Genomic DNA, 72089 nt, shown 5'->3' with positions numbered 1-72089 from the left:
AAAGAATCCAGTGAAGCCAATTGCTAGTATAACTCCACTGACTGCAGCAGAATTACATTGGGATGAATTTGGCCAAATCCTAAATTGGAGAGTTCAGATAATGGACTATATTTATTAGTACCAGAGCTGTACATAGGTACTCTGACACTTAATCTTCCAACAGCATAATACACCCAGCATAATTAAAAACAAACAGTAATATAGGAACAAATTAACTCAGCTCTGCCAGCAAAATGAATCAGCTACAAAAAAGCTCCTTTCCCTTCTATTGTCTTGAGAACATACTCTCAACCTTCTCCAGAAGTCCTATGATATAAACAGCTTCTGCAGCATGTCCGAAAGGTCAGCATGGGCTGTTACAGAGCCCAATGCAATAGCGAGATAACAAAAGCATGGATAACAGCGGCAAGGTATGCATCCAAAAGGAAAGGTTGCAACCTCCTGGACAGACAGACAGTAAAAGACTCTGGGTTACTGCTGCAGTATTATCATTCAACGGCACCACTGATAAATAATGGCAGATGTACTCCTTCCATCAAAAGGATCAATATTACCTCCACCATCTCCCCTGGCTGCTTCCTCATCCCAACCCACCATCACCTCAATCTTATCTGGGCTAAACTTCAGATAGCTCTTTCAGCCAGCTCACCCTCATCTGTGCCCTAATCTCAACTAGACACTAGTTTAAGTGCTTGAGTTATAGGAATTAAGCAAAGATTCCTTTTCTGGAAAATAAAAGAAAAAAGCCAGATTCTATGAGGAGCTCAAAATTTGCTTCTCTTCCAGGGCAGAGAGGAGGAACTCAGGAGAAACTGTGTATGTATTTGTGCAGGTAAAGCTAGATAATAAGGAAAAGGATAGAGGGCTAGATGCTCACCTTCACAAGGGTGGAAGGTAGCAAAATTGTTATACAAGTGGGACAGGAAACATGAGCTATGGGGGGAACTCAGCAGCTCTGTGGCAAACTTCCCACTTCTTAGAAGCCTACAGAAACTATAGAACTGGAGGTTCAGTGATATAGGTGGAGGCACACATATGCAAAGGTCTGAAGATCTTGCTCCGTTCAGAGTGGGTGGAGCAATCGCTCACTGTGACTTGGCAGAATATCAGTCACTCCTTTAATGAACTGGCTATGCAGTTTTTGCTTGTACAGTGCCTTAATGTCAGAGGGATGTGAAGTGCCTCAGATTATGAATCCTTATCCTGGAGAGGTCCCATGTTCCCAATAGGGTTAATAGTCATAGCCTCATTTGCAAAGCTGCATGATTTTCCACTTTTTGATTTTTTTTGGTCATCTGTCAAAATAGGCCAAAATTCTGTGCTGACTTACACCTGTTCAGCTCCACTATTAGATGGGAATGTAAATTACTGCATAATTTGCCCCAAGAATCTTTATTGTACAGCACAGGAAGTGTAAATAAGTCAAAGCAAATCATTATCTGTCTTTGCATCAGATTTCTTCCTCTGTGCACACATATAGTTCTCATCTATGTTATTCAGTCAAGAAGGGAAAAGAATCTCTTACTCTGCAAAGTTGGCCTTATAAATAATAATGTGTTTTAAGTAGGGGCATTTATGTTACAAAATTTTCCTTTATGAGTTAGAAAAATGGCCTACATGAATGATATAAAAATATCTGCCTTTTAGGAATTACTGGCCTACTTGTATCCATCTGAGAAAACAGTTGTGGTACAAATATGTCAGGCAGCCTGGTTCTGTCACCTGACTGCACATAATCTGACAGAGCAGCATGTGATGTGGCTGAAATGTTCACTTTCTCAGTGTTGGCAGGTGTGTATGTATATGTGTATATAAAATGCTGGGAAGATGTCCTTCAGATCCTTGAGCAGGATTCTGGAGCCACCTGAAAAACTCCAGCCCAGTGTTTCCTCTGAGTCCCATGTCTGACTGAGATATGACTGCAGGGAGCCGGGTGCAGATCCACAGAGGTATTTAGGCATTGCTTTGCTTAGCATTGCAATGCCTATCCTTTAAGCGCCCTGCCACCCAGTGAATGTTCATCCCCGAGGTAGGAGCCCAGGCTCCCTATACAATGCATAGGGAGAGCTGGCACCTAAGGAAGGGATTGTCAGCCAGCGGATGGGGGAGCCACCTAAGCTAGCCAGGAGTGAAATGCTGAGGAGCAGGGCAGGAAATGGAGAGGGGTTTAAGGACTTAAGCAGTTGACTTGATGCACCTGGATGACTGGCCAGAGACAGACACCTCCCTCCACTTGGGATCCTCAGCTGCAAATCTTCTCCTGGAATCAGACACTTAAGCCAGCCAGCCACCTAGACAGCCCATGCACTAACAGCCAAAACTGTCTCTCTTTCTCCTACTCACACTCTATGCCTCTCTCATGCTTGCCCTACAGTTCCCTATACCCCTGGCTATCTTTTGGGAGGATGTTATACTGCCCTTCTCCCCACACCTATTGGTGGCTTGCTTCAGCCCTCTTGCTGCAGGCTCTGTTAGGTATCAGGCATTATGTGGGCTCAGAGCATGCCTAAAGGATCAACCCCCCTTGTCCCCTGCCTCGTTTGAGGATCTTGTTTTGGGGCCTCAGCTTGAGCTAGGGCTCTGAGTAGCTCATCTGCTGTGGGGCAGCATCAGTGCTTTTGATGCTGACAGTGAAATTTAGGTGCCATGGGAACTTAGGTACCTCCTGGGTTAGGTGGCAGCTTAGCAGTAGCTTTGAAAATGACAGTGGTGCCTAAATGGTGGCTAGATGCCTAAATACCTTTAAGGATTTAGAACTAGGTGTTCAGAGGGTATGGACTGACATAGCTTCATTGACTTCAACAGAGCTACATGGTGGAGCAATGCCCATTTACCAGCTGAGAATCTGGCTCTAGGAGCCCAGTCAGTACTGAGCAGAGTTACCCATACTTGATCCATAAAGCCACTATCTTAATATAATTCTATTAAATATAAAGCCATTATATTATCTTAATATAAAGGCACAGGCTAAAATGTTCAAAAGTGGGTGCCTAAAGTCTAGCTCCTACATGCATATTTAGGCACCTAAATAAAAGAGGCCATATTAGCAAAGGTGCTCAACACAAGCAAAATCCCACTGAAGGCAGGAGCTCAGCACCTCTGACAATGGGGCCACTTTTATATTGGTGCCGAAACATGGATGTTGGAGCCAAACTTTAGGCACCCAGGATGAACATTTTTGTCTTGGTACTGTGACTAAAGGAGCTCCAATAACCTGGGTCACAAAGAGCAGGGTGGGAGCTACAGCTGCTTGCTGTCACTAATTGTTAAATAGAGCATATCAACTGGGTGAGCCACAGAGAATGTGTTAGTTAATGTGGGAATTTAAGACAAATGCTGAATGTCAAATGCTTTTAAGTTACGATTATAAAATGCATCACCTCCCAGTATCTCAAACATCTACAGAAGTTTGTAATTTGACAAAAACATACATATTATACATACCAATTGGTTACTCCTATTTTGTGGAACAACATGCAAATAACCTATTACAAATCAACAAAAGCATTTTGCTGGAAAAAATGTTTTGCCTCACACATGCCATCATCCCATGAGCATTGCTCTGATCAGTTATCCACACGGTTGTAGAATGAATGTTTGCTATTTTCTATTCATGCTCAAATAGCCCCAGCTGATCTTTAAACATGGAAACTAAGTTGATAAACATTTTAATGGAACTCCTCTCTGGTCGTTTAAATTAACCAAAATGTAAACTTGCACAATGCATTGGGATGTGGTTGCTCTAGGGCCCTAATCCTGCACCATTAAAGTAAATGGGAGATTTGCCGTTAATGTCAAAGAGCGTAGGATCAAGTCCTATGCACACTCTGTTACCCGGGATTATCTGAACCCAACACTCTAGGAACTAATCTCTGTCTTCCAGGTGATGTCAGGTATTAAATCAGCAGGGGACACCGCTCCTCTGATAAATGATTGGTACAAACAAGAGTGCTTTTACTCAAAGCTCCTTCTTTATTAAGTCTCAAGCATACACGCATGTGCAATAGCAATAATCTAGAGCACCCCAGATATAGTTACCCAAAGTCTGAGGTAGTGTCGAGTGTTCAACAGCAGGTTTCCAGTGATCAGCCGTCCTTCCAGCTGCTCGGGAGGAAAATGTCAGTCTGGTAGCTCTTAGAAATCCTCCTTGAACGGCTCCAAATTGCACACTCTCAACTAATCTTTTATAAGTTACTCAAAACAAAGCGCGTAGTCATAACTTCTAGTAACCTCTAATGGGCAAGCAATTTCCCTAGCAACAGCAAAAAAAAAAAACCCCTTATAATGCTACTTAGCAGCAAAGCAACTTCTAGTCATAACAATAAGACACACAGATCCAATGTCAGTTATCTACACTCTTTTATTCTAATAAATCTGTGCAAAGCTGCAGCTGTGCAGCTATTTGTCTGCTTTACTCAGACAAAGGCCAACTTCTTTCTAACTACGTGGTGTTCTCGTTTTCAACTAATGATGGTTGGTACACAAAATGGCTACGATTGTATCAAGTTCAGGTTATGTTAAATCCAGTTCTCTTGTAACAGTACAACCTTAGGAAGCCTCTGATTTCCAGAGCCCCCTCAGAGAAAGGAAGGCTTAATATAGAAGAGGCTTTCATTATAATGTGGAGGGTGAAAGAGTCACTGTTCTGATGCTTGAAGGGGCTCCATAAGAATTTGGGCGAGTCCTAATTTATCAAACTGAATATTGGGTCATGCTTAAGGGTACTACAGCAAGAAGACATGAGATCCATACAGGTTTCAGGATTCTAGACGTTGGTACATTTCAAGGTGAAGAACTACCCTGGAGACTCAGTGACTGTGGCCTTTTGATGCAGAGTTTGGAGAAAAGAATAAATCATTAAATACATCACACTACATCAAAGTCTCTCAAAGGCTTTCTTGCTAGAACAGGGGAAGCAGCCATAGCAGGGTGCGGGGGGGGGGGGGGAGGGAAAGAGAGATAGCAACTACCAGCCTAGTAATGCAAAATGTCAGTATTAAAAACTCCAAACACAATATTTGGCAATAGTATAGTAAGGGCAAAATCATTTTTCAGAATTGGATGGCATACTTCAATTCTGAAACCTTGCCCCTTTCATGCACAGAATGCTCACTGATGTCAATGGAAAGTTAGTTGAGAGCAGAATATCAAAGTTGAGCTCTGCCATCTCTCTCTCAGTGGGGAATTTTGTCATTTGTGATGCTGAGCAGCCTCTTCTTGTAAAATGGGTAAAGGCAAATGTTTTGTGCAATTCTTCAAATAACCACAGACATGGTTCTTGGCAGCAAAAGAATACTAAAGAAGAAAACATCAAATTAACAGAGGAAAACTAACCGGAATATTGAGAAAATGGGGCATCATCCCAAAGTAACACTTGTTCTCTAAATGCATTGACAACACAGAGCCACACATTAGGAACATAGTGCTGGCCATTTAAATACAGAGCAGTACTGACCACTAAGGAGCATGTGTATTTCTCTCATGCCCAACATCCTACAGACTGAGACCTTGTAACCACCCCTAAGTTCCTCTCTATATCCAGAAGTCTTTTAGAACTTGAATTCTGTATTAAAGGAGAGAGGATGGATTAGTATTGCTGAGAAGGGCCTGGCTACACTACAAAATTATGTCGACCTAACTTACGTCGACATACAGCCGCAGCAGTAATTAAATCACTTGTGTGTCCACACAATACCCCATGTGTTGGTGGTGTGTGGCCTCAGCAGGAGAACTTGTACTGACTGTATCAATAGATGTAAGCAACTCATTGTCTACACTAACACTGCGTTGACCTAACTACATTGACATTGTGGAGGTGGAGTTATTAAGTCAGCATAGCAGGGCAGTTACATCAGCGGGAGCAAAATTTTAATGTAGACGTTTACATAATTAGGTAAACGTAAGCTGCCTTGTGTCAGCCTAACTCGATAGTGTAGACCAGGCCTTACACTCTTAATGCAAAACTTTTGTCTTTGCATGTGATCAAAGACCAATAACCTTCCCAGCCACAGTGTGGCAGCCATGATGGGCTAGTGAGCTCTCTTAACATCAGGAGTGCACAACATGGCTTCCTTTGGAGGACTACCGGGTTTTGAAAAAATACAGGCAAAGATTGATTTATTTGAAATGAAGATCTGATACTGAGCCTGATTCTGGTCTCACACCTGTTTTTAAGCCATAGTAGCACCAATAACTTTAATGGAGTTACTTCTGATTTACACCAGTGTTAGTGTGATCAGAAGCAGACCCATGATCTTTGTTAGAAATGTAGGATAAGGCCTGTGTACCACCTTGTCCTTATAAAAGATGGTGTATGGTGAATTTGCTATTAATACCTGCAATTTTGAGACCTGCCCAGATGAAATAACCACCACCAAGCAGTGGAAGAACAAGTTATCAACTGGTCCCAGGGTCCTTCCATAAACCTAGCCAACCCCCAAATCCAGCCCTACAGCTGAGCTGGCTCACAAATGGGAGGATATAAATTTTAAGAATTTGTTTCAGAAATTGTTTCACCAGACAGGGCTTTGGAGCTGTGCTCCAGCTCTGCTCCAGCTCCAGGCAAAAACCTGCAGCTCCACTGCTGCTGCTCTGCACTCCAGCTCCGGGCTCCGCTCCAAAGCCCTGTCACCAGAGGACAGGGGAGTGGTATTGCTCCCTTTGCAGGAACCTGGTGGGAAGAGATTGCAATCAAACACTCTGACAATTGTTAAGGGCAATTTGAAGTCACAGACAATAGGAACCTCAGAAGTATGGTCAGTAGACAAAATATAGGATCAGGACCCAATTATCAGAACTGCGTCTAGTTGGAGCATAGCACATTCTAGTGAAGAGCCCCAAAGAGCTTCCTTGATCTCATCAGAAAGGACTAAATACCCAAGTTCTAAAAGTGTCAGACTGGGACTCCCAAACAAGTAGAGAAGGGGACTTCCAAGAGTAGTTGAGCCCTTGTCCTTCCACCCTTGTGTCCCTGCTGTACATGGCTTTCTTCTCATATAAAAGAGAGGGCAGGATATCCAAAACAGCACTGGTCCTGTCAATGAAGCTCTGACAGGCAATGGGCACTTACTCCATTCACTCTCTTCACCTAACTTCTCTTTCTAGGCACTGCAGAAGCATTGCTGCCACTGAAAGGTCAAAAATGGCAACTGTGCTAATCCCTGTTAAATAACTTCTCTTTTCCCTGCCTCTTCTCTGTGTGCCTCCTTTATTCTCTGCCTCCTTCCTCCAGATTCTTTTTGGATCTCTCCTTCCTCCCACTGAAACTCTTCTTTTTGTCTCCTGTTTCCTCATCTCTCACTCTTTTCCACCTACCCTGCACATTCTGCAGTCCCACCTCCACAGCATTCCTCTATCTGCTCCTCCCATCACTCTACTCTGCTTCCCTCTTTCTATCTTCCCCACACTGCAGAGCTAGAGGGGAGCAGTAGGGGAGGAGAAGGAGGAAGAAGAGCTGGAGACGGTTGGTGTAGCTGCTATCTGACAGATAAGGCTGTTATAGCAGGTGGCAGCCTCATTTCTCACAAGCTTGATGGAGGGCAAGGCAGTACAGAGAGACCTGGGACACTTTCCTGCAACCCTATGGACCAATCCAACCTTTCCCCAAGTATAAGAGATTATAGCATGACAAGAGCTGAAAGGAAGGAAAGGTCCGCAGGGACTGCTTTGACTTGAAAAGCATCAGTGGAATAAGACTGACAAAGGATTGCAAATTCTTACATTACAGGTACAACCATTACTGTTTTCTCTTCACAAATGTTGAGCAGGGTGAGGGATCTACGATCTGATTCTCCTCTCTTTTGCACCACTGTAACTCAGTGCAGTTTCTTCTGCATTACACTGGTGTAAATGAGATCAAAATCAGGCTCCTTGTGTGGGAAAGGCATTGCCATTACATTAATCTCTTAAAAAGAGACTGACATCTTATAATCCAAAACAATATCTCTGAGCGATTTCAATTCAAACCTTAATTATACATTCAAACAGGGAGTGTCTACTGTATTTTGTCCACAGTGCAACAACATTATGGTAATGGGAATCTGTCATGTCAAGCTCAGTAAGCTGCATATTATTTATTACATTACCATGCAGCACTTCTCTACATAAGGATATGTCAGTGTCTCTATGCCACACCTCATTTTGGGAGGCTGAAACTTGCCATATGTGTTTACAGCCCAAAAGCAATATTTTTCTTGCTGTTTAGAAAGAAAACATGGATATATGAGGAAACTAATCAAAGTACAAGCATGCCCAGTGTGAGCTGGGAGCTGACAATGCAGCAGGGCGAAGGCAGGCTCCCTGCCTGCTGTGGCTCTGTGCAGCTCCTGGACGCAGCAGCAAGTTCCCTTTCCAGCTCCCAGGCATAGGGGCAGCCAAGGGGCCCCACACACTGCCCCTGCCTCAAGTGCCAGCTCCATAGCTCCCATTGGCTGGAAACCATAGCCAATGGGAATTGTGGAGGCAGCACCTGTGGACGGGGCAGGGTGTACAGCCACCTGGCTGCGACTCCGCGGAGGAGCCAGAGAGGGGACATACCACTGCTTCCGGAAGCCGCCTGAGGTAAGTGCCCCCGGAGCCTACACCCCTTATCCCTCCCGTGCTCCAAGTCCCTGCTCCAGCCCTGATCCCCTCTGAACCCCTCAGTCCCAGCCTGGAGCACCTTCCTACACCCCAAGCCCCTCATCTCCAGCCCTACCCCAGAGCCTGCACCCCCAGCCAGAGCCCTTGCACCCCCCACACCCTATCCCCTGCCCCAGCCCCAGCCCGGAGCCCCCTCCTGCACTCCAAATCTCTCATCCCTGGACCCATTCAGGAGGCTGCACCCCCAGATGGAGCCCTGACACACACACTCCAGCATCCCAACCCTCTTCCCCAACCCAGAGCCCCCTCCTGCATCCTGAACCCCTCATTTCTGGCCCCACCCCATAACCCTCACCCTCCGCTCAGATCCAGTCCCCCATCCCACACCCCAACCCACTGCCTCAGCCTAGAGCCCCCTGCACCCTGAACTATTTATTTCTGGCCCCACCCTGGAGCCCACACCCCCAGCCGGAGCCCTCACCCCCTCCCACATGCCAACCCCCTGAGTCAGCTCCATGAAAATGAGTGAGTGAGTGAGGGTGGGGAGAGCAAGCGACAGAGGGAGGGGGGATGGAGTGAGCGGGGGGGAGAAGGGGCAGGGCAAGGGTGTTCGGTTTTGTGTGAGTAGATAGTTGGCAACCCTAGCTGTGATCCAGCTTTCATTCTGGCTGGGGGGTGGGGCCTCGGGGGAACAGAAGGGGCAGGAGGCCAGGCCCATGGTGAAAAGTGGCCACTGGGCTTCCTCTTCAGCCCCTGGTGGCAGGAGGCCGAGTTGGTCCCACACCTTAGTTTCTGCCCTGGGCCCAGGCCAGTCTAGGTCCTGGTTGTTGCTTAGCCACTGTTTTATTATTACAAAAAAACTTATTGAAGCGCGAGGAGCATGTGCATAAGGTTTAGCTGGCTGAGAGAAAAAAATGGCGACGCTAAGTACACTGAAGAGCAAAGTGGCAAAAACCACTGCTAAGTGGAGAAGCAGTCAATACCCAAAGGGAACATTTCATGAAAGTGGCGGGTTGATGTTTTGTACAGTATGTAATGTTCCTGCAGATTACACATAAAAAGGAAGCTGTGAGAAACATATAGAAAGTGCTTTGCATAAACATGAGGCACAAGAGCTTGAAGCAGGCACAAGCAAGAAAGCTGAACTACAAAGAACAGGGAGTGAGCTATTTCCTGTAAAGACCGAAGAACAGCAGCATCGTAGGATAAAAGTTTACCGACTTACAGAGGTTTTCTGTACTGCTAACATTCCACTACATGTCCTAGACAACGCTGCTATGAAAAGCTATCTGGAAAGATCCCTGAAAAACATTGGTGTTATACCTACTTTGGATCATCTTCGAAGAGCATACTTGCCAAAAAATTCGAAAGACATGTCAGTGACCTGAATGAACTGCTGAATCAATGTTTTGGAATTAGTCTTGTAGCAGATGAAACAACTGAAAGGCACTACATATTGAATATCCTGGCAATGCCCTGTTTGTCTTTTACAGACATTTCAAGCCGACAAGGGGAAGATAGTTTGGAATTGAAGTCTTTGATAATAGAGTGTATATGTTTAGAGACTGTTCACTTTAAATTGTGAGTCATGAAGTGGTGGAAACAATTCAGAAATATGGAATTCCTTTTGATAAAATAATTGTCTTTGTCACTGACAATGCTGCATACAAGAACAAAATCTGGGAACAAACCCTCAAAGCGCTTTTTCTGGATGCAGTGCATGTAACATGCACTGCACATCTTCTCAACTTAGAGGGCGATACCAGGAGAAAAACATTTGGAAAAGTAAATGAACTTGTCATTGACGTAAAATGTGCATTCGCTGCCTGCCCTGTCCGCAAAGCACGGTTCCATCAATCATTGCGGGGGAAAGGAGAAGTGCCTGCAATTCCACCTACCCCAGTAATCACATGGTGGAACTGGTTTGAAGCTGTCCATTTTCAAACCAGCCACCTGCAGGATTATGTGGATTTTTTTGAGGAGTGTGAGCAAAGCTGTTGTTCAGCTGTTGCAGATGTGGTCACTTTAAGTAAATCAACGGAAATAAAAGCGGATATTGCAGCAATTGAAGCATTTGCACCAAGAATAATAGCAACTCTCATAGCTTATGAAAAACCAAAAATCAGATCATATAAGGTGGCCAATGATTTGGCCGATCTTGCCAGTTTGGCAAAGTCATTCAGTGGCACAACTGACCACCTGTTAACCAAGAAAGCCCTTTGCGAAAACAGTGGTAAAACCGAAGCCTACATGACTGGTTCTGAACTGTTTTGTTAACCTGCTGCCAGTTTTCTTAAAGCCTGCCGAGTGTTTGATCCCAGTCAGGCCAAACTTCTTGACCTTGCATTACTAAATGTATTTGAGTCTATTCCCATGTTTGAAGACAAGGACATTGAGACTGTAGCTGTAGCAGTGCAGTTTCTGAAATGAAGTGCCTTGACATTCTGGAATTTTGGTGCAACTTAAAAGATCGCTTTCCAAGTCTGGCCATAATAGCTCTGAGGTGTTTATCGGTGCCCAATAACAGTGTGGACTGCGAGAGATCATTGGGAGTGCAGGAGGGTGCTCCAGGCTGGAACTGAGGAGTTCAGAGGGCAGGAAGGGGATCAAGGCTGGTGGGGGCAGGAGAGAATCAGGGGGGCAGGCTCTGGGCAGCGCTTACTTCAAGCAGCTCCCAGAAACAGCAGCATGTCCCTCCTCCGGCTCCTAAACGGAGGTGAGGCCAGATGGTTCTGCATGCTGCCTTGTCCGCAGGTGCCACCCCTGCAGCTTTCATTGGCTGCAGTTCCCAGCCAATGGGAGCTGCGGGGGCAGTGCTTGGGACGGGAGCAGCATACGGAGCCCCCTGGCTGTCCCTATGTGTAGGAGCCGGAGGGGGAACATTCCACTGTTTCTGGGAGCCATGCAGAGTGGGGCAAACCCCGACCCTGCTCCCCAGCCGGAGCGGGACAAGCCCTGGACCCTGCTTCCTGGCGGGAGCTCAAGGGCCGGATTAAAACGTCTGGAGGGCTGGATGTGGCCCTTGGGCCATGGTTTTCCCACCCGGGCCTTAGAATCATGAACTCTATCATTTCATGATCACTTTCATCCAAGCTGCCTTTCACTTTAAAATTCTCAACCAGTTCCTCCCTATCTATCAAAATCAAATCTAGAACAGCCTCTCCCCTAGTAGCTTTCTCCACCTTCTGAAATAAAAAAATTGTCTCCAATACATTCCAAGAACTTATTGGATAATCTGTGCCCTGCTGTGTTATTTTACCAACAGATGTCTGGGTAAAACACACTTTTTGCCTGGGTAGTTGAAGTTCCCCATCACCACCAAGTCCTGTGCTTTGGATGATTTTGTTAGTTGTTTAAAAAAGCCTCATCCACCTCTTCTTCCTGGTTAGGTGGTCTGTAGTAGACCCCTACCATGACATCACCCTTGTTTTTTACCCCTTTTATGCTTACTTAGAGACATTTACCAAGTCTGTCTCCTATTTTCATCTCAACCTCAGTCCAAGTGTATTATACATTTTTAATATATAAGGCAACATCAGGAGGAGGTGGCAAGGAACAAGCTAGACAAGGACATAATTATTTCATTTGCATTGTAAAGTTCTTTCAAATATATGGATGAAAAGGTAGTATAAGTGCTAAGTATTACATAGTGCAAAATTTGAAGTATTTATTGTTGATTAGACTTGCTATTTTCACTGATTTAAAAATAAGCAAAATCTACACTATTTACTTATCAGCCCATGCAAGCACACCTGGCTACATGTGAAAAACAGTAAGTTCAAATCAAGTTTAAGTTAGAAAACACATGATGCATACTGTAGATGAGATTTGTCAAGTTTTACAGGATATTTCAGTGATGAGGTCCCAGTGTGCCTTTGGTGGGAGCTGGTATCCATTTGTGATCTAAAAGATTTGACAGCCAGTCACATATTGGCAATGGGCATCCAGGGCCATATACAACCATATTGATGTAGCTAGGCATTGTACAACTGAGCTGAGGGCACTAAACAATAGTGCCCTAACTGGCCAGGACCATATTCTAATAAGCCATCCATCATTCTTGTCAAGGCAATTTAAGTATAATTGTTTCAGCTTTTCAGTGCATAGATCAGTATTTCCATTCTCAAATGAGTTAATTTTAAAAAAAAAATTCAAAAAGGTTAGGTAAAAATAAGAGGGCTCTGGTTGTCTACAGAGAAATGCACCATTCATTATATTCGCAAAAAGAAAAGGAGGACTTGTGGCACCTTAGAGACTAACAAATTTATTAGAGCATAAGCTTTCGTGAGCTACAGCTCACTTCATCGGATGCATTGTCAACTTCTGAAAAACTGCTTCCACAATAGCAGGGACAGGAGTCTTTTGTGTGCTTTGATTCAAATGTCAATAGATATTTAGAGTACAAAAGAATGTTTCTTTGAAACTAAGAGGAGTAGATTTTGTAGACTTTGATTAATTCTCCTTGGCTTGTGAGGGCTGGACAGAACAATTACAACTGTGGACAATTTTATCATGAATAGAAAATGGATGGGCTACAGGAAGAGACACTATTAGATCCCAAATCTCCTTGTTTAATAGTGGAACAAAATGTACTTTTATGCCTGTGCAGTTTGTAGCATCAAGCTTAGGCTCTTTTCCTGTTACCCCAGGGTGCTTTCGTTTGTGCTGTCGGCATGTTCCATTTCACTGCAAAGGTGGACTCTTAATACAGAACCAAATTCTGTTCTTATTCATCCCATTTCAATCAAAGGCACTGCTTAGATGAGACAGGGGAGCAGGTTTTGGCTCCTAGATTTAATTATGTGATTCTTATGAGTCAGTTTAACTCAGATTTATCTTTTTAAAGTATTGGAAGCTTTGTCCTTCTAATTATTTTGTAGCTGTGATAATTATTTAATTGATTATCGGCTGGTTAGTTTAAAAAAGCAAGGAGGGGGTAATATTTTGATAGTTGCTTAAGGGAGTATTTCTCCTTAGCTCTATCTGGAAATGAAGAGAAACTAATATTTAATATATCACTTTATCAAATAAGGTCATGATTAAAGATAGTTAAAGTCTGTAATATACTCAATGGGAGAATAAACATACATCAAAAGTAGCCATCTGTACAAGTAGTTCGGAATGTTGAACCCAATCCTGCTCCCATTACACTTATCTAGACCTCTAGTACACATTTTTGACAACTTTTGGGCCCTGTACAAAGGAATATATTAATTATAATCATGGCAAAGCTCTCACTTATTTGAGGGACTGCAGGATCAGGTTCTTAGTGGCTAAAAAGTAGCCGCACTATAGAAAATAAATAATACAGCTAGAAACGGAATTTGAAGACTCACCTTAGAATTTCTTCTGACATTTATAACTGTTTATAAGGATTTGGAGAACTAATGGTCAGTAGATGGTTCTAAGAGAGGGGTAGAAAATGTTCTTTAGAAATAAATTCAATGGCTGCAATAAAGAGCTCAGCTCACTGCCAAGGTAGATAAAAACTAAGGGTCAAATCCTACAACCTTTACTCATGCAATTAGTCTCATGTGTAAAGGTTTGCAGGTCAAGCCCTAAATGTCACCCTGACTAATCTGGGTCACGCTTACAGACTGTGCATTGCCAGTTCTTGTTTTGCTTCATGCCTGTGTGTTTTTTCATATTCATTTCCTTTTATGTACAATACTTACCTCCTCCCAAAAGAAAGCATTAAGTGGAGAATAAATGAGATGAGGCATTGTGAGGGTGGAGAAACAAATATGGGTTGGCTAGAAGGTGGAGTATGCAGTACTGATTTTCTGCAATTAAACTTGTATTAGACATGTAGCAAAACACAATCTGAAGGGGCTAGTAGCTGAAATGTGAGATGAAAGCTTTCATCCTAGAGCCAATTATTTTAAATAAATGTAGCAGGGAACCAGGCCCATGTTTTTGGTTGGTTGGTTGTGTCATCAGTTATAAAACAATAAAGCTCAATATGGTGAATGATTTAAACATGGAGATAGTGTGCCAATTGCTGCTTCTGGAACTCCCTTCAAGGGCTGGTGCTTTCACAGCCATGGCTGGGGGGTGCATTGCAGAAACTGTTATATAGCCTTACCTTTCCCAAGCATTCTGCGGTAAGCTTAAGGGCAGAATGGCATGGGGACAAGACATACACCCACCACTGGTTCTGTCCCAAGTCCTTCCCCCACACACTTTCCCCTGGGGATCCCTGTCCCTAAAAAAAGATTTTCTGCATGGTCCAGCCAGGGAAGAAAGGTACCAGAGGGAACAGTGGGCATGAATAGAGTGTTTCTGCATGAGCTAGAGTGTGGAGGGCCAAAAAATATTCCCGGATTACTAAAATTATAGTCCAGAGAAGCAAACATCTGCTGGACCAGATTACTAATAATTGTTTCTTGTGATAGAAATTCAGTGATGTGACCCCACTATTGGTCCCACAAAAGTTCTCACTTTGCCTTAGGGCACATCAGGATTTAGACAAGCGAGGACACTTGCAGCTATTAATAATTAATTCTACAAATAAAAGTAAGAGTGTGTGAGTTCAGCAGAGATGACAACTTCTATTGGAGCAAAACATTTTCTGTATGGGACACTCTTCTCGAGGTGAATCGTGACAAAGAAATTAATTATTCCCAAAATTAGTAAGTGGAATACTCTATACAGTTGACTGATGGGAAAAGGAGTTGTTTAAAAGTAGGTGCGTCCTGCTTTATTTTAGTTGAACTAAAACAGTTTATGAATGCACAAAAATGATTTTATGCAGCGTTGTTGTAGTGTTGGACCCAGAATATTAGAGACACAAGGTGGGTAGGTAATATCTTGCATTGGACCAGCTTCTGTTAGTGATAGAGACGAGCTTTCGAGCTTACACCAAGCTCTTCTTCAGCTCTGGGAAATGTACTCAGGGTGTCACAATTAAATACAAGATGGAGCAAATTGTTTGGTATAAGCAGTTAACCCATATTTCAAGGGACCAGTCAAGGTGAAGTGGCCCGTTAACACCCCTCCAATCATAGCAGGGAGTGGAAGGAGGTGGGGGGAAAGCAGCATCACAAAACCAATGATAAACCTGAGATACATTGATGATATTTTCATCCTCTGGGCAGATGACCTAAACACCCTCACCCTTTCCACCACTACTTCAACATCCACCATCCATCTATTAAACTCTCTCTATAACACTCCCACACTAGCATCAACCTCCTGGATACCACAATCAGTTTCCACAATGGAACCCTACAGACAACTATATACAAGAAACCCACAGATCACCAGACCTACCTCTATAGATCCAGTAACCACCCTAAACACACCAAGAAATCTGTTATCTACAGCCAGGCACTCAGATACCACAGAATATGCTCCAGACAGAAAGTCGGATATGCACTTTAACATACTTAAAACCTCCTTCACCAACCAAGTACACTCCACCAGAGAAGTAGATTGCATCATGGAACAGGCCACTCATCTACCCTGAGAGAATCTGCTTCAATATGGAAATAAAATCCCTCTGACCAATATGGAAATAAAACCCCTGGTTGTCACCTACCACCCCACACTGGAACCCACATGGGGTTTTATTAAACAATTATAACCCATGCTGGATGGGGTCCACATCCTGAAAGAAATCTTTCCTGAAACCCCTCTTCTGGCTTCAAGTGGCATATTAGCCACTTGGCTCATGGGGCCCATACTCAGACCCATACCCGCCAACTGAGGGGCTCAGGAAAAAATCTGCCACTGGGCAGTGGAAGCTTGGAGCAATGGCCGCTGGGTGGGTGGGACAGGGGAAGCTGCAGGGGCCTCTGATCCTGTCCCTGGCAGAAGCCACAGGGCAGTGGGGGAAGCCTCCTGTACCTCCCAACCCCGTCAGAAGCCACAAGGCAGTGGAGGGGGGGGGGCAGAGCCTTGACCCTAGTCCCCCACAGGGCATGGGGGGTGGGAGGAGAAGTCCCAGCACCCAGACCCCCACTGCAGCCCTGAGACTGGAGGAGCTCTCACTCCCCACTGTGCCCCGAGGCTGTGCGTCTCCTGTCTTGGGGGTGGGCGGAAAGGAGCAAACAGGTTATGGGGTGTCAGAGTGGGGGGGTGGCCCCTGGGTGGAACAGGGGAAGGCCCCAGGGAAGGGGCAGAAAGGGATGGGGTTGTGGGTGGGGCTGCAGGCAAAAGGGATGGGGAAGGGTCCTCCACTTGCTCTGGCCCAGGACCCCAGGAAAGCTTAATCTGCCTCTGCCCCAGCCTCTCCAAGCTCATCATCAGAAGCAAGCTTCTAATAGACCAGGATACACCAACTCAAAGTGGCACCAGATCCTGCCAGAACAACAGATGCAAAACCTGCAGACATAGCTCCAATGCTACGATGATCAACACCTACCACAACACACCTTTCAGGATCCCTGGGTCCCATCCATGCCGATCACATCATGTGGTGTACCTCATCCAATACGCTACATGCCCTAATAATTATTATGTGGGTGAAACCAGACAATCACTATGCTCTTGAATGAACTCTCACACACACAAAAATGATAAAAGACAAATATACCATATCACCCATGGGTGAACACTTTTCACAAAATGAACACACTGTATGTGACCTCTCAGTCCTTATCCTCAAAGGCAACCTGCACAACACTTTCAAAAGACGAGCCTTGAAGCTTAAATTCATAGCTTTGCTAGATACTAAAACTCATGGACTGAACAGCAATGCTTACAATCTATAACCCACTAAGGGCTTGTCTACGCTGGCAATTAACAGTGCTGCAACTTTCTCACTCAGGAGTGTGAAAAAACACCCCTGAGCACAGCAAGTTGCAGCACTGTAAAGCACCAGTGTAAACAGTGCCCCAGAGCTGGGAACTGTACTCTCAGCCCTGGAAGCTACACTTCTCATTGAGGTAGTTTTTTTGGAGCGCTGGGAGAGCTGCGCCACGACCACAGAAAGCACGTTAAAATGCTGCCATGGCAGCGCTTTAGCATTGCCAGTGTAGGCTAGTCCTAACAACCCCATGCCCCAGCTGCCTGATGTAATCCTCTCCCTCCCTTCCTCCCCCCCCCCCCCTCACTAGAGGGATGTTAATGGGCCAGTTCACCTTGAATGGTCCCTTGAAATATGTGCTAACTACTTATGCTAAACAATCTGTTCCACCACTTGCCTGCATGGTGCAAAGGATCTCTCAAGGCATCTAGATAGACTTATGTGGTGGGCTGGGAGGAGCCGGTGGTCGTGGTACATGTAGGTACCAATGACATAAGGAAGGGCAGGAGAGACGTCATGGAGGCCAAATTTAGGCTGCTAGGAAAAAGATTGAAATCCAGGACCTCTATGGTTGCATTCTCAGAAATGCTACCCGTTCCATGCGCAGGGCCATGAGCTTCAGAGTCTCAATGCATGGATGAGACGATGGTGTAGAGAGGAAGGGTTTAGATTTATTAGGAACTGGGGAAACTTTTGGGATGGGGGAGCCTATACAGGAAGGATGGGCTCCATCTAAACTAAAGTGGATCCAGACTGCTGGCACTTAACATTAAAAAGGTTGCAGAGCAGTTTTTAAACTAAGAGATGGGGGAAAGCTGATTGCTGCAGAGGCGCATGTGGATTGGACAGAGACTTCTCTTAGAGGAGAGTCTATTGATAGAGATTCTCTAGGTTTTAGTCAGGAGGAGGGGATGAAAGAGGACAAAGTATGGGCCAGATCAGAGGAGAAACATTCACATAAAGAATCTGACACATCAGAAAAGGGCAGACAAACAGTGACAAGTTTTTAAATTGCTTTTACACAAATGCTAGACGTCTAAATAATAAGATGGGTGAACTAGAGTGCCTCGTGTTAAAGGAGGATGTTGATATAATAGGCATCAGAGAAACCTGGTGGAGTGAGGACAATCAATGGGACACAATCATTCTGGGGTACAAAATATATTGGAAGGACAGAACAGGTTGTTCGGGGGGGGGGGAGTGGCACCATATGTGAAAGAAAATGTAGAATCAAATTAAATAAAAATCTTAAATGAATCCACGTTCCACAGAATCTCTATGGATAGTAATTCCATGCTCTAATAAGAATATAACAGTAGGGATCTATTATTGACCACCTGACCAGGACAGTGATAGTGACGATGAAATGATAAGGGAGATTAGAGAACCTATCAAAATAAAAAACTCAGTAATAATGGGGGATTTCAATTATCCCAATATTGACTGGCTACATGTCACCTCAGGACGAAATGCAGAGACAACATTTCTCTATACTTTAAATTACTGCTTCTTAAAGCAGCTGGTACAGGAACTCACAAGAGGAGAGGCAAATCTCAATCTAGTCCTGAGAGGAGCGCAGGATCTGGTCCAAGAGGTAACTATAACAGGACTGCTTGGAAGTAGTGACCATAATATAACATTTAACATTCCTGTGGTGGGAAGAACACCTCAACAGTCCAACACTGTGGCATTTAATTTCAGAAAGGGGAACTATGGAAAAATGAGTTAAACAGAAATTAGAAGGTACAGTGACTAGAGTAAAAAGAAAATAAGTACTTGTGGCACCTTAGAGACTAACAAATTTATTAGAGCATAAGCTTTCGTGAGCTACAGCTCACTTCATCGGATAATGAAGTGAGCTGTAGCTCACGAAAGCTTATGCTCTAATAAATTTGTTAGTCTCTAAGGTGCCACAAGTACTCCTTTTCTTTTTGCGAATACAGACTAACACGGCTGCTACTCTGAAACCAGTGACTAGAGTGAAATCCCTGCAAGCTGCATGGACACTTTTCAAAGACACCATAATAGAGACTCAACTTAAATGTATACCCCAAATTAAAAAACACAGTAAAAGAACTAAAAAAGAGTCACCGTGGCTTAACAACCATGTAAAAGAAGCAGTGAGAGATAAAAAGGCATCTTTTAAAAAGTGGAAGTCAAATCCTAGTAAATAGAAAGGAGCATAAACACTGCCAAATTAAATGTAAAAATGTACTAAGAAAAAACAAAAAGGAGTTTGAAGAATAGCTAGCTAAAAACTCAAAAGGTAATAAAATGTTTTTTAAGTACATCAGAAGCAGGAAGCCTGCTAAACAACCAGTGAGACCCCTGGGTGACTGAGATACAAAAGGAGCACTTAAAGACGATAAAGTCATTGTGGAGAAACTAAATGAATTCTTTGCTTCAGTCTTCATGGCTGAGGATGTTAGGGAGATTCCCAAACCTGAGCCATCTGTTGTGGGTGACAAATCTGAGGAACTGTCACAGATTGAAGTGACACTAGAGGAGGTTTTGCAATTGAGAAACTTAACAGTAACTAGTCACCAGGACCAGATGCATTCACCCAAGAGTTCTGAAAGAACTCAAATGTGAAATTGCAGAACTATTAACTATGGTTTTTAACCTGTCCTTTAAATCAGCTTCTGTGCCCAATGACTGGAAGATAGCTAATGTAATGCCAATATTTAAGAAGGGCTCTAGAGGTGATCCTGGCAATTACAGACCGGTAAGTCTAACATGAGTACCTGGCAAATTAGTTGAAACAATAGTAAAGAATAAAATTGTCAGACACATAGAAGAACATAAGTTGTTGCGTGAAAGTCAACATGGTTTCTGTAAAGGGAGATCATGTTTTACTAATCTATTAGAGTTCTTTGAGGGGGTCAAGAAACATGTGGACAAGGGGGATCCAGTGGACACAGTGTACTTAGATTTCCAGAAAGTCTTTGACAAGGTTGCTCGTCAAAGGCTCTTACGTAAATTAAATTGTCATAGGATAAGAGGGAAGATCCTTTCATGGATTGAGAACTGGTTAAAAGACAGGGAACAAAGGGTAGGAATAAACGGTAAATTTTCAGAATGGAGAGGGGTAACTAGTGGTGTTCCTCAAGGGTCAGTCCTAGGACCAATCCTATTCAACCTATTCATAAATGATCTGGAGAAAGGTGGCAAAGCGAGGTGGCAAAGTTTGCAGATGATACTAAACTGCTCAAGATAGTTAAGACCAAAGCAGACTGTGAAGAACTTCAAGAAGATCTACAAAACTAAGTGATTGGGCAACAAAATGGCAAATGAAATTTAATGTGCATAAATGTAAAGTAATGCACATTGGAAAAAATAACCCCAACTATACATACAATATGATGGGGGCTAATTTAACTACAACAAATCAGAAGAAAGATCTTGGAGTCATCTTGGATAGTTCTCTGAAGATGTCCATGCAGCGTGCAGTGCAGTCAAAAAAGCAAACGGGATGTTAGGAATTATTAAAAAAGGGATAGAGAATAAGACAGAATATCTTATTGCTCTGATATAAATCCATGATACACCCACATCTTGAATGCTGTGTACAGATGTGGTACCCTCATCTCAAAAAAGATATACTGGCATTAGAAAAGGTTCAGAAAAGGGCAACAAATGATTAGGGGTTTGGAACGGGTCCCATACGAGGAGAAATTAAAGAGGCTAGGACTTTTCAGCTTGGAAAATAGGAGATGGGGGGGATATGATAGAGGTATATAAAATCATGAGTTGTGTGGAGAAAGTGAATAAGGAAAAGTTATTTACTTGTTCCCATAAGAACTAGGGGCCACCAAATAAAATTAATGGGTAGCAGGTTTAAAACAAATAATAGGAAGTTCTTCTTAACTCAGCACACAGTCAACCTGTGGAACTCCTTGCCCGAGGAGGTTGTGAAGGCTAGGACTATAACAGGGTTTAAAAGAGAACTGGACAAATTCATGGAGGTTAAGTCCATTAATGGCTATTAGCCAGGATGGGTAAGGAATGGTGTCCCTAGCCTCTGTTTGTCAGAGAGAGTGGAGATGGATGGCAGGAGAGAGATCACTTGATCATTACCTGTTAGGTTCACTCTCTCTGGGGCACCTGGCATTGGTCACAGTCGGTAGACAGGATACTGGGCTGGATGGACCTTTGGTCTGACCCAGTACGGCCATTTTTATGTTCTTATTTACCTGTGATGCTCTGAGTACATTGAAGAACAGCTCTGTGTAAGCTCTCTCTTTCATTAACTGGATCAGAAATAGGAGACCCCTGAAGGAATGCTTTCCTTGAAATCCCTTTCCAAATTAATTTGATCCGATAACCATATCTCTTCCCAACAAGTTCCTGCACTGGACATCTGCCATGGGTTTTACATACTAACCTGCCTGCTACACTTCTCCAGGTCCCAGACCTGCTGTGGGAAAAGGGAAAAAACCCACCCCACCTCAGTCAACCTAGCAGTGAGGAAAATATTCTTTCCCATCTCCCAAAGAAAAGAGCGACTAGCATAACACCCACATTGAGTCATGAGGATACCTGGTCCTTTTACAGATTTCATGGGAGAGAGCTGTTTGCCCGATCCAGGTAAAAGATGGATTTTCTAGAACTGCACGAGGTATAAAAAACCCCCCTATACTCTTCTGGTTAGCAGGAAGGATAGTGCCCTGTCCCTGACCTGTTCCAGCTCCTTCCTGCTCTGTCTCTGTAAACATCTCCCCATCCCCCACTATTGCCCATTGTAAGGGAAAGGCTCCCTTAAAGAAGGCAAGAACAGCTTTTCCTCTGGAAAGCCGGACAAGGACTCACCACACCAATGCTGCAAGGAGCACAATTTCAAGTCAATTTTCAGTCAATAAAGGCAGTGCTTACTTTATGCCAGGACTTGCCAGGGCTGAGCCCTGGCACCTCTAAGCTCCCGGTTAGCGGCCAACACTGGCCACCCCGCTGTGAAGGCAGCGCTGCCACCAGCAGCAGCACAGAAGTAAGAGCAGCAATACACTATGCCATGCCATCCTTACTTCTGAGCTGCTGCTTCCTTCAGAGCTTGGCGCTCAGCTTGGGCCCCAGCACCTCTTTCGTTATAAATTAAGCACTGAATAAAGGCAACCTAGTTCATTGTAGTGACTAAGCAGGACTCTGTAACCTGCTTGAGGTCTGAAATCAGTAACACCTTGTAGAGAGATGTTCTGGGGAAGGATTCTTTCTGGCTCCTGGGCCCATTACTGCTCTTTGCTTTGGCTGAGTTTACATTTTTGACAGGTTTCAGAGTAGCAGCCATGTTAGTCTGTATTCGCAAAAAGAAAAGGAGTACTTGTGGCACCTTAGAGACTAACAAATTTATTTGAGCATAAGCTTTCGTGAGCTACAGCTCACTTCATCGGATGCTCCACCAAATGCATCTGATGAAGTGAGCTGTAGCTCACGAAAGCTTATGCTCAAATAAATTTGTTAGTCTCTAAGGTGCCACAAGTACTCCTTTTCTTTTTACATTTTTGGTTCATGTTCCTGTCCTCTTGTACTCTCCTCTTAACTTAAATCTGTTTCAATGAGCATTTTTTATTCATTTTCTTCCTCTTAGTTCATTGAAGATGGAGTGCTCTCCCCTTAGGGTGTGTCTACACTGTAGCCAAACACCTACAGCTGGCCTGTGTCAGCTGACTCAGGCTCAGGTGGCTTGGGGCTGCAGAGCTATAAGATTGCAATGTAGATGCTCAGGCTGGAGTCTGGGCCCCTCCTCTCTCATGAGGTCCAAGAGCCTGGACTTCAGCTGGAGCCCAAACATCTACACTGCAATTTTATAGCCCTGCAACCCAAGCCCTGCAAGCTCAAGTTAGCTGACACAGTCAGCTGAAGGAGTTGTATTGCAGTGTAGCCATATCCTTAGGGGCTTGACTGGATTCACATTAACAGTGTTTGTTCTCCACTGGCACATTTCTTTCTAGGCTGGTCCTAGTAACTTATTCAGTTCATGGATATGCAGTTGGAAACAAATTCTTGTCAAACCATATTTGAAAATTTCTTTACTGACAATAAATTTGCATCTTTGCATCAATTTGAATTTTTTACTGTGTCTCTTCAGTCTATTTTCTGAAATATTAATTCCATGCCACCAGTGCAGTACTTAATTTGGGCCAGGGCTGAGCCCCAGCACCTCTAGGCTTGGCAGTTTATAGCCCCTGCACCTCTAGGCTTGCCGCAGCAGTTATTAAATCACTTATAATCTTTGGCTATGTTTGGTTGGTGAATTGTCTAAGCCTTTATTCCATCTTTTGAGTTATGGCTTGTGAAATATGCCAGATGTGCCCTTGTTCATTTAGAATGGGTGTCCTCAGGTCATCTTCCCAAGACATGTTTCACACAATATTGTGTAAATATTAAAGTAGGGATTAGTACAACTATTTATCTCTTATGTACCATAAAAATGACAGTTCATGTCTTCTTCAGGGTAAGGAGTTAGCTTGAATTAATCTTTGTAAAACAGAGGACATTACATCTAATTCATAGAAATCTGACAAAGTAGTTGGGGGAGAGGTGGAATGGAAATTTTACAAGGGTATTGGAGCTATTGCTTGTCTGTGTTTATCAAATGCTGAACCATTTAAATACACCCAGTGATTTTGGTTGCTCGATGTATGGTTCAAAAAGTTATTCTCTCCTCAACACAGAGTTTACAGAATATTGTATTATTAAAGTCTGACTCTGCGCCTACTGAAGTCAATGACAAAACTCACAGTGGTGCAAGATCAAAACTCTTACTTGGGAAGAAATGTAAGCAAACAGCATAAGCCAGGTTAGGAGACACCCTAGCTGAAGTTAAAGGGTTTTCCTCAATACAAAATTGAAAAGCTGTGTTCACAGTCTTTCAGGTGACCCTACAAGGATTTACATTATATTTGATACAAGAGCGACCTATATATTGCTATTGTTTAAGTGAAAAACAACCATGGTATTTCTTCAATGGAGGCATGTCATTGGATAAAATATTTCTAGCTCTCTTCAAAAACCCCTCTTTATGGCTGATTTACAAGAGCCAACACAAGTACAGCAGAATCCATTTACAAAAGAAACCAAACCATAAATACTTATACTCTAAGTATTACAATATTTATAATACTAAAACTAGTTAAAGTAAGAAACTCAGCAAACCAAAACCATTCTTAGTTTAATACTATAAAAACTTCCTCAACTAAGATGAGGAGTTTTGCCATCCTCAAATCCTGTACGGAGAGAACACACACTTCCATTCATAAAGAAGTTATTCTATTCAGGTTCTCAGGCACCCATTCCCAGATATCTGATCCAAGTTACAACACAGAGCACAATAGCACCTTTGTCTCTAAAATGTTATCACAATACAGATAGTAATTTATCATAATTGCATATAGAACTGCACAAGCCAACACAATATTAGCAAACATTTTAAAACTTTCTCCAGTAGACAAATTAACTATTCTTTTGGTTAAAGACTGATACCCAATTTTTTTTTCCATCCTTAAGATCCATAAATACCTCAAAGTAAAACATGCTTTTCAAAGTTTTATTCAAAAACATAAAATGACTATTACACCACATACGTACGTACGTGTGTGAGAGAGAGAGAGACATAACAGCAACTGGTATTTTAAGATACACGGGCAATTAAATAGATTTAAAAAAGAAAACCCTACTCTTTTCACGCAGAGAATAAGTTGGTGTATAATTAACATTAATTTATATTCCAGTAGTTCTCCCCGTGTACTAGGCACTGAACAAAACACTTAGGAAGGCTTGGTTTGTGCACAATTCAGACAAAGGGTAGAGGAGAGAGACATAACGCAGAAACGAAATGGGGAAGGTAATGATTGGCCATATCTTGACATTAGCATTTATTATATAAATTACACCCCCATTTCCACTCAATCGTAACATTATTACTTGGTTAATTTGCTATAAGCATCCTGGTTGAACTAGACCTTTCTCGGAGAGATGGGGCAGATTCAGCATAAGATGGTAGTAGCCTTGGAGACCAATTAGGAAAGACATTTCATGCCTAAGGAATGGAATGGAAGAAGGCATACAGATGACTGTGGGGAGACAGACAAGTGATGTATTGAAGCTGGCATCACTAGTGTGGAAGGAACTGGTGACAAGTGAAAAGAAAGAAGGACGGATAAGTAGGAAGAGGTAAGGTTATGCAGGGCTTTGAAAGCCAGAGGAGGGATTTAAGGAAATATGGTCACAATGACATACATTGAGAATGAAATTAGAACCACATTTAATTCAGATTCTGAACAAATCAATGTTATAGTGTTGGAGAGTACATAACCATTACTAAACGCAAAACAGATTTATTAGAACAGTCTTGTCTAGGATGCATTCTCTTGCCCTGCAAATGCTCTCAAATGCCCTACTCCCTCGTATGTTGAAATTTAGCCATACCCAGCATGTAGAGTAAATGCTTAGCACATCTTAAACCTTTATGAGAAAGTTTGCAGCTTTGATTTTTTTTATTTGCCATAGATTTTTATCATAGTAAAGTGTTTATGGCTTTAATACCTCTTACAGTGGAAAAAACATTCAAGGAGAAAGAGGCAGGGCAGTCACGTAAACTGCTCTGCTGCTTGATTTATTAGACCCGATACCACCTCAAGGGCAGTGTGTTGATGCTAGAGCCCTTTCTACACTGGCTTGGAAATTCACCTTTAGAGAACTGAACATTGTTCTACCTAAATCTGCATCAAACATACGTTGGCTCCCTGCCTTGCACAGGGCCAAGCTATGTTAGTAACATTTTTAAAAGGCCTGGTCAGAGCCTGCTTTTAATATGGTTTAAGCAGAGTTTGTGTCTGTCTAGACTGGAAGACCAAATTAGGAAGTACGGCATCATAACTTTTAGCCAGTTTAGAAGTCAATATAGTTAGGATCATCTTCTGCATAAGTAAAATTCTTGCGATAATTTACATGCTCACCACTGACAGCTAAGCACATAGAAGACACTTCAGCCATGTTCACACTAGCCAAGTTTTTCAAGGACTAATGATTTTGAAATATCTTTAAAGAAAGATTTATTTTTAGAGGATAGGTGCTCAATGCTTTTGAAAATCAGACCCCATATTTAAGATGTCTCGGGTTTGACCCCATAAATTGGAGGCATCCAAAAAAAATCACTAATCACTTTTGAAAAGCTGTGTGTGAGGGCTTTTAACCCCATCAAAAAGAGTTTTAAAAGATGATTTTGGGCACTAAGGTTGTTTTTTTAAATATAAACCCTCCACAGCTATCTATTAATGCAGGTACATATCAAGATCATTTTAAAACAGTTGTTGCTAACAAAACTTCAGCTACTGCATAGACAGGGCCTTTAATATCCTTTCTGAATTATGGGACCTCTCTGGAGATACCATTGAATATGTAATAATTACACTAAATGTGTAAACCTGAAATTAGAAGTCTACAACACTTGGTTAAAGGTACAGCCATTGCAAGAATGCCTTAAAGATTCTAAATGGGTACACTAGCCAGAAGGCTCTAGTACAAAAACACTTTGCAGTAGTGAACTGAGTAGACAAAGCAAGTTGACTCTTGACTCTGTATTCTTTAACTAAGTAGTCAGCTTGCTGGTCAGAACTTTCTGATTTAAATGGTGTCAGCATTCAACCCTTTACTTTGCTTTGACTTTTAATTGATAAACACATCGCAACTTGTCAATCTGCAATAGAACTTGACTCATGTAATAAATAGAATTTACATATCTTAAAGATGATTTTAGTGATATTGCATTATGTTTCAACAATAGTAAAATTTGGAGGAACTCAGATCTTCATCACTATGTAACTTTCAAATATAACTAACTCTCTTGGTCAATTTTGCAGTGAAGAGCATTCTGCTTCACAGGAGAATTAAGAGATGGAGAAGTCTCCAAAGAGAGATTGCCAGAACATTGCACAAAACACAAATATTGCTTTGTTAAGGTTACATATCCTTGATTTTTACATGATTTTACATTTTTACATGTCCTTGATTTTTTTTGTTGCAGAGATTCATCAACAGCCTCAGAGGTAGGTCTATAAAGAGGAGAAAGATAGCAGTCCGTGCATAGAGACAAGTCAGACTTGCAGGATGAAGGTGAGACGTTTGCCCTGCCACAGCTACTTTTTGTAGCTGGATAGTGTCAAGATTTAGAGCTGTCCAGCCAGCATCAAATTCATTTAATAAAAATGCAGGAACACTTGCTTTTAACAGGCAGGAAATATCACATTTTACACTTTAGGGTTTTTAACTTGCTCTTTAATCAGACACAGTACAATGCACAATTGTGTCTTTTTAGCCAGAGTTAACAGGGTGCATCCACAAGTTTAGACATAAGGAGAGGAAACTCCCCTATTCCTTACCCACCCGCACAACTCTTTAAATCCATACATTGAGTATTTGCAGACAGTACTAAATGAGGACAATTCCCCCACTAGTCCTGTGTTTCCCCCATACTTTTGGATTCAATTTATTAGAAAATGTTACAGTATTTCAGTTAGCAACAGCTGTAAATAGGGAGTTTATTAGTGTATAAAACTGAAGATCACCCTGGCCTTTACCGATATCAATTGATGGTTATGTAGTTATCATACAGTTTTCAAAAAGCAACAAAATTCTTATGAAAATAGGTTAATTTGTCTTACCAGTATGATGCCGCTTTCCAGTCACCTTATTTGCTCATTAACTATGTTTGCTACACAATCTGTAAATTAAAGTAACAAAACATGTCTTTCAGCTTAGGGCTGCTTGTGGGGGGTGCGGGGGGGGGGGGGGAGAATCGTAAGGATGCATCTCAGAGCCTTCTCCTAAAACCAGACTACCAAATATCTATCAATCAATCAATGTAAGGAACATTTTACTTAGGGTATATTCATCTTATTTTTGATGAAATTACAGTATCAGAACATTTAGGTACCCCTCAGCACCAAGTTGAAAGGCAGATTTCTTGTCTTGTGGGAGTCAGGCTGTCAGAATGCAGTTATTGAATTAACTTCTAATATTAAGAAAAAATGAAGGGCTACGTTCTAATGTAAGTACTAGTGCAGTACTAAATTATTTTCAGCAGGCGAACAGGGTACCTATAAAAGTTCAGTGGTATACAGATTATGTCAGAGTGGGTATATTACAATGAAAATTTAGGCCAAAGTGAACATTTACAGAGAGATACAACTTAATGTCACAGTAAAGAGCATGGGAGGCTAGCCTGACAAGTAAGTGGACATAGAAAGAGGCTCTATTTGACTTGACATACCAAAAATACCACTTATTTCAAGTGAATTTCAATCAAAGAATGTGTTCAACATGTACCAAGGATTACTTGGTCTGTCAGAAATAAGATTAGTTATCGTGGCTGCAGTTTGTTGTAACCAATTTCTCAGCAATTCATAGCATTTCCCCTATGTCTAATCAATTTCAGAAGGTCTGTTCTTTGGCAGTACCACCTCAAATATATTTAGGATGCCTACTATATCACAGACCCTCCAGCACAATTCAAATATACCAGTTTTCCCCCCCCACTCCACTTTATGCTCTGAGATTGGAATCCAGTCCACGATAGATTTAAACTTCATAAAGTGTATCCTCAAGTGCTCTCATCTAGGGGTTTTAGGTAAAGCATAAAATTTTCCCTCATAATGTTGGCAAGGCAGGACTATTTAAGTTTAACTAGCTACATCACTTCCAGTTAGTCATTTGGCTCCAACAGGCTTATTTTAAGTTAGTTGTCAAATACGTAGATCATTAGAGTTTGATTACTTTGCACACTTCTTGAAAAAAGTCGCTACTAAGATAGCCATAGACTTTGAAGGGTGGGGGGTGAGACGTGTGGTTGACTACTCATGTGCATTTACAATCTTTCCAACTGAATTTTACAATGAAGAGCAGAGTTACTTTAACTTGATATAGCATTTGTGAACATTATTCAGATAAGCATGTCCAGAAATATTAAATTCTATTGTGTCTCAGCTTTGCTAGCCATCTACCAAACTTTAAGGTTCACTTGTCTAACAAGAGTCTCTCCAGTGCATGAATAGAAGGAACAAGTTCCCTTACAGCAAAGGAGACCTGTTTTAAATGGCTTGTAGTGCTAATGCTTCCTAATAAACAGAACAAAAAAAGGAGGCAGTCCCATGATTCTAATGCAGCTATGCCTCTTGAGTCAAGAAATTAAATTTTAGTAACCAACCTCAAGTAGGCAGAACATTGGAAGGTAAACAAACAGTTTCCCCTCTTAGGTTAGCTTTAGCTCAGCTTATTGTAATGCACATTACTTTCAGTGGAATGAAACTGCTCAAGTTTCTGGCAGGATGAAGAGAATTCCACTTTGTCCTCATTAGGATTTTATAAGGCAGATAATGTGGAAAGTTGAAACAGAACTTCTACAAGCATTTAACCTGTGATATTGTAAAAACAAAATACTACTTTATTAAATGAGTTATTTTACACAATATGAACATCAGTATAATTACAATTGTAAAAAATGTTTATAACAATTATGGACCGGTTTTCAGGATTTCCAAATAGGGCACAACTGTACATTTACACAGAATCGTCTTTGCATGAAGCTCAAGAGGGAACAGCATAAAAATATGAATGTTTCTGTAACCCCTTCATTTTTGCTGATCAACAGTTTGTTAGAAAAGCAGCTGCAGATTTGTTATGTAAGGTCTGACTGTAGACGAGTCAATAGGTGTCATGAATTCACCTATAAAAACAAAAACAAGAATTCAGTTAAACTGAACTGTTGCACAACACTACTCAGCTTCCAAACAATGAAAAATTATACTGAATTATGAACCAAAGGCTTTTTGATTATAGGGTTTTTCTGCCATTGGTTTAGCTACCCTGCAAATATTCTCAAAAGATTAGTGTCTTCATAAATAATTTCTCTACCCATGCCAAACAATATATTTTTGTATGTTGTGTAACAAAGCCTAAATATTTGGTCATGTGCTAAACAGCTCTAAACTTCACTAAATCTTGTACGGCAAGAAGCAAATAAAGTATCCTTTGAAAAAGTATTTATAATAATTTATGCTTCTAATCTAAATACCTGAATAATACTTTGCATTCATTAGTGTGTATCAACCCCATGGGCAAGCCTCTCACCTAGGGTTGTATGAAGTGAGCTGTAGCTCACGAAAGCTTATGCTTTAATAAATTTGTTAGTCTCTAAGGTGCCACAAGTACTCCTTTTCTTTTTGCGAATACAGACTAACACAGCTGCTACTCTGAAACCTGTCATTTTTTTCCTTTAACTTAGTATCAGTGTTCCAATCAAGGGCCAGGCCTCCTGTTGCTGCAGTAGTAATGATTAACTTGCTTCTCATGTTTAGTGATCCGAGGATGTGTTTTTAGTTTCAAGCTAACTTTCACTTTGGAGAAAATGAAGTAATTCTCAGATAGCCAGTGAGCAGTGCTAATTCATTATGATGATAAATAGTACAACTCAGATTTAAGTATATGTAATGACCTGTAAACAACTTTATGCCTGAACATCAGCCAATTCTGGAGGAAGTGGAGTCTTAGGATGCTTGCTCTCAAAGTGCTGTTTGAAGGTCTTGGGGTCCGGCATTTGTGTCTGATTTAAAAAAAAAATTAACTTTATGCATGGCAGGAGAGTGTTAGGTAAAATCTTTATACTGAACTGTTCTCCCCATTTCAAACCTTAATTTTCTTCACCAAGGTCAACATAGGGCTTGACTTTTCTCATTGATGAATGCAACATATGTTTATATCACCAATCTTAGTGCCATAGTACTTCCAGCAGACAGGCTATCAAGATGCTATGGTGCATTACTATGCTAGTTTTAGAGAATTTCTGGCTCTATATTAACTACAATCCTCTTCTTTTTGACTCCTGTTTTCAGCATGTATGTGATAATGGTTTTATGCCACCTGCCAAGAATTCACTGAAAGATATGTGCTGATTTTTATTAGAAACCTCCTTGCAGAAGTCAAGTTTATTCAATCTAGGATTTTACAAATAAATTAGGTGGGAAGCCTACTCCCTTCAAAACTCAGCCAAAGGATAAATATCTATTTTGTATAGAACTATGAAACCAATTCATTTTTATTATAGCCTCACTGGTACACTGAGGCCTAAAGAGTTATTTGTAGTCTCTTAACCCACTTTTTCTAGAAATGTGTAGACTGCAACTTCTGATTGCATTAGTAGGAAAGCTGGCTTATTTTGCAGAAAAGAATGGGGGTGCATGCATCTGAGTGAGCAGTCCTCCATTGAGAAGCTTTCCATTACAATTTATTACAAGTGACAGGTCTGTTCTAGCACTGGCCCTTTAAATTAATGCACTCTATAAGAGGAAAGGCAAGCTTCAGGAGAGTCAGTCAGGAGGAAAGTCAGAATCTGATTAGGTGCTTAAATTTCTGTTCTCTTGTCAAGACAATTACTCTGGCAGAAATATATAACTATTTATTAAACCTTGGCTACAGCTTTTTGCATCATGCTCAACAGTATCAGCCACCAATGATGGCAAGGCAGGAGCATCTTTTCATTTAAAGATGAAGTAAAATACACAACAGAAAAGTGATCTCAGACCTCTAGAGAAGCCTTGTACTATATACCAACTGCAAACATGAAAACTTGCAATTAAGCAGTCTGGAACCACTGGTCTACAAGGTGCTGATCTTTCATGTAGCCACAGGAAGCCATCTTCCCTCTTTCTAAGCTGTCTATATAGCTAAGGTTATATCTACAGCCCAAAGTAATAGGATTTCATATTATATGCACATAAACTACAAATATGCCTGGAGCAACTAGCCAGTTAACTATTACCACTGAAATATTTATGTTGTGGTTTCCACAACTTCTTCCTATGAAAGTCCTACTCTAGGCTGGAAGAGATGCCCACTGTAATGCTTTGTCTTCTGCTCCCCCTTACCCTACAGACAGTGCAGGTATATATTAAGGCAGCCTTGGCTGCAGCCTTCTGATCATGTCCTTGTTTCTTTTTCTGTCCAGCTTGCTTTTTGGCATTTTTCTGCTGCGACTGAATCTTCTGCTGTCCACGAGCCATATCTACAAACAAAGAAGGATGTTTAGTCTAAGTGAGAAAGAGACTGTTGTGGCTACTGACTCAGAAGGTATTCTTATGAGCAGAGAGTCATATGCTCTCTCCATATGGCCTACTCAATTTACATGAGGCAGACAAGTGGACATCTCTGTTCAGGTTCCTTGCATAGATACCTCTGTACTTTTTAAATAAAAAGTGGTTAGTAGGTTCCATTCTAAAGCTTCCTCCTAAATGACACTTCAAAGCCCATCTTTTAGAGAGGTATTTTCAGTGGATAAAACAGTAAAACCAATTTGTTTCCTTTTATATGCACTTATTTTCTAATTCCCGCCCAGGTAAAGAAATTCTGGTTTAAAGATATCACTTTGGTTTAATCAATTGTAAAGCACCATGAAATCTGGCTGGTGAATCTTGCCCATATGCTCAGGGTTTAGCTGATCGCCATATTTGGGGTCGGGAAGGAATTTTCCTCCAGGGCAGATTGGAAGAGGCCCTGGAGGTTTTTCGCCTTCCTCTGTAGCATGGGGCACAGGTCAGTTGTTGGAGAATTCTCTACTCCTTGAAGTCTTTAAACCACGATTTGAGGACTTCAATAGCTCAGACATAAGTGAGAGGTTTTTCGCAGGAGTGGGTGGGTGAGATTCTGTGGCCTGCATTGTGCGGGAGGTCAGACTCGATGATCATAATGGTCCCTTCTGACCTTAGTATCTATGAATCGTTTTTCTAAGCAATAAAGCCTTAAACATTTCCAAATGAAACCTGAATTGGGCCACAGGTGTCAAGACAGTGATTACTGAACTGTTGTCCATGGATCACTGGTTTCTATGGAGCACTTGCTAGGGGTCTGTGGAAAGCTGGGTAAATGGTGCTGCCTCTCCCTAATGCAAGCTGTTTTACAGGTGTCCAGGCTCTTCCTTACAAGGAGCCCAGGAATATAAAATCAGATCCAAGAGAGCCAGGCTAGCTGCCTCCATCAGAAGCCACTACTACGTATAGAACAACAAGGAGGAGGAGACAGGAGCTGCCCTCAGGGACTGAAGTCATCCACCATCAGGGAAAGGCTGTCTATGAGACATGGGAATAGGATTAATGGACAGTCTATATAGCGGAGCAGGGAATGTTTCATGGAAAACTTGCTCCCAAATTTCCACTCTAGCTGCTAATTCCTCATCTAAAGTTTTGATTTTTTGTTTGTTTTTAAATCTGATATTTATTTGTACTGCAGAAGTACCTGGCAACCCACTCCCATAGTGCTAGTCACTATATGAATATAAAAAGACAGTCCCTGCCCTAAAGTTTTTACAGTCCATGTAATTCTATAGCTATCAACTGGAAAGAAGGATTATGAAGTCAGAAGGTGAACGAAAAAAGCATGAAGTGAAAATTCCATGCAAGTTTTCTTACAAAGAAGATATAGAAATGCAATAGATTTCTTATGTTCAAGAACTTCCATGAAACAGATTTTTGTTTAAAAATCTAAGGAGCTCGTTTTAGCTATTTCTGTACCAAAACTATTTAAAGAAAAGCTATAGTGATTTTATTTTTTATTTACTTTTTTCCACCAAATGCATCCGATGAAGTGAGCTGTAGCTCACGAAAGCTTATGTTCTAATAAATTTGTTAGTCTCTAAGGTGCCACAAGTACTCCTTTTCTTTTAGTGATTTTATTGCAACACACACACACACACACACACACTATATTAGCAATGAGTTTTCAGGATGTTATAAATACCTGTCACAGTTTCACTATTAATGGTTTCAATTGAAGCTAACATTACACTGATACATGCTATACTCCTGGGGGAATTCTGTGCCACTGCGCACACACACAGAACTCATGTCCCCTGCAGATTTCTTTGCTTCCCTGCAGAAAAAAAGATTTTGACAGTGAAGCAAAGGGAAGCCACAACCGTTATGCACCCCTCCCCAGAACTGTGGGTGTGTCATTTTGGGTGCCCAGAGCAGCCAGCAGTGAAGTAAATCACCACAGCGTGTGTGCGTGATGGGGGAGCTAGGGACACCCTGGCCAGTGGCTCCTACCCTGCACCGAGCTCAGCTGCTAGTTCCGACTGGGCGAGGACTGGATTTTCTCTTTCCCTGCAAGGAGCAGACGGGGCCAGGTCAGACCCACCCTCAGAAGCCTCCCCATGGCTATGGGAAGCTCCGCACTGCCCTTCCCCTGCTCCCCCATCTGCCCAGAGCCCCCATGCATCCAGAGCCTCCCATTCCCAAAGCCTCCCTCCCCCCGAGCCTCACCCCCTGCATCCCCCCACAAACCCAGAACCTCTGGCACCTGAACCCCCTCCCCCACCTCCTACCCCCTGCATCCTGAGGTTCCCCTCGCTGAGACCCACCCCTGCACCCACACTCTCCCACTGAGCTGCCCACACGCAGATTGTCCCACCTAGAACCTCTCACCCCACACCAAGTCCCTCCACACTTGGAACCTACTGGACTGAGCCTGCCTGCCCATACCTGGTGTGGAAGGGCAGGGGCCGAGGGTGTTTCTGGGACAGATCCAGCCCTTACACTGTGTCAGGGCTGGGCTGCAGCCCCACTGCCAAAGGAAGGGTGATCTCCCACCTCCATGCAGCCAGTGGCCTGTGCCCCCCACTGCCATGCTGGAACCTCCACATTATTGACAAAATTTTCAGAATTTTAAAATATTTTGTGAGAAATTTTAAATGGTTTTGGTGCAGAATTCCCTCAGGAGTAATCCCAGCAAGGGCCTCAGACTGTTTATGTAGAGTACACTGAAGAATGTGCACTTCCTGTTTCAAAAGCAAGGGAGATTAAACCTTCAGTTAACTAAAAATCTTTTAAATTAACTAGGAAATTATAGAAGACTTCATTAATCTAAATTCTGCTCTATACTAGTGTCAAGATTGTTTTAAAACGAAGGACAGGAAGAGACTAAAATTCCTTTTAGACCAAAACATCCAGATGTAGGAAACAGTGGGTTTTAGTAATCTCAGTTATTTCTCTTGAGAACAGTTGCACCCCAATTATAAAGTATTACAATATGTTTTAGTTAGTACCTTGATATTAGTTTGCTAAAAAAACCACTAGACAAGCACACACTGACGCATTATATTGAGGTTGCCCATAAGTATGGGGGTGTTACTTTTGTCTAGTTAACTAAAAAAAGCATTTTTTGAAAGTTATGGGGCTTTCAGATTTGGCCCAGCCAGAGTTTTCGTTTTAAAGTACTGTAAATTACACAATGGAATTCCAATATGCAGAATTTGAACATTAAGTATAGTGGCAAGCTAAATATTTCTAACTCTCTCTACAATGCTGTCACTTTCAGAGTTTGCTTAAAACAATTACATTCAGCCACAACAAATCCAATTCCACATGTCAGAGTTAAAGTAACATACTATGATAACTTTCCTTTTTTCTTAAGCACAGAAGCACCCTTCAAGAACCTAGCAAGCTGACCCAAAACCTTGATTTAATGCAGACTTGCATGACAGGACATACAAGAAATTTTAAAAAGCTTGTTAGAGATTCTTAACATTAAGCCGTCCCCGTTAAGTTAGAAGATACAAATGCTAAATAGCACAACTCAGTTGACGCCCATGGTATTGCGATACCCCTCGTACCAAGTTGTTTTCGTGTAAAACAACAAGGACTACAAGTCACCAAAACCGGGAAGTCGAACTAGGAGTAGAATGTTCATATCCCGAGACTAGACAGCAGCAGCTGCTTCCTCCGATACTTTCAGAGGCTACAAATAGGTTAAAATTGTCCAGTTTCGTTTCCAGCAAGATCGCCAAGGGCGCCTAGGCTCAAACCCTTTGGGACGAGGCAGAAGCAAGCTCAGGCAGCAGCCTGGTCGGAGACCGAGAATTCAGGCCGGCCCAGAGCACAGCGGACAAGTACCTCAACCCCTTCCGGGTGACCCTGAAGAGTCGAGGGCCGGGGAGAAGCCAGCGGCTGCCGGGCTCCAAGCAGCGAGCGCAGCCCCGCGGGACGGGCCTGCAAGGGACGAGCCGGGAGGGGAGCCCGTGGGCACAGGGACAACGCTGCGCTCGGCCGCGCTCCCTGACCTCGGGGCCCAGGCGGGCAGGGCCCGGGAGCGCGGAGTCCGCCCGCAGGGCCAGGTTTCGACACCGTCCAGCCACCGTGAATGCAGCGTGCGGGCACCGCCGATTTCCTCTCCCGGGAGAAGCTCCCCCCCCCCCAACAGGCCAAGGGCCGCCGCCTCCCCCAGCCCTCAGGGCCCAGCCAGGCCTGGCGCCGCCCCGGGAAAAAACCCCAGACCCCACCTCAGGCCTCGGCCTCCCGGCAGAGAGCGACCGCAGCCACCCGCCCCCACCCGGCTCAGGCCCCAGCCCGACGAGACGCCCTCACCCCGGGGCCGGGGCCCGCCCGCCGCCTGCGGGCCTCCCCTGCCCTCGTGCCCGGGGCAAGGGTCCGGCTCCCACCGACAGCAGCGCCCTGCCCAGCCAGGTCCCCGCTTACCCGGACTGGCCGGCCGGCCCCGGCGCGAGCGAGCGAGCGAGCGGAGAAGGCTCCGTGCGGCCCCGCAGCAGCCGCGGCCGCCGCCTGCCCGACAGGAGGATGGAGGAGTCAGCGCCGCCCCCCCCCCCACTGCGCACGCGCGCCGCCGGCCGCCCCGATCCCGCCGGCCAATGGCGGCGCCGCCCTCTTACATAACGCAGGGAAGGGAGCGGGGCCTCCACAGGAACAGGGGGGCGGCGCCGCAGAACCTCCCCCGGTGCCCGGATGCTGCAGCCTCCCGCCCTCAGGAGGAGCCGGGGCCGTCCGCCTCTGCCAGTCCCGCCCATTGGCTCACCGTGGGCGTGGGGAGAAATCCCCTCGCTGCCAGTCCCCGCCCGCTGACGGACGGACGGGCCGGGCCGCAGGGCGCCCCGCCTGGGTGTGCGGGGCGTGGGCCTGACAATCCCGCCCCTCTGGGCTTTCACTGAGAAAATGGGGGCGTCGGGGCCTGGCCTCCCGTCAGGCGCTTGAGGGAGTGAGGGGAGAGCCCAGTGCCGGTCACGTGGGGACGGAGTCGGGGGTAGGTTCCCCGGCCCTAAACGTTCAACCACCTACTAACCCCTCCCCCGCCCCCCCCCCAACAAAATCCGGGACCCAAGGAAGGGACTTCCTGGGAACCCCCCTAACTCGAGCCCCTGTTCCCGCCTCTCATGCGCTACCGTGGCCTCCGTCCCCTTTGTCAGCTGTCCACGTGCAGATTGTTGAGCTCCAACCACCCTTAGCAGCGCTTTAAATAGAGGCCACTTCGTTGCCCAATCAAGACAGACTGGCTGCATCCACAGTAAGGATTTGAGGGAAATCTCCGCAGCTCCACTAGTGCTGGTTTGAAAGGCACTGGTGCCGTGGTCTGTTGTGCACTGCCGGTAAACTGAGAGCGGCGCACAGAGCGATCCCTGAAAGCGCAAAGACATGGGGACTCGAGGATTAAGCTACCCCTTTCACATCGTGCCTGTCTCACTAATAGCGCCTCCCAAACCAGCAAGGCAACTGCAAATGAAACCAGAGTTGCCTGAACGCTGGACACTGACAAAGCAGAAGAGCCATAAATGATAGTGCTCAGACTCCAGTATGGATTAGGGCTCCACTGTGCTAGCACTGTGCAAACACACATAAACGCTCGTGAGGGCATCCTGTGCCAAAACCATTCAAAATTATGCACATGGTATTTTAAAATTCTGCAAGTTTTATTTGTCAAATAAATGTGCAGGCTGGGAACCACGGCCAGTGGGAGCTACGGGGGTGGTGTATGCGGGTGGAGGCAGTGCACACTGTGCAGAGCTGCCTGGCTGTGCCTCCGCCCAGAGCCAAAACATGTTGCCGCTTCCTGGAGCTGCCTGAGGTAAGCCCTGCCTGGAGCCTGCTCCCTGCATCTCCTCCCACACCCCAACCCCCTGCCCCAGCCTGGACTCCCCTCCTGCACCCAAACTCCGTCCCAGAGCCTGCACCCCTGCGCCAGCCCCAAGCCCCTTCCCACACCCAAACTCCGTCCCAGAGCCTGCACCCTGCACTCCAACCCTGAGCCCAGAGTCCCCTCCCACACCCTGAACCCTTCATTTCTGGCTACACCTTGGAACCTGCACTCTCAGCCCAGAGCCCGTACCCCTCCCACACCCCAGCCTCCTGCCCCAGTCTGGAGCCCCTTCCCACACTCCGAACCCCTTGGCTCCACTGCCCAGCCTAGAGCCCCCTCCTGCACCCCAAACCCCTCATCCCTGGCCCCACCCTGGAACCTGCACCCCCAGCCCAGAACCTGTACCCTCTCTTGTTCCCCAACCCCTGCACCCTGAACCCCTCATTTCTGGCTCTATCCTGGAGCCCTCACCCCCTCCCATACCCCAACACCTTGCCCCAACCCAGTGAAAATGAGCGAAAAGAGTAAGGGTGGGGGAGAACGAGCGACGGGGGTAGGGTAGGGCAGGCCAGGGGCTTGGAGAAGGGACAGGGCGGGTGGTGAGGGTGTTCAGTTTTGTGTGATTAGAAAGTTGGCAGCCGTAAGCCATGCAAATATTGGGCTTGATGTAGAAATTACTGGGGATAGTTCTATGGCTGGCATTATGCAGGGGGTCATGCTAGATGATCATAATGGTCCTTTCTGAGCTGAAAGCTTATGAACATTTCAGTGTATGTTCTTGTAGCTGCTAGTTTTAATGGGGCTTCTCAAGTGTTACAGGCTCAGCAGTTGTAGGGGAGCCTTGTGGCATACTTCTCATACTTAACAAGGGTTTAAGTAGAACTGAGGCCTGGATGCAACAATGTCCCTGATGGCAGAACATAAGGTATGTCATCAGCAAAAGGCATCTCCAGTCTAACACGCTTGGTTTTGACTGATTACTTTCGTCAAAAGTGGCAACACCAAAACACTATACCATGGCAACAGTCCAAACATTATGTAACTATCGCGGGTGTACTCATTACTTAGTGTCTAGGCACTGAACATCATAACTGGAGATTTCAACCCCTCTCTTCAGGTTCTGCTGCTGTTGGGTTTTACTTAAATAGGGCTCTATAGGAGCTCACCTTTGCACAGCAGTTCATGAACTTGGAGCCCCCAAGTCCCATTATGTTAGTATCTCTGACTATGCTAACAGGGTGGGGTTCTCAGTAAGCAGAAAGTGATCATGAAGCAAGTGTTTTACTGACTTATCACTGGAGGTGGCTTATTGCCCCACCCAGAGGTGTGGGAGTGGCTATCTATGGAAATGATCAAAGCAGTGGACTGAACTATCCTAAAGTAATTAACCCTAAGATCAACCAAGCCTAGAGCAAGTTTCATATGACTGAGCTGCGTGGATTTCTTAGCTAATAAAACTAAACCCCAGCAAGGAAAAGGGGTGGTAGTGAGTTTTTGGCTCTCTGGACTTCGTTTCAGAGCAGATTGGGAAAGGCACCTGCTCATCTGGGGTAGTGGGGATGATTATGTAACAACAGTAAAGAATTACGAAGTCCCAATCAGTTGTGGGGCTAGTTGCACTCTGTTCCTTTTCTAGGCACTCAGCTCAGGTGCCAGGCCTTTTGCCCTTATTGTAAGATTTCACCCTGAGTCTCTTCCACTCTTGGATCAGGTGCTGGTATGCTGCCCCTCTACACCAACTGTCTGTCATTCTGCAGGGACAATAAGATTTCAGGCACCTGTTTCTTTGCTTTAGGAACTGGTGCCCAGTGAGACTCACAACCAGCCTTCTTAAAGGTTGTAGTTAGCAGTTAGAACAAAGCATTAGAGAGCTTTAAAACAGACTGTGTACACACACAAAATCTCATCTAACCTTGCGCTTCACGGCAAACTACATTAGTCTTTCCTCTAAATTACTGGAACAGAACTCAACTAATTTAGTGTCCTAGCAAAAGCTCAGTGTGACACAGATAGGTATATCACCCCATGTCTGACCATCTTAATATTTCATTGAAGGGCGGGTGTCATATGGGGTCTCTGCCAAAAGATAAGAACTAGCTCATCATCATGGTGGTTGAGATGCTTGTATGGGAAACAATTTAAGTTATGTAGGATATTCTGCTGGAAGTGAAATCTGTCACCTGAGGGCTGACCCAATCAATGTGAGAACAGACATCTGTTGACTGAGCCAGTTTGTTGACAGTCTGGGCCAGATGCAGACTTCAGCATTTATAAAGACAAAAGAACCCCACTAAGCCGCTGAATAGGGGACTCCTGGTTGAAGGACAATAGTCCCTCTCTGTAAAAGGTTGAGGTAGCCATCCGTAACAGAAGAGTGACTCTTCTGGTGAGGATTGTCTCATGAATGGTGGATCCCAGCTTCCTAGAGTGGACAAGTGCTGTTTAGAACTGATTTAGGTGAGATACTTATTGACAAATTACTCTTCTGCTTAAGACGGTATAGGCTACAGCTTTATTTTACCTGGAAACTTATATTTCCAAATTATTTTACTTGTCTTTATTTTGAATTTCTATCTCAAGCTCTGCTAAACTTTAATTTGGTTTTACTATGTATATTTCTGAATGCCTTGTGCTAAGTAGTGGTAAACTCAGTTAACACTACCAAAGTAATTTCCCCTCCCTTGTTATTCACTCCTTCTTGTCAGCTGTTGAGAATAGGCCACTTCCACCTTAATTGAATTGGCTCGTTAGTACTGACCCCCCACTTGGTAAGGCAACTCCCATCTTTTCATGTGCTATAATATATATTCTTACTGTATTTTTCACTCCATGTATCTGATGAAGTGGGTTTTAGCCCATGAAAGCTTATGCCCAAATAAATGTGTTAGTCTCTAAGGTGCTACAAGGACTTCTCATTATTTTTGCTGATACAGACTAATACCGCTACAACTCTGAAACTTGAGATGGAACTGGGGCTGCACTGCTTCTGAGGAGACAGCAGATTGGTGCATATGGTAGGTATGCAGAAGATAGCAGCTTGGGTACGTGAGTGACAGAGTGGGTTAAGTAAATTGGTAGCCTACAGAGGGAATGAGTGGGGCTTGTGTTGCCAGCAGCTAGAGAGCTTTTTCTGGGTGGGGTAGATGAGCCTTTCTCTTTGTGTGAGCAGGTAGTAGCAATTCACCCCTGACACCTTTGGTAGCCCCAAAAGTCTCACCCAGTTCCTGAGTGTCTGTGAGACCCTCAGGGTTTGACTACACTGCAATGGAAGGTGACACTGTAGCATAGGTAGGTACAGCTAGTCCAGGTACAATCTAGCAAGCAGGAGTAACAATAGTAGTGTAGGTTTCAGAGTAGCAGCCGTGTTAGTCTGTATTCGCAAAAGGAAAAGGAGGACTTGTGGCACCTTAGACTAACAAATGCATCTGATGAAGTGAGCTGTAGCTCACGAAAGCTTATGCTCAAATAAATTTGTTAGTCTCTAAGGTGCCACAAGTCCTCCTTTTCCTTTTGCGAATAGTAGTGTAGATATAGAAGCATGGACTAACAATTAGAGTCCCCTTAGGGCTCATACTCTGGTTGGGCTTCAGCAGAGGCTAGCATGTGGCCATTCTACTCAGCAGCTGGAAGATGCAATTCCCAACATGGCTAGAAATACATGCGCTAGCTGTCTTTGAACTAGCGCCTAAAAATAGCAGTATGGTCATGTGTCACAATTAGCCTGAGTTGCTGTGACTAGGTACCCAAGGGGGTTGGGTGGGATTGTATTCTGGCAGTGAGCCTGAGCCACTGGCCATGCTGCTGTGGCCACACTGCTATTTTTAGCATGCTAGTTCAAGCAAACTGTCAGAGTACAGTCCTGCCCGACTTACCATCTCATGGTAGCTTGGGCTAACTGCCTGTGTGCAGCTGTGGCCACCCAGCTAATTTTAGGTGCCATCTTGAGGGGAGCTAGGGCATGTATGTCTATCTGCACTGGCAGTAATGTCTCCCAGCTGCTGCATAAACATGCCACAGTGCAGCCCAGGCTTTGGGGTGCACCTCTGAGCACAGCAGTGTAGACACCTTCACAAGGTATGTCTACACTAGGTGCAATTGTAGCACAGATAAGCAAGCCGTGATAGCTCTAATCTAGCTATCACTGTAGCAAGGGTACTAGTAGCAGTGAAGCTGTGGCAGCATAGGCTTCAGTGCAGGCTAGCTGCCTGAGTAAATTACCCAGGGTGCATTCTAGCTAGATTAAAGCTAGCACAGCTACACCTACTTGTTCTGCAATTACACCCCTGATTTCATTGTAAACATACCCTAAGGGTAAGCTATTAGGGCCTCATTCTTTCCTTAGTCACCCATTCTAGGTGGGCAGGCTCTGCTACCCAGTCAGACGCCGATGGAGAAATAGCATTCCATTATATGGTATATGTAGAAACACCATGGCAATGACAGATGAGATAAAATATTAATTAGAGCACCCCCACGCCTGTCAGTCACTTTCTTCTAACATTTTGTCTAGAAAACCACACCTTTTATCCTACACTAAAGTCTAGTGTAGACAAAGCAACGTATACTTTAGTAGGTAGTGAAGTGGGTGAGTTAAAGCCTAAATTCCCCTCTAGATTATTTTCCCAATTGATTTGGCTCATAATTGTTCAACTTTATGAAACTGTCCCTCTTAAAGCACCAGGTCCATAGATTCCTGGTTTGGACTCTAGTGTGCACACAGCAAATATGCTAGTTAGAATGCAATAACACACTCCAACACCGCTTTTCACCTTGTCTACATAAGACCTAACTCTGAATGAGGAACATTAATAAAATAAGGAATGCTGTTATCTTTAGTTACTGTGTCTCGCTCTCCTATTCTGCATTGAGCACCTGCTTAGGACTTTCCTATCCCCTCCTTCTTGCTACCAATGGAAAGAAACGGTACACAACCTTAGAATGGGTGGATGTCCTGCTTCTGAGATGAAGAGCTGACCTCGGACGTTAAATGTAAGTGGACAGAACTTGGTCCACTGCATCAGTTTATCCAAGAAATGTATAGAGCAACACACTTTTCACACAGTTGAAATAAAATTGTAGGCAAGAGATGTCAGTGATCAATGTTATCCATAAATATCTGTGGAAATATACATAAAGGTCCTTCTCATCCCAGTTTTAGAACACCTGAAATAATAGGCTGTATTACCAAGAAGTATTTATAGGGGGGGCAATCCTGTGATACTATGGATTAAATCTTCATTGATACAAATGGGCACAATTCCGTTGACTTCAGAAGAAGCACAGACACTTAGGCCTTGTCTACCTTACAAAATTAAGTTGACTTAAGTTACACTGTTGTATAGCCTCTACAGTAATTAAACTGCTGTTGCATATCCACACCACGCTCCTTGTGTTGCCACTGTGTGTCCACAGTAGCAGCGCTTGCATCAATGCAGAGAGAAGGGCACCATGGGTAGCAATCCTACTGTGCACCTTACCACCATCTAAAAAAAGAACAGGAGTACTTGTGGCACCTTAGAGACTAACACGTTTATTAGAGCATAAGCTTTCATGGGCTACAGCCTACTTCATTGGATGCATAGAATGGAACATATAGTAAGATATATATAAAGTTGGAAGTTACCATACAAACTGTGAGAGGCTAGTTAGTTAAGATGAGCTATTATCAGCAGGAGAAAAAAACTTTTGTAGTGATAATCAAGATGGCCCATTTAGACAGTTGACAAGAAGGTGTAACTTAAGGAAATAGATTCAATATGTGTAATGACCTGGCCACTCCTAGTCATCATTCAAACCCATGTTAATGGTATCTAGTTTGCATATTAATTCAAGCTCAGCAGTTTCTCATTGGAGTCTGTTTTTAAAGCTTTTCTGTTGCAAAATTGCCACCCTTAAAACTTTTACTGAGTGGCCAGAGAGGTTGAAGTGTTCTCCTACCGGTTTTTGAATGTTATGATTCCTGATGTCAGATTTGTGTCCATTTATTCTTTTGCGTAGAGACTGTCCGGTTTGGCCAATGTACATGGCAGAGGGGCATTGCTGGCACATGATGGCATATATCACATTGGTAGATGTGCAGGTGAACGAGCACCTGATGGCGTGGTGTGGCGATGGCTAATGTGATTAGGTCCTATGATGGTGTCACTTGAATAAATATGTGGACAGAGTTGGCATCAGGCTTTGTTGCAAGGATAGGTTCCTGGGTTAGTGTTTTTGTTGTGTGGTGTGTGGTTGCTGGTGAGTATTTGCTTCGGGTTGGGGGCTGTCTGTAAGCGAGGACTGGTCTGTCTCCCAAGATTTGTGAGATGAGGGATCATTTTTCAGGATAGATTGTAAATCTTTGATGATGCGCTGTTCCATTCTATGCATCCGATGAAGTGGGCTATAGCCCACGAAAGCTTATGCTCTAATAAACATGTTAGTCTCTAAGGTGCCACAAGTACTCCTGTTCTTTTTGCGGATACAGACTAACACGGCTGCTACTCTGAAACTTACTACTATCTAGCGGGGTGTGTTTTGGGAAAGGTTTGCAATGTCACAGGGGTGGCTGGGAACATGTGTTCAGGATCCTATAATGCCTTTTTCTCCATCCCATCATTCCATGGACAGTCTGTTATGTTTTGCACCACTTTTCAGAAGCCCCACTAGCCTGCAGGCCCACCATCTCTGTGAGAAGCATGGAGCCAACATGACTCTTCAGTACTGCAACAAACACAATGCACCTGATCCTGTAATATTTCATGAGCTGTGAGTCTGCTGATGATGCCTTGGTGATTGTCTTGCTGTGCGCTATGGAAAGAAACAATTCAGGATTGTTGCTAGCATTCATAGAGGAGCTGCACATGATGGATGGCTGGTTCTGGGCCTGAGAAACAAGCACTGAGTGATGGGATCGCATCATTATGCGGGTATGGGATGATGAGCAGTGGCTGCAGAACTTTCGGATGTGCAAGGCCACATTCCTAGCACTGTGTGTGGAACTTGCCCCAGCCCTCTGGCACAGTGACAACAAAACGAGAGCTGCACACACAGTGGAGAAAAGAGTGGTGATTGCTTTGTGGAAGCTGGCAACACTAGATTACTACTGATCAGTCGGGAATCAGTTTGGAGTTGGTAAATCAACCGTTGTGATGCAAGTGTGCAGGGCCATTAATTGCATCCTCTTATGCAGGACTCTGATTCTGGGCAATGTGCGGGAAATAGTGGATGGTTTTGCAGCAATGGGTTTTCCAAAACTGAGGTGGGTGATAGATGGGACACATCTGTATCTTGGCATTAGACCACCTTGTCACAGAGTACATTAACAGAAATGGTTACTTTTCTATGGTGTTGCAAGTGCTGGTGGATCACTGGAGTCATTTCACTGACATCAATGTGGGCTGGTCAGGGAAGATGCGTGATGTACACATCTTTAGGAACACAAGTCTGTACGGAAAGCTGCAAGCAGGGACTTTCTCTCCAGACCAAAGGATTACCATTGGGAATGTTTGAAATGCCAATAGTGATCCTGGGAGGCCCTGCCTACTCCTTACTTCTGTGGCTCATGAAGCTGTACTAAGGCCATCTCAACAGCAAAAAGGAGCACTTCAACAACAGGCTCAGCAAATGCAGAATGACAGTTGAATGTGTCTTTGGACATTTGAAGGGCCTCTGGCACTGTCTACTCAAGAGATTAGACCTCAGTGAAGAAAATATTCCCATGGTCATAGTTTCTTGCTGTCTGCTTGATAATATCTGTGAGTGTGAAGCCAAGTGGGAGAAGTTTCTGCAGAAGTGGAGCATGGAGGTGGATCGTCTGTCTGATTTTGAGCAGCCAGATATGGGTTATAAGAAGGGCTCAGCAAGGACCTATTCAGCTCATGGAGACTTTGAAGGAGCATTTTAACAATGAGCCACAGTAATGTGTGGTTTCAGAGTAGCAGCCGTGTTGGTCTGTATTCGCAAAAAGAAAATGAGGACTTGTGGCACCTTAGAGACTAACAAATTTATTTGAGCATAAGCTTTCGTGAGCTACAGCTCAGTGAATGCATCCGATGAAGTGAGCTGTAGCTTGTGAAAGCTTATGCTCAAATAAATTTGTTAGTCTCTAAGGTGCCACAAGTACTCCTTTTCTTTTTACTGTAACGTATTGCTGTAGAGTGCTGTACCAGGCATAGTTTTTTGCACTGTGCTATGAACCTCGTAATGAGCGTTTATGCACTAATATAACAATGCAAATGCAACTGTTGCTGTTTTTAGTATCTTTGAATGTTGGGCGCAGCCACCATATGTTGGAGATGAATAAAGATTGATTCATATTTCAAAAATAGATTTTTATTCCACACCCATGCAAATATTACTATTCAAAGCTGAAATACTTTTACCTGACTGTATGAAGTTTATCTTTAAAGGGGAAGGAACAGGGGGCTTATTCCTTCACCCGCTTCTTTCCCTGGTCCTTCTCGCTTGAACAGAGAGCAACAATACTTAAAGTCCAAAGGTGGAAACAATTCAATGTTTATTGGGGAGAACTTCCAGCAAGCATGATTCCAGTTTCCTTCCTTAGTGTCCCCCTTCCCGGCTCTGACACCACAGAGCCTTATCTATGTTCCTGTTCCCATTCCACCCCCTTAGCAAAACATGGTTCCCATTTCCCCCCTTTATTTCCTGATTGACTGCAGACTATATAGCAAAAGATGAGTTCTGCTTAGCTATACCTTAACCAATCAAATGCATATACCAATGTAGTTTCTTACAGCTGGGCATATGTGTGTCTGTGATTGTGTGTACTCTCTCGCAAGGTGGAGTGGCTGGGATACTGCTGCATGCCCAGAAGATATGCGGAATGTGTATGGGGAGAGTTTGGGAGGTCCTGAAATGCAGTTCTCTATGGGCTGCAGGGGGAGGTGAGCCCATGTATTCAGTCTGATGTTCAATCAGGGACCGCAGCATGTCTGTTTGCTCCCTAAGCAGCACTATAATCTCTTGCTGCCCTTTTTTCCTGTCCTCACTATCCTTCTGCATTTTCTCATTGATCATGACCCTCCAAGCCCTCTGTTCACAATCCAAAGTGCCAGAGGCTTGCAGGACATCCTGGAACATGTCTTCCCTTGTCCTCCTCTTTCTCCTCTTTATCTGGCTGAGACGCTTCTCCGGTGTGGATGGAGAGACCCTCAAGGTCACTTTCGCATCTGCTAAAGAAACAATGGACAGAGGTACTTTTGAGAGTGCATTCACTCCCCTGGATCCGCACAAGTTACAAGCACAATATTCTTTCTTCCCCTTGGGATTCATACAGCATGGTGGCAGTCCCAGCTATGGTGAGTCTGCCCGGCGGGAAGAGACAATTCGGGACAATTCGGGGGTAGCACTCTGGCATCAGTACAAGCAGATAGGGCAGTGGAACTGGATACTGGCACCATTCTCCACAGGTGGTGCTGATTTTTGCTGATATCTCACTCCTGAGGATAACCGAGGCTGAAAGGGAACAACTCCTGCACACGTCCGGTTATAGACTGGCTCCAGATGCTGCTAGCCTGTGTGCTGCAATGGTGCCTGCTGAAATAATTGCTGACTGGCATGGGAAAGTGTCCTACTACAGGGGAAGAAGTAAGGCAACCTTCTCCAGAAACCTCTGGCAGATGATTGCAGACTACCTCCAGGAAAGTTTCTTAGAGATCTCTATGGAGGAGTCACAGGACATCCCAACTCACCTAAACAAAGTGTTCTGCTGGGCCTACTTTGCCTAGTTGAACAGGGGAATGAGAAGTGGATAGCAACTGTGCCTCTACAGTTATTTTACTACCTCTTCTAGCCTGACCTTTTAAAAAAAAAACTGTGTCCCTGCTATATTGAAACAAACTGAGTGCTTATTAGGGGCTGATGCTGAACTACTGGGAGTGGCTTGACTTCGCAGGAGTCAAAAACAGGTCCTGGCTCACCACACCACTGGATCCCCCATTCACCTATTCCCTATACACTGCCTCATTCTGCACCACATCCTCCAGGTTCACTGCAGTGCCTTGTGACTCCATCTCCCCCGATTTAGAGTTGCCAACCCTCGAGGATTGTCCTGGAGTCTCCAGGAATTAAAGATTAATCTTTAATTGACAATGATGGCATGACAACGAAACCTCCAGGAATACATCCAACTAAAATTGGCAACCCTACCCTTGACGTATCCATGGAGTGCTTGGCAGTGGAGATGAGGTCACCGCCAAGGATGCCATGCAGCTCCTTGTAGAAGCAGCATGTTTGTGGCTCTGCACCAGAGTGACTGTTTACCTCCCTTGCCTTCTGGTATGCCTGCCTCAGCTCCTTGGTTTTTCACGTGGCACTGCTGCATGTCCATGTTGTAGCCCTTTTCCACCATGCCTTGAGCAATTTGGCCATAGATATTGAAGTATGACTGATTGCACAGCCTCCTTTTCCCACAGATCCAGGAGATTCACCTGGTGTACTCCAGGCAGAAGCGTGTTTGTGACATGGTCAGTTGGGCAGTTGCTATGTTCGTTCTCCATGCTGAGCAAATAAAATAGAATTTCAGAAATTCCCAGGGCTTTAAAAGGGGAGGGGTATACAGCTGTGTACCTGGCCACTGGACAGCAGAGTTCAAAAAGGTGACCAGACTGGTCATGGTGGAGTGTTGTTGGACACTTCCTGGAGGCCACTAAAACTGACGTAAGCAATGCAGTGTTTACACTGACACAGAGTCATCCTAACTATGTTGACCTAAGCGCTATGCCTCTTGCTGATGTGGATTTATTCAGTTGGCGGAGCAGGTGAGTTACAGCGGTGGGAGGAACATTATAGTGTAGACACCTACATAATTAGGTCAACATAAGTTGCCTTACATAGTCCTAACTCTGTAGTGTAGACCAGGCCTCAGAGTGATGGTGAAATCTGGTCTGATATATTTATCTTTCTAAGGATGAGTAACTCACTTAACTGGTCCAACCAATTAAATGGAAATATTGGGAGAACTTCCTCCTACCTTTGTGCATGACTTCTCCCAGAAGGCCTGCACATGTGCCTCTTAACATTCCCATTGAAAAATTGTTCACCTACTTCCGGATCTCTGTAATGAATGCAAAGCCAGGTCCAGTGTTCCTTATCTATGTAACTTGTCACAGTTCACTGCTGATCTTTGGATTTCCCTGCCACTCATGTTCATGGCCTGCTAGTTCCTGTGTTCGTGGTGGAGCTTGATCCCTTTGCATTTAAAGCTATAAGACTCTATTCATTTCTAGTGCAACACCACTGGAGTTACTGTGGGGTGAATTAACCCCATGAATTAACTCTGTGAATTACATAGAGTGTAATTTCTAATTCCTGCTGTCAGTAGACAGACTACAACTAAATTAAGTGTCTATGCAGTATTTCTGAGGACTTTATTTTCAAGAGAAATTTGGTATCTTGTGACTGGTTGCTAATCTCAGAGGAGATGTTATGGCTATTGGGGATATTTTAACCCCATTACATTCATAAAGTAAAATGTGTCTGTTTACATGATGGTTCGCTTCCAGCCTCAAATCTGATCAACTTTCATTTACTTAACCTTTATGTCTGGAACCATGTCATTCAAATTATGTTTGCTTATTGTCATCACTAGTCCCTTAATGAAATGCAACAGATTGACAAAGTAAATGTATATTTAGGTACATTGATGTGTATGCTGTGAGTTCAGTTGACCTCTTGCATGTTTGATCTATGTACACTTTTTTGTTACTGCTCAGTTACTTGTAGAACAAGTAAGTTTTAAAGTCGTGAAAACGTGACCCTCATTTCCAGTACTGAAGTCAATAGAATTGTGAGTAATAGAGGAACTATGTTCTGCGCTGAGTCTGGAGTAGAATCAGCATCTGAAATAACTCCACCTAAAACCCTTTTCTGATGAAATTGAGCTGTATACATGTTGAATATCATAAAAGGGGGAGGAGTCTGGGGCCTGAGCTTGCAAAATATGGGTCCACTGGCTTTGGCAGGAGTTGAGTATTCATCTCCTCACAGGAGGTATTCAGCTTATAGGAATGGACCCTTATTTATTACTTTTGTAGGGGTACAGTGCTCTCTTCCATTAACTTGTGTCTCCATATAGTCTTTCTCGCTGGCCTACATAATTGAAGCAACCTTCCTGTTAACATACTGTGCTTCCAATTTATCCATCTTCTTAAAGTGTTCTGTTCATATTCTCATGGGCACACCCCACTCTACATGTTTTGTTCTGTCTTCACTTCTAAACTATAAACCCTTCAGGGCAGAGGCTGTCTGGCACCTGTCTGTGTGTACAAAACACTGTACATTTCTGACCCTAATTGGGCAAGTAATAGTAATTGTCTGACAGAAACCTGCTCCAATCCTAGCTTGTTCAGTCTGCTTTCCCATTGCTAACCAAGATCGGAGGTGGGGGATGGCCACTCATGTCTGAGCACTGCAGCATGTGTCCACAACTTGCAATCAATGAAACCCAAATCTGTGACTACCGGAGGTACCTCTCAGCTACAACATGCTATGCAATGTCTAAAGAGGATTGCTTGGATGTGCAATCAGTATTAATCCTATGGGGGGATTTCTCTAGAGTCTAGGGATATCCCTTGACTTTAGTGGGGCTAGGATTGCACTCCAGCTCTTGTGAGAAACACTGGGACCCATCATGTTGACTTTGATTCATTCAGAAAAGCATAATGTCTTGCTTTTCTTGGATATTAATGAGCATTGGTCACAACTGAGTTCCTCCTGCTTTTTTACTGATCACTGCTGGACAGAAAACAGGCCAATAGCAAAACTCAATGTTTTGGTTTTTTTTTATACTGGGGGCTAGTTTGGTATTGCAGCAGTGCTGTATCTGCTTTACCTTTCTCTCCCCCACCACATACTTGTATGGGGCTCTTCTCCTAGGATATCTTATCAATATGTGACAAACAAATTTTTCTGTTTGACTTCCTATCATATTTCACAATACTAATTAAAGCAGAAAATCCTCCCAATTAATCCTTTGTACCATTATTGATTTTATATGTAACACTTAGTAGCTTATCTTGTTCTGTTCATAACTAGTCGCACTGTTAGACACTTCGGTTGTCCTTTGATTGTAACTGACTTTTGTGCTTGATTTTTTTTTTTTCTGTGATTCAAAAATAAAGTATTAAACATTGAAGTGAACTCAGGCTCAGGTGCAGTTATTCACTTCCTTACGCCGCCTGGTGGATCTTAGCTGTAAAACGCACAATTTGGACTTCAGAGTAGCAGCCGTGTTAGTCTGTATTCGCAAAAAGAAAAGGAGTACTTGTGGCACCTTAGAGACTAACAAATTTATTAGAGCATAAGCTTTCGTGAGCTACAGCTCACTTCATCGGATGCAAATGCATCCGATGAAGTGAGCTGTAGCTCACGAAAGCTTATGCTCTAATAAATTTGTTAGTCTCTAAGGTGCCACAAGTACTCCTTTTCTTTTTACAATTTGGACTGTGATTGTAATTGTGTGACTAGCCTTGCGTTGATATCTAGTGAAATCTCATAACACATATCACATGCCCTAAAATTATGATGCCTTAAGACTCCTTTAAGTTATCGGATGCGAAGCCAATTTGTGGCAGCCTCATCAGCAAAGTGCAGAGCTCTCAGACCATCATCAAACCTGGTCAGAGGGCAACCGTCAGTGATGTGAGACTCTGTCTGTCTTTGGTCGCAGCAGTACCTGGGATCCTCCCACTGGCTCTAGGTGTAAAGGCTGGCTGCTCATTGACGCTGGTCCATTCAAAATCGGTTCAGAAGGGCCCATAAGCAGCAGGGCAAATCAAAGCTGGGTACATGCATGGTCAAGTCAGTTATAGGAGAATGGTTTCTGACATCAGCTGCAGACCATTCTTCACTCCACATCAATGTCACAGAAACCTGGGCAGGGCAAGTGATGTGAGACAAACAGAGCCGGACTGGAGCACAGTATTCCATGGCATTGCTCTCCATGAAGTGCCAACCAATTGCTTAGAAGATTGTTATGCAGCCTCACCTTAGCTGCAGCTTTCCTCAGGTGGTTGAGCTACGAGAGTGCTGTCTGAGGTTATTCTGAAGTAGACTAGGTGGGATTTGTTTCAAGAAATGTCCATTGGAAGAGATTCTGTTCTTGGGCTGCTCTGCCATTGGAAAGATGAAACACACTTGAAACGCACTGTCTTGGTCACACTTGGTTGTAAATGCCACTGACTTCAGTGTTTGGCTATCTTAATCAAGTCAGTGTTTAGGGTGTCTTCAGGTTTTGGGAATGATCATGCTTGGATGCATAGGCAAATGTCATCATGTCACATGTAAGATTGTAGGTCTAGGTAAGAAGAAACTCATTTGTATGCAGTTGAAAAGCATTGGTGCCAGCAATGGATCAGCTTGTGAGTACCTGGTTCATATCAGGGAAACTGATGATCCAACCAGTGGACTCGATTTAGTCCTTTCTAGGACTAAATCCTGGTTATTTGCCAGCTGACATTTCTGGTGCAATTCCACCCTCCAAGTTCAATCTAACAGGCTGGCCCTGGGAATGCTGTGGCTCAGTGTTGAGGGAATATCTGCAGATAAACACAGCATTATCAGTAACTTTAAGTACAAGCACACAGATAGGGATACTCATTTAACTACATAATGACAGGTTTCAGAGTAGCAGCCGTGTTAGTCTGTATTCGCAAAAAGAAAAGGAGTACTTATGGCACCTTAGAGACTAACAAATTTATTTGACCATAAGCTTTCGTGAGCTACAGCTCACTTAATTGGATGCATTCAGTGGAAAATACAGTGGGGAGATTTATATACATAGAGAACATGAAACAATGGGTGTTACCATACACACTGTAACGAGAGTGATCACTTAAGGTGAGCTATTACCAGCAGGAGAGCGGGAGAGGGGGAGGAGGAGGGGGAGGGAAACCTTTTGTAGTGATAAACAAGGTGGGCCATTTCCAGCAGTTGACAAGAACATCTGAGGAATAAATTGGGGGAATAAACATGGGGAAATAGTTTTACTTTCTGTAATGACCCATCCACTCCCAGTCTCTATTCAAGCCTAAGTTAACTGTATCCAGTTTGCAAATTAATTCCAATTCAGCAGTCTCTCGTTGGAGTCTGTTTTTTTTGTTGAAGAATTGCAACTTTTAGGTCTGTAATCGAGTGACCAAAGAGATTGAAGTGTTCTCCAACTGGTTTTTGAATGTTATAATTCTTGACGTCTGATTTGGGTTCATTTATTCTTTTACGTAGACACTGTCCAGTTTGACCAATGTACATGGCAGAAGGGCATTGCTGGCACATGATGGCATATATCACATTGGTAGTTGTGCTGGTGAACGAGCCTCTGATAGTGTGGCTGATGTGATTAGGCCCTATGATAGTGTCCCCTGAATAGATATGTGGATAGAGTTGGCAACGGGCTTTGTTGCAAGGATAGGTTCCTGGGTTAGTGGTTCTGTTGTGTGGTTGCTGGTGAGTATTTGCTTCAGATTGGGGGGCTGTCTGTAAGCAAGGACTGGCCTGTCTCCCAAGATCTGTGAGAGTGATGGGTCGTCCTTCAGGATAGGTTGTAGATCCTTGATGATGCGTTGGAGAGGTTTTAGTTGGGGGCTGAAGGTGATGGCTAGTGGCGTTCTGTTGTTTTCTTTGTTGGGCCTGTCCTGTAGTAGGTGACTTCTGGGTACTCTTCTGGCTCTGTCAATCTGTTTCTTCATTTCAGCAGGTGGGTATTGTCATTGTAAGAATCCATGATAGAGATCTTGTAGGTGTTTGTCTCTGTCTGAGGGGTTGGAGCAAATGCGGTTGTATCGTAGAGCTTGGCTGTAGACAATGGATCGTGTGGTGTGGTCTGGATGAAAGCTGGAGGCATGTAGGTAGGAATAGCAGTCAGTAGGTTTCCAGTATAGGGTGGTGTTTATGTGACCATCTCTTATTAGCACCATAGTGTCCAGGAAGTGGATCTCTTGTGTGGACTGGTCCAGGCTGAGGTTGATGGTGGGATGGAAATTGTTGAATTCATAGTGGAATTCCTCAATGGCTTCTTTTCCATGGGTCCAGATGATGAAGATGTCATCAATGTTGCGCAAGTAGAGTAGGGGCATTAGGAGATGAGAGCTGAGGAAGCATTGTTCTAAGTCAGCCATAAAAATGTTGGCATATTGTGGGGCCATGCGGGTACCCATAGCAGTGCCACTGATTTGAAGGTATACATTGTCTCCAAATGTGAAATAGTTATGGGTGAGGACAAAGTTCAGCCACCAGGTTTGCCGTGACATTATTGGGGATACCGTTCCTGACGGCTTGTAGTCCATCTTTGTGTGGAATGTAGAATGTTGGTGTAGACTGAACTTCTAAATAGAGTGCTTCCGCTGATGTGCACGGGCTGAAATTGTGGAAAAGCAGCATCACTTGCCCCATAACCTCCACAGTGCAGAACACAATGCCATCCACAGCCTCAGAAACAACTCTGACAACATAATCAAAAAGGCTGATAAAAGAGGTGCTGTCGTCATCATGAATAGATCGGAATATGAACAAGAGGCTGCTAGGCAGCTCTCCAACACCACTTTCTAGAAGCTATTACTCTCTGATCCCCCTGAGGGTTACCCAAAGAAACCACCATTTGCTCAAGAAACTCCCTGAAACACCACAGACTTCCTGGGGAAACTACAATCCATCGGTGATCTTCCTGAAAACACCATCCTGGCCACTGTAGCTCACGAAAGCTTATGCTCAAATAAATTTGTTAGTCTCTAAGGTGCCACAAGTACTCCTTTTCTTTTAACTACATAAGTAATCCTGATTGTTCAGAGTGGGCTATGCAAGACAGTGATTAGTTATTGTTGCTAATAGAGTTTAGAGGCATTTTTTAAAAAGGTGAATCTAGAAAGGAGTTCCTAAACTTAACAGAACTACATAGACTCTGAATGAAGGAGCTAATCACCCGCTCTCTGAGACAACACCTGACTCTCTGCATTTGATTCTGAATGCCTCATTACCAGATGGATGTAGGGCCAAGTCCAGTCCTCCTCATTCTTCTAACTCCAATGGAGTTATATGAGTGCCTTATTTTTGAAGGAAGCTCTCATTTTCATTGAGTTAAATGTATGTAGTTTGGATAAGCAACAACTTAAAGGGAATATACAATATTTCAAAGGATGTAATCACCAAGGATGGTTAAGTATTAGTGTGGGAAGGGGAGGTATGACTAGGAATAATGGGATAAAATTAAGAAATAGAATGTTTAAGACACAGATCATGAAAGTAGCATGACACTGAATGAATATGGTGCAGTATTCTCCAGGAAACTATGGAAGCCCACTGTGAAACTTGACTGGACAAAGCACTGGAAGTGTACAATAGTGAATAATTCCATGTGGAGTGGAGAATGGAGTAGGGCAGATGGCCAAATAACTCTCTTCCATCTCTGTTATGCTAAGGAAAGCTGGCTGCCACGTCCTGTATAAAACCTGTATGTGGGCTAGAAGTGTAACTATATTGGGCTGACTACACAGGTAAAAGGAGCAAATGACTAGATCTAGAGTGGTACGAAGTCAAACTACACACTTTGGATCTGCTTTTACCAAAATTATCATTTGGGCATCTCTGCAACTTTCTGAACCTCTAAATTTGTGGAATTAGTTCATGTCTTCATCTCAACTATAGTTTGTAAGTTGTGTTATTGTAGCCAATTAACTGACTTAAGAGCATGTCTGAAAGACATGAATCAGATTTGTCAAAGTCCCAGTATCACATGACCAAATGTGGTATCAAAGAAAAGCCTGTTTTCTAAATACATGAATTATAATGGTCACTGATTTGATGCTGTAAGTTTATGCAGAGAAGCTCTCCAATGAAGAACTTGTTAGAATTCGGGAAAAATTATTAGATATAGGCATATGCCTGTATTAAGCTTTCAATTCAAAATCCAACTTCAAAGACATCCATTTGACTCAAAGTAAGAAACTAAATTCAGCCTGCCTCTTCATTAAAACACTAACATTAAAACATTAAAAGCCTAGGTAATAGGCTTGCAACATGTTCCAAAGGACAGCAGCCTTGGGCCACATGGACAAGAGTAGTAAATTTCAGAGCAGAGGGCCCATTCAGTGGGATTATATGGCCTCCAGCCAAACATGCCTTGGGACTGTCCGCTCAAATGTCTCAGCTAATTTCAATTGCTGGGACAACACACGAGCAGAGGCTGCCCTTGAGATACATAGGATCCAAATATTGTAGAGTTTTATATTGTACCCAGAAATGAACAGGATGCCAGTGCAGTCTCCATAGAATGGGTAATGTACAAAGGGATCCCTGCTTGTTTACTGGAGATGGGATTCAGATTGGGGTCATGTCTCTTTAAGCTAATTGGCGCAACACAGTACAAGGTCCTCTGCTGACACTTGGAAGGTTTGGCCTGTTTGTTATCCTAGTTGGAAGAAGCTTTGATCTCAGTCTTCTGTTTTTGTCTGAATTGACTGATTTCTTTGGCCCCATCTATGTCAGCTGGTATTGTATAGCCTTACTAGCCAGGCTCTGGAAGCAGCTGCTATCGCTATCTTTATATTACGGGGAGCCCTTGTAGAAACTTTATTTATTATTTATGTTCTGTACATATAGTCCTGACTTAAGTTCCCCCTAAGCTGCGCAGCTGGCTCTAAAGGGCCATGCAGCCACAGGGGCCTAGAGAGGTAGGGGGTGGGCGGGGACTTGGGAGGGGAGCAAGTTGGGGCATGCAGGGCTGCCGTGAGCCTCTCCCCGCTCCCCAGGAGCTTGCTGCTGCCAGCAGGGAGAAGGCTGGGGGCGTTCTCTGACCCATGCCCTGGGGCAGCCTGTACCCCAAACTCCTCATCCCTGGCCCTAACCCCTTGCACCCCAACCCTGTGCCCCAGCCCTTGAGCCCCCTCCCACACCCTGAACACCTCATCCCAGTCCACCACAGAGCCTGCACCCCCAGCCAGAGCCCTCACCCCACTGCACCCCAATCCTCTGCCCCAGCCCTGATCCCCCTCCCACACTCCGAACCCCTCGGCCCAACCTCTGCCACACATCACCTCCATATTGGTGCACATAATAAAATTCATTCTGCACATGGATATAAAAAATTAAAGGGAACATTGGTCCTGACCTTTTTTTGTTAAAGGTGCTCCTTACCTCTTAAGTTTTCTATGGTCTCTCATAGCTCTTTTTACTAAAACAGCACTGCAGGGAGAGGGATGGGGAGATTTCAAGATTAAGCTGTTGCTTGGAACATAAAGTTAACGGTTGCCTAGTAATACTCTATTGCCTTATCCATTGTCTTCAGTTACATTATTTCTTCAGGTACTTGAATCATACAGACCAAATAAATCAGCTTGGATCTTCCTTTAAAATTGAATAGATTAATATTTGGGAGCCATGTGTTTCCCTCTGCCCCAATATATAGCACAACAAGTATTTGGGGATGGGAGGGCAGGTGTGTGGAGGAAAAATGTGCCACACACAGCTGCTCTTCCTTCTACCATTGTTGATGGTGCAGAGGTCCTGCACTGCAAATGATCTGTGGTCTGAGGAATGGGGTGGAGTTGAGGAATGGGAGCATTCTATGCAGCCTGATCACCCGGATGTATTACATATCTTTTGGCCTCGAAGGTTTGTTACTGCTTAGGTGTGCAGCAGTGACTGATTTTGAACATTATAGCCCCCCATGTCCATCAGCATATTTTAATGGCTGGAAGCTCATAACAGAGTACTGTCAATGCAGGTGAAGAGGGAGATCCAGGACTTTTCTCAGCCCTGTGTTTGGCTCTTTTGGTTCTTTTGTTGTAAGCAGAGTCTGAATGAGCTCTCCCTGACATCTAATGATGAGCTACAGAAGATTCAGGAACTGATCTCGTTTTCACCGGCACACCCACCCTGCCTAGGTGCTCAGTATGATGGGATTGTTTGCTCACATGATCGCTTTGGGCTGGTGTTGGATCCCCAGTCTCCTTGTTATTGGGGCAGGAGTAATAAAGGGTTTAGACTCAATTGAGAGTCTTCTTACATGCTGCAGAGTTGAAATCACTAATACCTAGGTCTAAGTATTAGACCTATTTTGGGACAGTGTTTCTGATGCAAGAGATGGCCCAGAGTACAGTGAGCAGTGAGGCTCCCCCACTAACAACTGAAATCACTGAGAGCTGTGTTAAGTGGTGGGCCCTGAAGACATCTTGGTGAGCGGCTAGTGGATGGGGTGGCCAGCAGCATTGGGAGTGAGTGCCCGAGCAGCGGAGTGTGTAAGGTGCCTCCTTAACCCACCTCCTTCCATCCATGGTGGGAGGTGAACTCTGCAGATGAACTTCTGAACTCTAGGGCTGCACTGACCAAGGACAGCAACTGTGAGGTGAGGTGCAGAGAGGGGATGGGCACATTAAAGGGACTTTTTGGTTGCTGGACTTAAGAACCTGAGGGGAAAAGGACACTGCCCAACTTACTTGGGAGTGGGTCTTTTGCTCATGGTTTATGTTTATGAACCTTATTTGCAGTATTTTCCCAAATTAATGCTGAATTACTTCCCTCCTCTTATTAAAAAGTTTTTTGCTACACTCAGACTGTGCTTGCGAGAGGGGAAGTATTGCCTCTTAGGGGCGCCCAGGGGGTGGTGTATAATTGTCCCAAGTCACTAGGTGGGGGCTCGAGCTGTTTTTTTGTTGTACTGTTGAAAAGGAACCCCTAGATACTGAACCCGGCCCTTGTTGCTGCCAACTTTGACTGGCAGAAGGGTTACACCCATGTCTCTTTAAATATACACTAGCATTACAGCATCCAATCAAGCTGGAGACAACAGAATGTCCAAAACCACAGTACTTCTACACATGCTGGTAAAACTACTTCTGGATGTTTTCAAGACCTCGTAGTTGAGATCAGCTGAGATCTTCCTTGTGAGATACACTCTGGAAGATTATGGTATAAGAGAACTGATACAGGCAAAGACTAGATTCTGTAGTAATATGCTTTGTGGGAATACAGTCCATGAGCTGTTGATTTCATCTTTATTTCAGGATGAGTGTATTGTGTAAGCAAATCAATAGTAAAATATCTGATGTATAAGTCTCATTCAGAATTAATTATTCTGCATTATTGCACATAAGCAAGAGCCTCTTTCAGTCCTGCCTAGGCTGTAGGGTCTTCTGCATCCCAAGACTGACTCCTAACTGACCTGTTGCTCTTCAGTTGGAAGGGGGAAAACAATAAGAAACATGGCACAAATATTTATGAAGCATAACAATTAACACTCATCAACACCAGCAACTGCCTTAGGCACAACGCCTACTCCTGGAGAGGGAAGATTACACTCCGTTCTCTCTCTGGTGGATTAAAGTCTTACTAAGATCCACATGATGCATTTTAAGTGTTGGGTGTATTAGTTTGCAGCTGCTGACACTGATATCCTCAATCTAATGAGCAGACATAGCTTGGAGAACAGCAAGAGCAGTTGCATGGCCTTCCTTTCCACACTGATCTATCATGGTGATCCATCCCTGTTCTGAAGCCAGTTCACTCACCAGGACCCTTTCAGTCCTTAGGCTTTTTTTCTGAGATTGCCAGTTAATCTTCCTTATAGTAATGTATTACTCTTGGCTTACAGATAATTAAAGAAGGGGACTTGCTCCATAGTGAAAATCAGGCATGACCTTGTTGCCACATGCTGAAGTAATGGGATAACACACAGTAAGTGGGAAGCTGGGTTTGGAATTTCTCCTGGAACTAGTGCTCCTTGGGGGGGGAGGGGGTGTTTCTCCTGGAATATTTCTTGTGGAGATAATGTACAAGCTCACAGATGAATATAGTATTAGTTTGGTGTAAGGGCTAGAAAACTTGGGCCCCAAACCTGCGAATATGTACACCCCCCATCTTTATGCGTGTGAATGATATCGCTGTGTCAGTGAGGCTACTTGTGTGCACAAAGTAAATTGTGAGTAGTTGGCGTCAGAATATGGTTCTCTGGTGCTGAAGCATGTGAGGAAATCCCAGCTGTGGATGCTTTCTCAGGATGAGTAAGAATGTCTCTCCCTTGATCTTTGTGCAGAATTCCTATACATGTTGAAAATTCCTCACCTGAAATGAGTATAATATGGCTCAGGTCAGGAGGTGAGGTGAAACCACAGAGCTGAAACATGGATAAGGTTGCTAATGGTTCTTATTGTAGCTAAGTACTTCCTAGAGGGGAAGATAGGAGTAGACAGTGTGAATAGCTGATTTTTTTTTTCTTTTCAGTTTGCTGGTAGCTTTGAAAAATTGCAGAGAAGAGGGATTGGTTTGGATTGAACTGAAACCAGAATTTTTTTGGTAAATCAGTCCTTTTCAGGTCAAATGAAACATTTTTGTTTGACCCAAAATCTAATGTTTCATTTTGTTTGGAGGCACTTAACTTATTTTAAAAACCAATAAAATAAGGGGTTAGATTCCAAAAACAGAGGAGCCCACCTTTATCCCAGTGGGTTGGAGCACAAACCTGGGGCTCCCCCATCCCAAGGGAGAAATCCCATTGTGGAGCAGGATTTGAAGTCAGGGTCCCACCTCCACACAAGTGCCCTAGCCATCAGGCTATTGTCATTCTTTCTGGCCCAATGATTATTCAGGCACTTTTGACATAGGCTTGGCAGGATTTGATTTTAAATTGGCAGATGTCAGTAACCATTGATTTCACTTGTCACTTGACACAGAAACAATTGACTGGTAACAGTGGGTAGGAGTGCAGCCTCTCTTGTGCCTGCAGGGATTGGGTGCTTGCAGCCCTGCAGGAAGCCCTGTGCAGCCCTGCTATCATGGCCCACTCACTCACCAAAGAGGGGTGGGAAGCTGGCCCTGGGCAGGCACAGTTCAGCCGTACCCGGCGGCTGGGGGCTTATTGTCCTTCCTTGCAGCCCTGGCTGGCGGACTCTGCTCATAGCCTGCCCTGCCCCTTGTGCGTAGGTATGTTTGCCCCTTGGCCACCCAGAGAGCCCTCTGCAGCTCTGCTGTCAGCACTGCCCTAATCTTAATTTCCAGTAATTGTAAAAATAAAAATATATTAATAATTGAAATGAAAAAAACAAAAAATCAAATTCTGCCATCTACTCATACAAAATGGAACAGCTTCAAGAGTAGAGATCGAGAGCCTTATGTTAGAATAGCTAATAGACTACTAATTACAGCACAAATGTGGGAGAGTTGGGTTCAAGTCCTGCTTCAGACTGGGCCAAAAGTTAAAGCCGGGGGAGAGACTGCACCACTTTCTCTGGTGGTGGTCTGAATGGTGCTCAAATTCCCTTGTGAATCTAGCCTCCAATCTAAATGTTTTGTTCTGACACACTCAAATTTTGTGATTCAATTTTGACTGAAACTACTTGCTGAAAGGCGTGAATTAGCAAAATTCTCTGGCTGATCCAAATCTGCATTTTTCAGGAAAAATTTTGTTCAAAAGCTCTCACCCAGCTCCAGGTAGGAGTTCCCAGCCCTGAAACTTACTGACAAGAGTCTTTTATTAGTAATCTCTCAAAGATAAAGGGTGAACGGCAATGTACTCAGTCCAGAACACTAAGACTTCAGACACATGATTTCTGGGGGCTCAAGGCAGAGGGTTGGGGGCTCAGGGCAAGGGGTTGGGTGCAGGAGGGGGCCCAAGGCAGGGTGTTGGGGTGCAAGAGGAGTTTGGGTGCGAGCTCCAGCCTGGCACTGCTAGGGTGACCAGATTTCCTTATTTTATAGGGATAGTCCCGATTTTTGGGTCTTTTTCTTATATAGGTTCCTAATATCCCCCATCCCGTCCCAGTTTTTCACATTTGCTATTGATCCCTGAATTGATGCCTGTACTCCACCTTGGCAGAAGGAGTAAGTGGAGTCTACAGGGGAGCCGCAGCAGTCGACTCACCGACGTGAGGACGGCCAGGTAAGTCGAACTAAAATACTTTGACTTCAGCTACGCAAATAGCGTAGCTGAAGTTGTGTATCTTAGTTCGAACACCCTCCCCAGTATAGCCCAGGCCTAAGATTATACTCAAAGAGCTTATTTTATCCCTCTGGCATGTTTTTCTAACCCTTTAATCATTCTCATGGCTCTTCTTTGAGCCCTCTCCAATATAGGCACATCCTTCTTGAATTGTGAACATCAGAATTCCATACAGAGGAAGAATAATCTCTATTCCTGCTTGAGGTTTCCCTGTTTATGCAGCTAAGTATCACATTAGAACTCCCAGTATAATGTGGTGGCGAAGAGGACATGTTCAGCTGACTACCCACTGCAGTGCCCAACAGTCACTTCTTCCCAAAATAGAGTTCTCCATCCCGTAGGTATAGCCTACATTTTGTTCCTATCACTATACATTAGCAGTAAGCTATAGTAAAGCACACTGTCGATTTGTGCCCAGCTTACCAAGCAATGCAGATTGCTCTCTATCAATAAGTGGTCCTCCTCATTATTTACCACTCTCCCAGTTTTTGTCACTTGCAAATTTTCTCATTTATTTTTGCTTTCTTCTAGGTCACTGAAAAATGTTAAATAGCATAGTGCCAAGAATTGTTTCCTGCAGGACCTCACTTGAGAAACTCCCTATTGAGTCCCTGCTAACAATTACATTTTGAGCATATTATAGGAGCATGGTGCTGTGACAGGGTGTACATAACAAAAATATGAACGTTCATCTGAGTAATATGCGGATTTGGTATGAGGTGCCAGAAGTTCTTGTTGCTGTGAGTTTGGGTTGGCTCCATCACCACCAAGTGACTCTTACTTTTCAAGATCACAAAAGCAAAGGGCCAGTTTTTCAAATGTGGGCAATTAAAACATGCATCTGCTGTGTGTGGAAGGGACCCTATCACAATTGAATAGAAATTTGCAAATGCCTATTGTACTGGAACTGCAAATGGATTTTTGTCTGGGTGCATCTTCTGTAGCACTGATTTATCCTTCATAAATCCTTCATTTATCCTTCACTCAGAAATGCTCCTCTCCAACCTTCAAACTTGCTAGTGCAGGGTGAGTAAGTTTTTTGGCCCAAGGGAAATTGGGTGGGGAAATTGCTTGCAGGGCCATGAATGTAGGGCTGGGGCAGGGGTTGGGGTGTGGGAGGGAGTGTGGTGTGTAGGAGGAGGTGCGGTGTGCAGGAAGGGGCTCAGGGCAAGGGGTTGCGTGCAGGAGGGGGCCCAGGGCAGGAGGTTGGGGTGCAGGAGGGGTTCGGGTGCGAGCTCCAGCCCGACACTGCTAGGGTGACCAGATGTTCTGATTTTATAGGGACAGTCCCAATTTGGGGTCTTTTTCTTATATAGGCTCCTATTATCCACCATCCCCTGTCCCAATTTTTCACATTTGCTGTCTAGTCACCGTAGGTGCTGCTTACCTTGAGCGGCTCTAGGGTGGCAGCAGCGGTTCCCCGTTCCCGGCCAATGGGAGCTGTGGGGGTGGTGCCTGCAGGCGAGGGCAGTGCGCGAAGCCCTCTGCCCCTTGGGGCCCACAGAGATGTGGTGCTGTCTGCTTCTGGGAGTGGCGAGGGGCCAGGGCAGACATGGAGCCTGCCTTAGCCCTGAGGTGCCAAAGCCCTGACAGGCCAAATCCGGCCCGTGGGCCGTAGTTTGTCCACCCCTGTGCTAGTGTGACAGCAGCAATTGGTGTGTGTCAATGACTAAAACGTGAAACACCTGTATTATCTTGTTATACCATAACTTACGGGTAGGTTTGACCATAAAAACAGTTTTTAAAATGGTCTCCTAGCTGTTTGGATAAATAAACTGGAAACTGCTTAACACATGTGGCCAGAAGTGTCTCCCTACCCCCAGAGGTCATTGGCAGAGATTGTAACCTAGATCTTTAAATCCCCACCACATACCTCTTCCTTGAACCTTGAACTACAGGACTAATGATTCTTTGCTGTGTGGGCCAGCCACTATAAGGGGACACTTAATGTACACTTAACCAGGGGCTTACGTATTTGTTTGCTAGACAGCACTAGAGTACTGGTGATAGGAATCCAGGATTCTGTTTGTGTCTCTGGAAGAGGAGTAGGCCAGTGGTTAGACACAGGCTAACAAAGCTCATCTGGCACATTCAATCTGAAAGGCAGTGTGGCTCAGTGGATAAGAGTTGGGCTTGTCATGTGAGATGGGTTCTGTTCCTATTTCTGCCTGAGGTGACTTTGTTCAACATCTGTTAACTAATTTTTAAATGGTGGGGCTAATACTTGACTGCTTCCAGGATTGATCTGAGGCCTTGGTCAATAAAAGGTGAAGTGAATAGAAATATAAAAAGCATCAAGTGAAACTTTGAACTTGTGAGCTCTTGGCTTCTAGCTTGGAGCACTTTCTGCTAGGCTATGAGGTATTTAGATGAGTCTGTCCCACATATGCGTATATTCTGGCAGTGTTCTGGATTTCTGGGTGGTGATGGAGTCACAGGCATGGGACCAGAAGGATTCTAGTCTGAAGCTTTCAATAGATGGCAGTTATGGTGTGGTTGGAAAGTTGTGGATGATCAAAATATTACTCCTTCTACATCTTCGTTATCACTTGCATCAAATTCATAATCAAGGTTTATACAAGCAATGAGACCATACCTGTGTAGTATGTCTACACTCCAGTGTAAACATAAGCTCATCTTGGAGTAGTTTGGGCTCTAGCCTTCTGTCTACACACATCTTACTCAGGCCATTCAACCCTCTGGACCTGGGCCCTAGGGCCAGCTCCAGCGTTTTTGCTGCCCCAAGTGGCAAAAAAACCCAAAACATAAAACCTTGCTGCCGAACATGGAGGCGGAGTGATGGTGTGGCCACTGAATTGCCGTCGGTGACCAAAAAAGAGTTGCGTCCCCGCTGCTGAATTCTCGCCACCGCTGAGGGCAGATTGCCGCCCCAGAGCCTGACGTCCTGCCTCCCCTTTACATTTGCCACCCCAGGCACCTGCTTGGTTCAGTGGGACTCTGGTGCAAAACACATCATTTTGCAGCATAGATACAGCTCAGGTGCCACTCCTCCAGACAAGTGCCCTGAGAGTCTGCCACCACTACCCCACAGGCTAGAGTTCCTAACCTTTTCTATCTCCAGACTAGACAATCAACTCCCAGGAAACAGGCACACCCCCTGGTTCAAGAACAGCTGCTCAGCATTTAACCCTTCAATCTCATTCTGATCACAGAGCTGACAACAGTATGAAAAGTCTCCTGCATTAGCTATGGCCACTGACAAGAAATCAGTTGCCAAGTGCACAGCTACCTGGACATGGGACAATAATCAGATTCTGATAAATCTGTGGTGCAAGGTGATCAAGATTCTTAACTAAGAATATCAGAAATGACCATGTGTACCAAGAAATACCAGACAATCTGGCAGCGTTGAGGATTCAACAGATGGGTGACCAGTGCAGGGAGCAGATTAAGTAACTGTAGATCGACTACTGGAAAGCCAGTGATGAGAATTGCACTTCTGGGAACTCCTCCCCCAACATCATCCTGCCTCTTTATGAGGACTTTGCTCCCCAGTGGTTCACAATATCCTGGTCAGCTGGGATGGCGATTTTCTGACTCCTGAATGTAGTACAGGACCAGCGGGGAATGAGCAGGTGCCAGATCAGGCTAGTGAAGTGACCTTGTGCTCACACCAACCCCTGAGGAGACTTTGCTGCCAGAGCAACTGCAGCATGTCCTCTTTGTTTGACACTACTTCCTTTGCCCCCAACCCCACCGCGAGAAACAGCCCCCTGCAGAAACAGAAGAGATAGTAGTAACCCAGGAGCCTGGTAAGATCCTGGCTCTGTTTGATATACAAATGGGAGGGATTTCTGATTTAGGACCAAATGCAATTTTTATTAGGAGCTGCAGGTAGCAGCATGTATCTGCTAATAGTAGACTGCATGCTAGTGCCTTACTGTCACTGCCTCCCATCATGTGGAATTCACTTCCCTGTCTTCATTTTGCAATCAATTAATGCTTGTTTAACACTCAATTTTTACAAGGTGTACTCTCATTCTTATGAAGATGTACTGGAGTGTTAAAAGTAAACTGTATATTGCCTTCCCTTTTAGTATGCCACACTGGAGAAATTGGCCATGCTGCAGAGTTACGAGCTGCCTGTTGACTGACTGTGTGTGTGTGTGTGTGTGTGTGTGTTTGAGAGAGCAAGAGAGAGAGAGAGAATAAGGGAAAAATGCAGTCCCTGGGTGACAAAATCAATGTCTGAAATATAATCCCCCTCCCCCTCTGTATGCAGTCCAGAAACGAGGTGGGAAAGCTGGCTGTGCAGCTCTTTGAGTGTCATGTGTGTTTGCATGTAGCCCAGGTTTCAGAGTAGCAGCCGTGTTAGTCTGTATTCGCAAAAAGAAAAGCAGTACTTGTGGCACCTTAGAGACTAACAAATTTATTAGAGCATAAGCTTTCGTGAGCTACAGCTCACTTCATCGGATGCATTTGGTGGAAAAAACAGAGGAGAGATTTATATACACACACAGAGAACATGAAACAATGGGTTTATCATACACACTGTAAGGAGAGTGATCACTTAAGATAAGCCATCACCAGCAGCAGGGGGAGGAAAGGAGGAAAACCTTTCATGGTGACAAGCAAGGTAGGCTAATGTAGCCCAGAAGTAGGTGTACTCAAAGCAGGCTATGTCATAAACCATAGGGAGATGCTAATCCAGGGGTGGGCAAACTATGGCATGGGGGCAGCATCCGGCCCTTCAGACATTTTAATCCAGCCCTCAAGCACCTGCCAGGGAGCAGGGTCTGGGGCTTGCCCTGCTCCGGCGCTCCAGTCGGGCAGCGCTCTGTGCGTACCGTGGCTCAGTGTGGCTCCTGGAAGCAGCAGCATGTCCCCCCTCTGGCTCCTACATGTAGGGGCAGCCAAAGGGCTCTGCACGCTGCCCCCGCTCCAAGCACTGCCCCCGCAGCTCCAATTGGCTGGGAACAAAGGCCAATGGGAGCTGCAGGGGCAGCACCTGCGGATGGGGCAGCATGCAGAGCTGCCCTGACCATGCCGCCATGTAGGGAGCTGGAGGGGGGACATACCACTGCTCCTGAAAGCTGCTTGAGGTAAGTGCCACCCAGAGCCTGCACCCTGACCCCCTCTATGCCCCAGCTCTGATCCCTCTTCTGCCCTCTGAACCCCTTGGGTTCCAGCCCGGAGCACTCTCCTGCACCCCAAACCCTTGTCCCCAGAGCCCATATCCCCAGTCAGAGCCCTCATCCCCCCTCCCACACCCCAACCCTGTGCCCCAGCCCAGAGCCCCTTCCTGCACACTGAACATCTCATTTCTGGACCCACAGAGCCCGCAACCCCAGCCAGAGTCCTCATCCCCTCCTGCACCCCAACCCCCAATTTCATGAGCATTTATGGCCCGCCCTACAATTTCCATACCCAGATGTGGGCCACTCCTGTGCTAATCCACATGGACAGTAACGCAGCATCCCGTTGATTCCATTATGAATTTTAACCAAATCCCGGATGATAGCTGCAAACGTTTCCTGCAGCAGGACACCAGCTAGGTAATCATGTTTTGAAGAAGGGTGTGTTTTCTGGGCCCTCTTCGATAGGACATAACCACTTAACTCATAGATGGATTGCGCAGTCACCACCTGCTTGAAAAGCTGTGTGGCATACACAGGTGGCTTGCCATTGATAGCTTGGGATGGAATGTCCCTTTGCCATTCAGGAACCTCCAGGATTATGTCCTCCAGAATGTAAATCCTTTCAGGCATTCCACCTCTGAGTGGGACAAAATGCACCCCTGAATTTACACACTACACACATTGTAGTAATCTTTTTACAAAATATGTCTTGTGAGGTATCATTTGAACCTAATAATTCACTGGTCACTATCAGGGTAAAATGTGTGTAGCATTATTATATGTAAAGTTCTGACTTCCCCTGTATGAGCGTGCATGTTCAAACCCACATAGCCCCGACGAGGCAGAAGTTGTTGTTGAACAGGTCTAGACAAAAATGTGTTTACTTCAATTTACATATAAGTAGTAAACAGAGTCCTCAGGGCAGCAAGAGGGGGGAAAACTAGTTCCTCAAAGACAAAGGACAAGCTGATGCCTCTAGCCAGATGTTATCCAAGCTGATTGGCAGTCACTAGTCAAGTGGCCATTCTTTGGCAGCAAAGGGGGAGAGGAACAGATTAATCTGCATTTTAACAAATAATAACATGGAACCTCTTTCACCATGAGACTCCATGTCTCTATCCTCATAGAGGGAAGGAACTTTATCAAAGGGTAACTTCAGGACAATGCATTTCAAAGGATGACTGGACTGTAAAAAGGAGGGGTAAAAACACCCAGGTTATCTTTGTCTTCTTAGGTGACAGAGAAGGAGAAAGGAACCAATCCTTTGATTTTGGGGGGGAAATTCCTGATCTAGGAACTTGGTCAGCAATGTTGCTGGGAATCTCTGGGAAAGATTTTATTTTGAACCAAGTCTAGTCTGTTTTTAGCTACTAGAAAGTCTTGTATCCCTTTGTGACTTTGATGCCTTATACGTGTACTCACTTAAAATCTCTCTCTTTGCAGTTTAAAATTGTTTTATAAATCTAAACCAATCCAGTGTTGTGTTTAAACTGAACTGTTTGGATAACTCTAATTAAAGTAGCCAACTGTTGCATATTGACCCCTTAGGGGGCAACAGACCTGTGATATCTAAATTGCCCAGGAAAGAGCTTGACAGAGTAGAAGATAGGTTTGGGGGGAAATTCAGGACTGGGAGTGTGTAGGTGTCACACTGCAAATAGTAACCAAGGCTGGTGGAAGCCAGAGTGTGACTGGAGTGTTGCTGACAGACTGCTGGGGTTAGAGCTGTTGTACCAGGGCTGCAGCTCTACAAACACTTAAGGTGTGATCTGCATGCTGTTTTATAGCTCCCAACCTGGGCTATTCACACTGAAAAGGATTGTGAGGTACCTAAGGTTTGAGGGCAGGTGGTAACAACCCCTCACTGGTCTGGATTGCACCCAGGAATGTGACTAGTGGACATGCTAGAAAGGGGAAGGTGACCAGGGGATGTGCAAAAGTAGGGAATTGATTTGTTTGGACTGGTTCACTGTTTTGCAGTGTTCAATGCACTTTATTTTATTCCTGGTGTTGCAAGGCAGGCCAGCTGCCATCACAATACTTGAATATTGTTTTTGTTATACAGTCATGTTTACAAATAAGGCTTTTACTGTGTCAAAAAACGTTTATTACTATCACTGCTCATTACATCGTATAAGCTGTATTTCAAAGAATAAGACAAGGCACAACTGAGAAGCTATATTCAAATGCAATTTCTCAATACAGCTACTCAGATCAATCCATAATGAAAATCCACAATTCATGTCTCAAATCGCTGTCCTCGGCCATTGTATAAGCAGTCATCTCATCCACAATTAACAATTCATGATAATCACCCCCTTTGTAGTGTACAGCAAGAGTGCTTCATTTACTGTAAAAAGTGTTGTACCAATACATCAGGCATTCTATTCTTCCTCAACTATTGGTCCACGCAAGTTCATAATGTGGGTGCAGAAATCATCCCTGATCTCTGTTGTCAGTGAGCACCATGCTCCAGCTCTGACAGGTGTGCTTTTCTGGTTGAGAGTACCAGTTCTGCAACGCATTACTGTCCTAGGTCTATTCAGGGGCAAATGGCTCATCTTTGTATTCTCAAAGATTGTGTGGAGGACAGCAAGCTACAATAATGCAGACAGCAGTGATGACACCAGAAGCCAAATGGTTCTGTAAACAGTGCCAGTGGGATTTCAATCTGCCAAAGGCACATTCAGCCACCATTATATACTTGCTGAGTGTAATTCAACCTTTTGCCTGGTGCTCTGAGATCAGGATATGGTTTCATAAGCCAAGGGAAAAGACGGGTAAACAGGATTACCTAGAATAAGAATGGAGACAGTAACTCCACTTATGACAAGTCATATGATAATAGTGTCCCAACCTGTCCATGAGGGTAGACTCCAGCTTGGCAGAAAATCCTGGCATCATGAACTTTTCAAGTGCAGTCCACGTTGGTGTCCAGAAATCGGCCTCTGGTTCACAAGGGCCTGCATAATAGAGTAGTACCCTTTGTGGTTTATGGACTTGTGCCCCTTCAGGAGGGAAAACTATGGGCACATCAGTCCCACCAATGGCCTTGGCGCAGTTTGGAAACCTCATTCTCTAAAAACCAGTAATTACTTCAGGGATATTGCTTATCCCCACCACCTTTGGGTAAATCTCACACCTGATCGCCTCAAACCTCCATCACCACTTTACCCACATCTGACTTTCCAACATCAAACTGGTTAGTAATGGGCCCAGAGTTGCCAGCTTTCAGATGGTTATTGCAATCTGCTTCTTGACTGGCATGGCTGCCCTCATGCATGGGTCAACTCTGGAGGGTTGGGATAAGCTGCTGCCAAGCCTCAGCACTGTACTTACTTTATGCAAAAGTTCTGGAGCCACTGCTGGTCATTTCAGGTCTGCATGAGGATGTGACCCTACCAGACTGTGCTTGTGACACTACACCAGAAGTGCCAGCTTCTAATGCGGGCATCAGTAGCTATACCACGATTCACGAGGGGCATCAGCCAGTTCAAGTCTGTCTTGTTCTCCTTCTCCAGATGCCTTTGGTTGGTCAGAAAATGCCTCTGAAAAGTCCACCCACATCTCAGAGATGTTCTGTCAGTTTCCTCAAAGGGGAGTTAAAGCCAAAACAGGACAGGTTCTTCAAATGGTGACTCCTCATTGCTGACTCCAGCTGCTGGGATTGTGCAGACCCAAAACACTACTCAGCAGGACGTGTTGGCAGGCTGTGACAATTTCCAGTCAAGTTTTTTTCCCCACAATTCACTATGACTAGAGTGGCTATAGCTAGGAAGCCTAGCATAGGCTGGTTTGACTCAGGTCTGTGTAATACAGTGTAGACATCAAGTGCAGATGTGAGACTTGGGTCCAGAAATTCTAAAGAAAGAGCCAATAGTCAGTGTGGATGCACGAGGCCTGGCTTACAAACCCTGAGCCTCCAGGTTTGAGTCCTGCAAACCCTGGGCTTGTATTACAATGTAGACATACCCCTTCTGATCTACCTGTTTCTTCATTCTTCTCTGCTCCCTCCTGAAAGATAGGTGTGAGACTGCAGCAGATGAGTCTTTTATCATTAAAGTTAATACTTCCACTTCTGGGCGGGAGCAGTGTCTGGGGAAATTTATAACACCGTCTATATAATCTGAAGCCAATTTTCAGAGTTTTTATAGGGGACAAACCTCAACAAAATGTCTGCACTCTAGACAATGCTTTTCATTAGGTTGTTATAATGCTAATCTGTGCTCTTTATGTAAAAAGTCTATTCACATTCCTATTCAAATGAAATGTAAATCCTTTGAAAAAGAGCTCTAATGCCAGCTACAGGTATCAAGAACTGGCGAGAACCAGCAAGCATGACACTAGAAACTGTTCTCAAGTTTGGCAAGATAATAACGCCTAAAGGAACTGGCATGATATAGCTAGACTTCAATGCGATTAAGCAACAGCGCTGCAATAGAAACATCATAAAAGCTATGCTTTATGAGTGTTATGTAATAAAAATCAAAGCTGAATAAAAATCAATTCAGCATATTTCTTCTTACATTGTTAACATAGCTATTAAAATCTTGGGAAGGGCCTTCCAAATGGTATTGCCTCACAAAAGCACTTTAAATACAGTATTAGGCATCCATCACCCATAATGCATCAAAAACCCAATTTTGAGACTTGTCATTCTGAATTGAAAGTTTCTGTAGGTGGTCATCATGCAGATCAAGATTATCTTGAAAACTTTGGACTTCTCAAAAAAGACAGCATTGGAGATGCTACTACCGAGGAAGAAATGGGAGAATGTGTACCTATGAACATTGCTTTTTCCTTGGGCTCCTTACGGAGAAGGATGCAGTGGGAGAAA

General features: G+C 44.2%; 1 protein-coding gene and 1 long non-coding RNA gene across 6 annotated transcripts; one reads left to right on the top strand and one right to left on the bottom strand.

Annotated features, from left to right (window-relative positions):
• Positions 1-25569: 25569 nt before the first annotated feature.
• ZNF706 (zinc finger protein 706) lies at positions 25570-37464 on the bottom strand. Of its 4 annotated transcripts, XR_006278690.1 has the most exons (5): positions 36841-37464; positions 32242-32378; positions 30813-30920; positions 27985-28043; positions 25570-27377 (listed from the first exon to the last, which is right to left on the bottom strand). XR_006278690.1 is itself a non-coding variant. In XM_043507502.1 (4 exons), the coding sequence occupies exons 2-3, from the start codon at positions 32374-32376 to the stop codon at positions 30825-30827; spliced, it is 231 nt and encodes a 76-aa protein (XP_043363437.1). In that variant the 5' UTR covers positions 32377-32378; positions 36841-37464; the 3' UTR covers positions 25570-28043; positions 30813-30824. The 4 variants fall into 4 exon arrangements, 3 of the variants coding, with proteins under 3 accessions (XP_043363437.1, XP_038245897.1, XP_043363436.1); XM_043507502.1 differs by having other exon boundaries at positions 25570-28043; XM_038389969.2 differs by lacking the exons at positions 25570-27377; positions 27985-28043 and adding an exon at positions 29740-30044.
• Positions 37463-63238, top strand: LOC119850966. 2 transcript variants are annotated; one of them, XR_005291087.2, is made up of 6 exons: positions 37463-38218; positions 41164-41244; positions 59811-59893; positions 61949-62093; positions 62288-62494; positions 62685-63238. It is a non-coding gene; the product is annotated as an uncharacterized LOC119850966 (long non-coding RNA). The 2 variants fall into 2 exon arrangements; XR_005291086.2 differs by having other exon boundaries at positions 61949-62494.
• The last annotated feature ends 8851 nt before the right edge of the window (positions 63239-72089 follow it).

Source organism: Dermochelys coriacea, chromosome 2 (assembly GCF_009764565.3).
Source record: "Dermochelys coriacea isolate rDerCor1 chromosome 2, rDerCor1.pri.v4, whole genome shotgun sequence".
Classification (NCBI taxonomy): Eukaryota; Metazoa; Chordata; order Testudines; family Dermochelyidae; genus Dermochelys; species Dermochelys coriacea.
Note: the sequence above shows the minus strand (reverse complement) of the source record. Positions and strands in the feature narration are given on the sequence as shown.

Coding starts and splice junctions, on each gene's coding strand:
- ZNF706 (XM_043507501.1), bottom strand. CDS start 37,166: ATGGGCGGGACTGGCAGAGGCGGACGGCCCCGGCTCCTCCTGAGGGCG. Junction 30,921..36,840: donor GGGCCGGCCGGCCAGTCCGG/GTAAGCGGGGAC, acceptor TTTTTAAATCAG/ACACAAATGCCGGACCCCAA.